The sequence below is a fragment of the Limanda limanda genome, chromosome 8, assembly GCF_963576545.1.
Source record: "Limanda limanda chromosome 8, fLimLim1.1, whole genome shotgun sequence".
Classification (NCBI taxonomy): domain Eukaryota; kingdom Metazoa; phylum Chordata; class Actinopteri; order Pleuronectiformes; family Pleuronectidae; genus Limanda; species Limanda limanda.
This window is the reverse complement of record NC_083643.1, coordinates 19808239-19880067: the sequence shown is the minus strand read 5'-3', so window position 1 is coordinate 19880067 and position 71829 is coordinate 19808239. Positions and strand designations below refer to the sequence as shown.

Below are 71829 nucleotides of genomic sequence, written 5' to 3'. Positions count from 1 at the left end.
GGTTACACATTTAGTCGGTGTATTTGGCACATTTATGTTTCATGTTTCTCCTGTCTGAGTGTTTCCCTTTTAGAGAGATGGCAGAATTTCAAAGATGTAATAAGATCCTGATTTCAAAAGCTTCAAAATATCTTGATTTGGTTCAGTTGTTCAGGGGCACGCTGTCACTTTGGATGTCACGGAGAGACCTTATCTGGGTCGCGGCAGGTCAGGGAGCTCTTTAAAGGTCCACCAGTCAAAAATCTTATCTCAACCTTATTTAGTTTATCAGCGCATGGGTTCATGTGAAACCACAACAGGGTTTAGCTCCTCGGGCTGTGGTAGAATTATGTCATAAAATCAACAAAAACATTTGGCTGGATCTAGTGTGATCTGAAAATCGACAGAAAGCAACCTTTTTTATGACGGCTTTGAATACAGAACACACCTCAGTCCTTATTGTATCGTGTTCATGCACTGATTTGTAGGTGGTGGCCGCTGTCTTCAAATCTTTGATGATCCCAGAACAGTTTGTCTCAATAGACAGTGAAGTAAAAGCCTCTTTTCAGTGTATGCATATAGGCTTACCTGTCATGACCTGCTATAGGGGTAGGGTTACACATGCAGTGTGTGGGAGGACATAAAGTAGGCCTTGTGAATCCTACACAATGGTTGAAAGAGGGCGACAACAAAAAAAATAAAATAATAGTTTGGACTTGGTGTAAAAAATGATGAGAGGATGGAGATGCAAATATTTAAATTAAGAAACATGGGATTTTAAAATGCATTTTTTTTTTCATTTCAAACAGCATAAAAGCTAAATTCTACATGGAGGGTAAAGATAGCCAATAAGTGAAGGCATCAAAAGAAGATTAACTCACTTAGTAGTTTCCAAGCGCTTAAATTACGCAAACACTTCTCCTTTAACTCCCCACTGCAGCAGCAGCAGGAGATCAAACTCACAGGAGTATCTTTCCGCTCTCTGCTCCGCGATGGTCCTCTCTCCACGATTGGTGGGGGCCGCTGGTTTCAGCCAATGGGCAGGGCGCACCGCTAATGTCATTTCACCGTGACCGCCGAGCGGAGCAGCACCACAGCTCACCGTGCGCCACTGGGATCACCGGGATGTGGTGACATATGAAGTCAGACTCTCTCTCTCTCGCTCTCTCTGCAAGTGCTCCTCTTCTATTCACAACAGTATCTGGGCTTCAAAGCTTATCGCTTTGCACAGCTCTGGGTTCAGCTTCGCGGCACAGTGGTGCACCCTCCTCCTCCCGGGACTTTTTCATCCGATGCCAATGAGACGCAGCGTGAATCGCCCTTCTCACTTCAGGAATATCGGTTCTGGATACTGGTTTCACTGAAACGCTTAGGAGGGTGAGTGGATCAAGTCAGTGCACGTTTTCTGTCTTTGGACATTATTTTTTAACAGTGTTCATTATCAATGGATTTGTTTGGCAAACTTTATTTTCAGGTTTTACGCGTTGGAATTGCTCTAATTGGTACAGTATGACCCACATTGGGTGCGTTAATAAGAAAGAAAACCATGTGTAAAGTGAGAAAGCAGCTCATATAACATCCTCACTAATAACCTACATGAGGGAGTTCATAAACTATCATGTCAGCTCAAGAAGTCAACAAACTGGATCTAATGACTTCATCCTCCAACGCCGCTTTGCGCTTTTACGCAGCAGAGGCACGTTTCCCTCTCCAGTACGCTTGGAGCCACAGTGACTGCATTTCTCTGCTGATGAAAAAAACTTGGTGGGGCTGGTGGGAGAGTGTGGAGTCCCCGGGGCCTCCAGATGTATGGACTCAGCTGTCGCCTGTCACTTTGGTGACAACTGGTCTGCGCTCCGTGACCGTTGCCTGTCCGCCACTGCAGGGCTGTATAGCTGTCAGGAGAGCTGTTGAGTGGTCACACACCCCGGCCAAATATACAGTAAGAGGAGTCACTAGCACTTTCCTCATTTCTAACCTTGATGGATTAATGTTAAACCCACTTGGGGAATAACAACGTAGGCATTTAATCTCAAATGTAGTCTGGGAAAGTTTTATTGAAGCAAGGGAATCCATCTGTCAACATGCCTTTCACAACATTGTTCAGTCCGTGCTGACTCTCTTTATAGTTCGATGTACAGAATCTCCAAGGCTGCTTTTAAAAATGAGCCAACGTGGCTTAATATGATGCACAGATATGGTATAAAAGCTCCTGCAAGTTGCTCAAATAAACTCCTCACTCATTATCTCACAGTGAAACATGCCATGAAGGGTTTTCTTATTAGGAAAACAAAGACGCACCCTCAACATCTCCAGACTCATCTGTGATCAAAAGTGTTATAGAAGAGCAGACACTGTTATATTTAACCAAGAATGTCTAAAATGATATTTTGCTTTCAGTAAATATCACCATGAGCCATTGAGTCCTGTGCGTGTCCTGTGAGGAGGGGGGGTGGCTGACAGGATGACAGACTGACAGACCTACTCGGTTCAGACTGCATGAGTGAGACTGGCCTGAGATCTGTCACTATGGCCACAGCTGACACAAACACATTGCTGGTGTCAGCTATAGGTGCAGAGCAGGCCCAGGACATGTCTTCACCCGTACACGTAAAATAATATCTAGATGTTGGAAGTGATTTGTGGACAATTCAAGAAGTGGATGGGACTTTTTGGAATTGGATCACTTTAACAGTAAAGAGGGAGATAAGCTGCACGTTCTGCACTATTTCCAAAATGCCACTTCAAAGTGAAGCTCACTGGGTCAAATATAAGTGGGATTTTTCCAGTAGCTTTTTTTTGGTCCCTTAGATTCATGATTATATCACTTTCAACATTCACTCCAGACACTGTCCAGTGCAGAGAGAGAGAGAGAGAGAGAGAGAGAGAGAGAGAGAGAGAGAGAGAGAGAGAGAGAGAGAGAGAGAGAGAGAGAGAGAGAGAGAGAGAGAGAGAGAGCACAGAACCAAGGTGGTGGTGTCACCTAGTGGCTGGAATAGAGGTAGACGGCCTCACTGCCCAGAAACTGGACAGTAGCGTTGAGTTTATGACCTGGACAACTTTATATTTTCAATCCAGAGTAACTGTGAGGTTTTAAAGAAGCGTTTCAGGTTTCCTGTTGTGAGATTCAGCTGAGCATGAAGGCTGATTTCAACAATTACTCCAGGCCCATGGTCAAATGAGAGCATGTAGGTATTAATCTGACATCCAGCACGTTCTGAAAAAGTTATGTTTCCACAGGATTTCTAATGAACGATGCACGTATATTCACCCTAAATGTTGTTTCAAGAATCGTATATACACAAATCTGGCTCTCATAATTCGCAGCTGCACTTATTTAATATTTAGATGATCTTGCAGGCGAGACATGTGGGGGAGATTTGAGCGGAGCTGGTATGTTCAGTGATCCGCTGCAGGTGAGAATTCTCTGTGGTGATTTAAGTTATTTATAGATGTAATGATTTAAGATTTTTTGGAGCAGCCTCTCGTGTCAAACGGCGATGGTTCACATCTCATTTCCAGAGCCTCTGAGGGAATCGTGCGTATTAATAGAATCAAACGACTTTGAAAAAAGAAAACATTTTGTTCTAGATTGTGTGTGAAAGTGAAAAGGAAATAAAAACTACTGGTCTTATCGTCATTTTTCTTGGACGCAGCAACGGAAAAAGTCCAGATTCTCCTCGGCTGAGTGTGTTTGATTGCTCACTTAGTAAATTTGGATCATGTTAATGGTTTATTTTAGCACCAAAGTGCCTTGTGATAAAACTGGAGGATTTAGGATCGGGCAGCAGATATAAAGATAGGTCTGTGTTTTTGTTTGATTTCCTCCATGATGCAGCTTTCAACTGGAGAAACAAGCTACAACATTTGCTCACTTATTGCCTGGCAAGACGGGCGGAGGTGGAGACAAATCGCAGACGTGAAGCCGGCCTCAGACATAAACAGTGTGGCATGCTGTGGTGTGTGTGTGTGTGTGTGTGTGTGTGTGTGTGTGGTGTGTGTGTGTGTGTGTGTGTTTTGTCTACTTTGTGGGACACATTTCAGATTAAAAAACAGTAATTGAGGACAGGTGGTCCCATTGGGGTGGTTAAGGTTAAGGATCAGTGGTAAAGGTTAAGGCTAGGGTAAGTCTCTGGGAAATGAAGGCCAGTCCCTTAAAGGTGACGCATGATAACGTGTGTGAGTTTGTGTGAGATGGACAGAGACAAAGTGTCCACCTCTGTGTGTGTATGGCCTCTCTGTACGTGTCGGGAGAGTGCGTGCACTTGTGGCAGACACCCAGCTGAGTGCGAATGAGCAGAATCTAAGTCCCAGTGCCCGTCTGTATACGTTTTCCACTGTTGATTTAAAAGCCCGGTACCAGTGAAATGTACACAGAGGCCTGTTTGTGCGAAGCTAGAATGAATCACCTTCGCGTCCGTGTAAATCGCCTGCAAGCCAAACACTCTGGCAGCCTTTTATCCCCCAGACGTGGTGCAGCTCACCGCAGCGGCCGGGGCTAAAAGCAGAGCGGGACAGGGCCGTGTGTTGTGAGGAGCTGTCAGAGGAGGCCAGTCTTTCATGGCTCTGGACAGGGAGATGTGGCACGGAGTTGGGCCGCCATAGATAAGCTCCAGAGAGCAGAGCCCCGTCGACTGTAAACTGTTTGTGGTAGGTTGGCAGGAGGCTGGATGAAATATGGCTTGTTTGAACGCCCGGTGGTCCCAGAAATCTGCGGGCACTGGGCCTGGGCTGAAGGGACGGTGGCCTGGACGGTCAAACTCAGGGCACTGTTACACTGCGGTCTGTGGATGTTGCTGTCTGTGGGAGAGATTCTTACCTTTGTGCTCGCCGTGTGGTTAAAGTCCCTCGCCAGTGACTTTCAACGTGTATGTGAGAGTCAGTGGGAGGGACCTCAAGCGGTGGCACACATTGGATCCACATGCTCGGCATTATTCTAAAGTGATTACAGGTCGTTAGTGATTTTGCGCCTGCAGGCACAACTCGGTTTATTAGGGAGCTGCAGGATGATGTTAGAGGAAAAACGTTTTTTGGCTCCCACACTGGATTTTAGTGCCCCGGCAGATCTCTCGTAACCACACGGCATAATTGCGGGACCGACCACGAGACCACCGCGATGATGAAAGCCGTACTCAACACACATGTTTCATTATCACCACCGTGTATAGACACGATGCTCAGCTCTTGAGTGAATACTGGATAATAACCACGGCGCAGAGCTGCAGAGGTGCTTATTACAAACATGCCTGTCTTTGATAAAGGGGAATAACACATGTTAGGACGGCAAATGTCAGCAGCTTTCGCGCCGGAGCTGCTGGAGAGTTGTTCTGACCCTACCTGACACAAACATGGCTGTCTGCAGGAGGGCGTGTTTGTCTCTCCGTCCCTCCACATCTACAGGGATCCATCCAAACAATCACAGCATCACAGCATCACAGGGCTGGAAGCGAAAGAAAACACATTACTCTGAGATAGTCATTAAAAAGCCCAGCTCGTTTCCCCGGCACACAACAGGGGATTCAGTTAAAGCTTTCCGGACTCTTGGCTGGAAAAATGTAAAATACCACCCCCCCACTCCTCTCTCTCTCTCGCTTTCTCCCCTTCCTGTGGCTCTTGTTCCTCCTGCCCTGTTGGCATTGTCACAGGGGTGGAGTCAGTGAGCGTGGATGATATGGAAAAGGTCAATGGGGTTTAAAAATGGGCTCTGCAGGGCAAAGGGATTTTTGGAGGCTGAAAACAAAGGTATTTCCTGGGATTTTTTTCAGAGAGGTTACAGATGGTGGGGTCAGTCGCTGGATATCAGCCAGAATATTCCTCTCAGAACATTTACTCATTAAAAATTTGAGCCTGTCTTTTTTTTACTACCTCCATTAGTCAGGCTTGGAAACACATTTATGCAAAACAACAGTTTAGGCCAATTCCAAAATTGCTAAATACACAATTTAAGTCTTATAACTCACAAGTTAAATGCATTATATGAAGAAACACAAACACAAAGCAATGTTTCAATACATATCCACATATTTAAAGATCATTCATCCATCAAAAGTAGTGAGTGCACTGTAAAACATTAAATTTTTATTCAGTGGATTTTTTAGTTCATAATGAAACTCTAGACTTCCTCCCATTTCAGTTAGACTCTGGTTTTGCTGCAGAGTTTTTGCATATTGACATCATTATAATGTATTTGCAGCAGTTACAGTTATTATATTCTGAGCCAGTGCTTATCAGCAAACAGTTGAGTTGGTTTCAAATCTATGACAACTGAAGTTCTGACAAGGGACATGTTTTTGTTATTCTTATCATTTGCTCAAATCCAAGTCTGGATCCAATGGGAATCCAAATACATTCCCGGTGTTCAGCAGGATTTGATTTCCTTGTATGCAAAACAGAAACTGAAAACAGTGAAAGTTCCTCCATGCAAAATACAAACTGTCCATCTAAGATTGCATGACTCAAATGGAAATAAGTGCAGAGCAGTGAGCACTCAAGTTGTAAAAGGCAAGAAAAATAAATGTATGTGATACTTTTTCTTACAAAACACTGTTTACGTCTCATGACCGTTTACAACCACACTTTCTCAGCTCAAAATACAAAATTTGGGCTTTAATTTTGTTTTTAATTGTTGTACACCAGGATACAACAGGAACTAGAATCATGATGGAACTAGAATGAATACAATCGAAACAACATTGACCCCAAACCAAGTTGACTGTTGGTGCCAAAGTTTATATTAAGCGTAGTGTTAGTAATTATTTATTTAAGCTGCAGGCATTCGTTTTGTTACTATAACTTCCAGGTAATGGGGGCAAGGGCGTGGTCTCTGAAATTTTCTGTTGACGACAGGTCTTTGTTAAAAGTTTGTATTCAAATAAATGTAACAAAACGTGTTCAAACTCAGTTAAGAACCTATTTAGCTTCTTTAGTGACTTTTCTTTTTCAATTACATCACTACCGTGGTAACCTTGTATCATGTTATCTTTGTTGGTCTCTCTTTTGATAACATTGTATTCAAATGCTATTTTACGATACATTTGACTTTTAAATTGGCTTATTGCATGTGAAATGTACAGTGAGATTTACATTATTAAGCTACGTTTAGGATTTGGGAAACTGTAATCTCTTTTACACAGTGGAAATCTATTGTGATTATTATCATCCGAGAATAGTAAGCACAGTAAAGATAGATGTCGAAGCACAATACAAAGATGGGTCAATATTGACAAAGGCCAGCTGAGGACATGTCTTGCAGAGCAGCAGCCTGAGGCCAACAATGGTCCCACTGAGCCGGCACAGACACAGTTCATTTGGCCACAACAACCTGACGGCAGCTCCTAGTGAGAGGCCAGTTGAAAGAGCTGGGCTTTTGTTTGCTATGCTCGCACTGTCTTCCTGTTAGGGGCTGGGCTCCCAAAGAAAACAAGAGCAGTGGCTCACCAGATGTGCACATCTGTGCATACGTCCCGGCCGCAGGCAAACACACACATACTTGACCATTACAAGGGAGAACGTTTTATGATACCGGGAAGGCATAAAAAAAGCAGCTCCGATTTTATGGGCCGGATTATTATTTTTGAAAACACAAACATTGTGTGCCCCCACTCACATGCTGTGTTATGCTGGCTGGAAGTGGTTGGGTGTCATTAGTGACCTCAGTACTAGCAGCTCCAAAAATAACACGCTGGTGGAGACCCAAACAGACGCATTACATGTGATGCTTCTAAGAATAAGTGTTGCCCTCGAGGACTGGTCTCCTTAATGTAGGAGGGTGATAAGCAGCCAGTTGTGTCCTTTTTTCCACTCTACATATACATTTTGCCAATACACACACACACACACACACACCACACACACACACACACACACACACACACACACACACACAAACACACACACACACACACACACACGCACACACACACACACGCGCACACACACACACACACACACATCACACACACACACACACACAGATCACAGACACTGACGGCCCTTCAGGCCTGTATATCTGTGAAACTGACCAAGGCCTCCTGAGGGCTCCAGATTGTAACTCCTTAGACACAATACAGACAAACAAATGTACACAGTTAGATAAAGAGAACCAGTTAATCTTCATGTTGAATTAATGATTCCTTTCCTTTACTATTGACGGTTTAGAGTAAGGATGCATCGATCTGATCCAAAGATTTTCCACGATCAGCAGTCAACTCTAGTTTTAAGAGTCACAGCAGCCTATGGTCTGACACAAAAATAAAAGAGGTGAGGGAAAGAATTTCACACAGTGTGTTTTACACATTTCAATTTTTGGAAAATACGCTAGACAAAGCAGAGGTTAATGCACATTGACTTGTTAATTATTAGTTTTTATGATAAGTAGTTTCTATCATAATATAAACCAACAAAGTTGTGGAAATGTTGAAAAATCCAAATTATAAAGTTCTAAATTCCACATGTTGCCTATAACATGCTGCCATTCTAGTATCCCATCCAATTTACAACTGCAATAAAAGAATGTCATAGCGATTCATCTATAGACACCACGTCCAAAGTATTAAACTTTACGTTGAAGCCAAAGAGGACATGGAGAGAAACTTAGGGTTGCAAACAGACTCATAGATAATTATATGTAACCTCGCCTCCCAAGATGTATGACCTTTATACATGCATACCATCTATATCCTTTTCAGAAATGTGAACACGAGACAAACATCTAACATCCAGACACGTCTCCTCAGCTAGGACTAGACGTCCAGTGGTCCGTCTCATAATGAAAGTCAGTCTAGGACTTTTTTTTTTCCTTCTGTACATTTGAATGTGAGTCACATGAGGAGGTTAAAGGGTCAACAACATCAGAGCAACAGGGAGCCTAACAGGGCCGATGATTGGGCCTCTCCTCTGGTCTTTCTGATGTTTTTACTACCACCTTAATGACTTATATTGTGTCCAATTAAGCAGATCTGGAAAGAAGCATCCCTGCTCTGAGTTCCCTCTATGCTGTGGCATTGGAGCATGTGTTTAATTAGAACCCTCTAAAAAGACTGTAACAGAGTGTTTCTCCTGGAATGTTAATCATTAGTGGGATCCTGACTGAGCAGCTCTTAACTGTTTTAGAGTATTGTTGGATTCCATGGTTTGCCTTTTGAAGCCGTGCGGCTCGGGAAAACGCTTCCACGTGTGGGAATTACCAACTTTTTCTTCTTTCTTTTTTTAAAGACTGCATCCTGTCCTACGATGAATTGCTCGTAGCACTCTGGGCCCCGAGTATATTGGCTGTTTTGTTACGGTAGGCTCATTCGTGTGTCCGTTTGAGCCCGAGGCTGGAAACACAGGAAATACTTTTCTTGCCATATGAGGGATATACTGTTTAACTTTGGGGGAGAAAAGCCCAGATGTGTGTGAAGTGTGAGGTTTTAAATGCTTGTGCGGGTTAGACTCTCTGAAAGTGTGAGGTCATAAGCTTAAAATTCAGTCTGAAAGGTCACAAGTGTTGAACCTGGACGTTGATGGGGTGCTGTTCCAACCGGAATGATCAAACCATGGATGCGCGGAAAACTTGACAGCGTCCTCATGGGGGAAATATAAAAGTCTTATTGAAGAAATTAATAAGAATGATGGTGAAAACAGGGTCATGTGGTGTGAATTCATTGGCTTAAGGTGTTAGTGGTGCTGTTTTGTAATTTTACGTCTATATTCATCCGAGTTTGCCCATGGAGACCACACATGACAGGCTGTGGCCTTTGCCGATCCAGTGCTTTTGTCAGCACAAGTGTGTAGTGTAAGAGCAGCCCATTCATCCTTGGCCCGCTCTGTGCGTAGACAGCCACAGGCTTTTGTTGAGTTATAGTGTCCTCAAATAAAAGGGGCTTCCTCCCTTTAACAGCCCCGGGAGCTCTGTCTCTCCACTTCCCATTGTTCCCAATGAGGTCCGGCTTTTACAACTAGGTGAGGGGATGTCAAATTGAGGGTGAAGTATGACCTGTCCCGATCGTACATCTCTGCGATGTTTAGAAAAGTGGTTAGCGAGCAGTGTACTTATGATCAAGTGAAGAAACCAGCAGTGTGCTGACACCGGGCTTTGTTTGGCAGAGACATGTCGTGTCATACAGGTTGCTTTATGGGAACCGGACATTCGTGTTGTGTAACATTATGTGCAACACACCAGGGCTACAGTAAATTACCTGAAGCAGTAATAAATAGGTAGATAAGTAAGATGTTGGCTGATTGTTTCCATGTAACCATTATAACTGACATCATCGACTTAATAATTATTGTGCTGGTTTTATATGATACCATTACAAACTGTAATCTAATAATTAAACACAGACAACTTGTTTATAGACCTAGGATTCAAGCTTTGTGACCTTTTTTCTTTGGTAAGTTGGAAAATTAGATTTTCGGGCAGAGTTGAAAAGTACAAATGTACCCATATCTCATTACCAATTGAGGCCAATAAACCGCAATATCTTTTTGTTTTTCATTTTGATTTCCCCTATTCGGCGCTCTTGAGAGCCACATGATCTTAAGAAAGGTCAAGTGTCAACTGAGTAGATATTTCGCTTTAATTTTTTACAAATGTCTCTTGTCAGAAACAAAGCTCAGATCTAAGCTCTAGCCTGGGCTGCCTCCCATGTGTCAGAGTGAAACAGTAAAGAGGGGTTATGTGAGGGTTATAGGGCTAACAAGCCCACAGTCTGACCTGAGTTTGTCAGCGCCAATCTAGCTAAGTCAATATCAATGCGCTGACTGCTCCACCAGTTGACCTTTTCCTCCCTCTTTCAAGGCGTAAAAAGGATTGTTGTTACAGTAGAGTGATAGGCTTTTATTGGCCTTTATAACTGAGGCTTTTGTTGGGCCTGTGTTCTGCTAATACCCGTTGAGAAAGTCATTTAAACCCTGAGAATGCCTACTTTTTATAAGCAAGCTCACACACCAGTGAGAGCTATTGTCAACAATGGTCATCAATGAAGGTAAGTTGGAGACTGACCCTCCCTTTGCCCCCTTGGTACCCCAATTTATGATGTCGTAGGACCAAACTTTGACTAATTTAAACGTGAGACTTTATTTTAAGATAGAGTCCCTCTCTGCACAATCGTTCACATCAGGTTCACGTCTTTACCGTGAGATATCGTTGGGTTCAGCTTTGACTAGATGCCTCATTTTATGGGTCCTCTTCTTCAAGGACATGTTTAGACCAGAGAAGAATGCGGCTTTATTGTTTAGTGGGTGTTGGTACTGACGACGACCATCCCTGTCCTGTTATTGTCAGGGCATGCTGGTCCTGGACTACCTTACTGCTTGCACAGAGTGGTGTTTTTACTTCTTTTACAGCAGTGAGAAGGTGTAGACCAGGTGTGAGGTGCTGTTCAGGTCATTGTGGCTATGACAGGGGAATGGGCCGTAAAGCCCCGGGGCCATAGATTTATGGGTCATCTGGTGCTCTCTAAGGTCAAGGGTCAGGGATGCATGACTTGTCCATCTTTATATTATTCAACTATCTATGGCGAACCTTGAACTGTGCCGCCTGTTGCTTCTAACTATGGAGTCGTGCCAACTCATACCGATTTTCAGAATGCTGTTATTCTTTACAACTAGAGAGACTAAAGTTAATCCACAGATGTCTTTAAATAGTTGTCCACACCTCATCGACAGAGTCCATTGTTTTGCTATTTTAGTGTAAGAAGTCCTCACATTTGAACTTCAAATGAGTTTAAAATGAAATGTTGCTTAACTCTTTTAGGAAGGGCTTTGTCAAAATAGAATGATGATTCTGATCATCTATACATTTTCCAACTATTCAAACAGTTCTGTTCCGTCATTGGCCAACTACAGTCTGCAACCTTTGTCCAGGTTAGTTTACCATCTAAGCTTTGCATTTCATTAATGCCTCCCCCTTCCAGGGCAGGATGCTGTGTTTCCCTCCCCTCTAAGACTTGCTAATGGGGCGGGGTGCTGAGTCTTTTGGATCAGAACAAAGGCCTGAAGTTTGCTGTGAAAGGGTTCCTCTCCTCCTGGCCTTGGCTGCTACAATGGCATTGTCCGCACAACCACCCACACGTATACAGTACATGCGCCCTGCAGAATAAAAGCACATTAGCTCCCATTATCTTCATTTATATGTTTCCATTTTGGACACAACTTTAAGCTGCATGTAATTTTAAATGTAAATGACAGTGAGATGACAGTCACCATACATCGCCCACAATGTGATATTTTAGCACATAAGGGTGTGAATGTGAAGTGGGTGAACATGCAGAGGATGGAGGAAAGTGACAATCAGACGCTGTCAGTCATGCAGAGTGTGTTAACGTAGGTAAGAGTGGTCGTGGTTTGCTCTTCTTCTCTGACTGACATTTTGATTACAAAACATGTGCTTACTAGAATGTCTAATGACCAGTTAGTGCAGCAGAACATCATTGTCTACATGCAAAGTTCCACATATCAGCTAATCAGCTATCTGATCGAGGGAGACAGCGGAATTTGCACCAGTGAATATGGTGTGGAAGTTGACAGTGCTTGTTCCCCGTTCAATGCTATTCGAAGATACATTTGTCAAACTATTAACTTAAATCCACTACACAACTGTGGTAATCTTCATGTAGCCCGTTATATCGGCCCCCATGGTGTAAATGCTTCTTGCATGTGTTTAAGTTCACGGAATCCCACCCTGACGTCATCGCCACAAATTTAAACAGCTGCTAAAATGTTTTTCAAAAGAGCAATTTTAGCTGTTTTATAGATTCCTTGCTTCCTAGTAAAATGTTCCACGGCTTTGTTTTACAGTCTAACAAGTATGTTAAACCTCCTCAACAAAACCTCACAGTGAAAAGGATAAAGCTGCATTTATCCAAGAAGAGTCGTGTTCGCTGTAAAGCACGTCCTTATGGGAGAAAGTAACACTTTGACATTGCAACCAAACAACCACAAAAGGATGCAAAAGGTGCAACTGTTCAGGATTCAACTTAAACTGCTCACTTTTGTTGAGAGGAAGAGATCACGCTCTGACATTCCTGGAGAGGTGAAGGAGAGGTAGAGGTCAACTGTGTCCTTCGAAGGGAGTTTCAAAGGATGAGTCATTACGTGCATTTGGGTTTCAAAGAACACGTCTGTAATTTAAGCTCCTGTGTTTTTAGTACATGATAAAGGCAAAGAGAAAGCCTGGATATAAGCTACTATTAGGTTGATTTTATAGCTTGCTTCAAAAAAGTTTGAAGATTCTTGTTATTTAGGTTTGTGAAGTAAAATACAATTGAGTTGAAGTCGGGCTATAACTTAAAATTCCTAGTATAAGTATCCAGCAACTTGTTGAGATAATCATATTCTGAGTTGAAAACATAGAGATATTCACTTTACTATGATAAAAAACAAAGAAAATCAGCAGATCATCAGCTCTAAGAGGGAACTAGTGAGTTAATGCTTTAAAAATGACTAACATTATCAAAAGAGTTGCTGATGCTTAGTTGTGACCTGAGTATCATGTGTTTTTTTATTGTGTTTCTATTAAGCTATTTTCTTGAACCTTACATTTACAATTTTAATTTACATATGCCTATAATAAAGTTACAAGTTCATATTTTGCACAATGTAACAATGTTGAGATTTACAATGTTAAACCCTCACTCAGATCATGTTGGGCTGATAAAAACAGATTTGTGGTGGCATAAGATTTCGGTGATTTATATGTTAATGGCCTGACAGCTTGTGTCGTTAAGACTTGCTGACATCATATTCAGTAAGAGCCGAGGGTTATGTGAGGCCGAGCCAGAATGTTGTAGACGTGCGAAGGGATAAATAAAGCATCTTTTGTTCATTCAAGCCAGCAGCCACTATGTAATCATAAAGCCATAGTTTGCAAACAGCTCTCTGTAACTTGGGGACATTTTGGGGTGCAAAAAAAAAAGAGGGACAACCACCAGATAAACCAAATCCTGAGTTTAACAGCCACCACCTTCCCCACATCTCTGAGCTGTCGATGGGGAAGGAGAAAGAAGAATGTCATGGGAAAGCTGTTGTGGATACGAGGCGGTCGGTGTGGTAAAACGAGCTCTGCCATCACTGATGTGCTACTTAAAAGTGCAGTTCTTGTGAGCTGGGGCTCTACCGGTGGTTCTCATTTAGGAGCATATGTTCAAAGTATGAGGGGAGGGTCAGCGGAGGAGAGACGCCTCACTCCTCCATACCCTGTGGTGACTGGCTGCTCGGAGGTTAAGGGGGCGGGCTGAGGTTAAGAGGGCTGGGTTGGGGGAAGCAGGAGGAGGAATGGTTGGTGAGAGAGGCAAGGGAGGGATGACCATCTGGTTGAGCTCCTCCATGTACACGCACGCACACACCCCTCTTAACACTGTCTACCACGCACTCAGACAGACATCTCCCTGACTTTTTACAGCCTCAGCTTTGATATGGGCTGTTACTGTGCTGACAGCTCGGGTAGAGGAGGCTGACGGCTTCTGTCCTGGAATCAGAGCTCTGAGGATCTTGCACAGACATGGAGCCCGGAGGCTGGTGAGGAATCTAGGACTGGATATAGTGGTGATCAGATCCTTTTTTCTGCCCACCTCAGGAGACTTGGCCTAAACTGAGGTAAGACCTGCAGGGAAATGACTGAGGAAGACATAATTAGGTTTCTCAAAGGAAAAGGCTTTGGTTGTAGAGAAGCGGGAAAACAATGTGTTGCTTAAAGAAGTCGGGATGTAAAACTTTTTGATGTGATGCAGATATACATGTACATGGAATCATTTGGATTGCTTAGTTTAATTGGTGGATGATTTAATTATTAATTACAGTATTGCATGATTTACAAGAAATACAGAAAGTTAAAGTTAGAGATGAAACTGTGCAACTTCTCATTTATAATTCAAGGTCTTTTCTTTAGAGGTAGTTTTCTTCCAATTAAGGTGAAAAGGTAGTCTCCTTCCCTGCAAAGTGAATCCACAGGGATTAAGATGTGTTCTATGTCTTCTACGTGACAGTAGAACGTGTATGTAGAGCCATAGTTCAGTCTGGCCGGTGCACGCAGGTGGTCTCCCTGGTGCAGATCCCTGTGGGGATGTCACTCCCATCCATTTGGGCTTGAAAAAACACTCTCCAAGCCGCGAAGGAGGCCTCTGGAAGTTGACCTCTGGAAGTTGACCAAACTCATGTAGCACCTGAACACTGTCTAAACCGAGCAATACTCTGTGGTCTGACTTTCAAACAGATTGGACTCAAACATTCTCCTCCCTCAGTGTAGATTTTTTTAGTTTCTGGTTTAACGATGCTCAGTCGGTTTATATGATCTTTCATCACAGGTTTAACCCCAAACTAGTTTAGGTGTGCATGTGAGGCTGTTGGCTTACGGAACGATCTAATTGTTTAAAAAATCTCAGGTTTTGTTTCATACAGTTACAACTTTAAGTGCCAACAGTTGACAGGGAGCTGTTGACACTTGTCACATGAAGATATTTATAGGTGAAGGGAGGGAAATAATATGATGTATTTTCTCTGCAGTTAAGACATATCATGTCTGACACAAAAAGTGTCTGTAACTCTTTTGAGTACAAGCTGAAGTAGGCAGGGAAAATCTTGTTTTTCTCTTTAACTCGAGCCGATCCTGCATTGCTGAGCTCGCAGGAGCCAAGTTAAACATGTTGGGCCGGTCCAAACTGACAGAGAGCACTGTGTTGGGTTGTGTGCATGTCCATCATCCACTTCCTAGAGGAATATAGACAGTAATTCAGGCCAGAGGCTGCTTATTTTTCTTGTGCACTCTCTCAGGGGTTGTTAAGTCGTGGCTCCACTGTGGATTTTTAGGGACTTGGGACTTGAGTGGAAGTGTTGTTGAATACACATTGAAATATCACTGGTGGCTGTATTTTCTTTTTATCCGTCGCAGTATGAGGTCCTCTGAGAGGTTTATATTCCGAAAATTGATAAACAAGATTGTCCTATAGTTCACACAGGATCCTGTATGAACAGGGTGTTCCTTAATGAATCAAGTTTTCACCCACTCATTCTGAGTCTGTTACAAGGAGACTGATGCAATAGAAGCTTTCAGGGTAACAAAACTAAGTCATTGTGCACTTTTTTCCCGACGACACAGATCTCTTCATTCATTCTACATACTAGTGGGAGGCTTTCAAATCTTCATACACTGAAAACCTTTCAAGGCGAGGATGTGTTTGAGCTTCCCTCTTTCACCTGCCTTGACTTACATTTCCCTTTTGTCGAACAAGACAAATTAACATTTTCATACATGTCACTCACCCCATTTCAGCCTCAACCTGATAACACCCCCACTACACTCTGGCCCTCTGTGGGCAGATCAGTCAGATATGCAGGCCTAGAGCTCCCAGATCCATGTTAACAAGCACCTTTACAAAAGAGTGAGAGGCTGTTAAACATTCAGGACTGCAGGGGTCTGGCTAGTGGGAGGAGGGCAGGGCAGGGGGAGTGGAACAGTGAGAGGGGAGAGTTTAAAGAACAAATCTCACAAACCATAAGTCCCTTGTTGGAAGAAAACCTTTAAAAACCAACACAAGTGATGAGTCATGGAGTTGGCAAGTCAGTGTAAGCATGGTTATGTTATTTGGCTCAGTGTTTCTGCCATTCAAAAAGTTAAGGGAGCGTTCTGGGCAAAGTCAGAGGAAATGAGCTGCATGACATCCAAAAGGAAAAATTAGCATGCGAGCAGATGTGGTTGTATGAGAAGGGTCTTTGCTTAACACCAAGCTGTGTACATCCTGTATTCCTCTTCGCGAGCTTGGCTGAAGTTCAAGCCCAACATTCCTATGAGTCAGGTTTGGCTGTGTGAGACATCCTCACAGAGACTTGGCCAGCACGTGAAAGCAAACATCTTTTTTAAAAATGTAGCGCGTGAGTGAGTCTATGCCTGATAAAACGTGAGGCTGGGACATTGGTGTCTGTTGGCTCCTGACCGAACCTGCCTATAGTTAGCCATCTCCCACGTGAAACCCTAGCTTCTCTCAAACAAGGCCACATTTTTGCAGGTTATTTTGGTCTCATTTGCAAGTCAATGTAGAACAAGAGAGTGTCTTATTTGTCTCCCGGCTCTCTCATCTGAAGAAAAAAAAAGGTTATCTGGGTATGAGGGCTTTAACTGTCATGGAAATGGAGATAACACACCACATCTTCGGGAAAGAAAAAGCGAGATGAACAGGATCTTGATGGAACAAGTATTCAGCAGATTCCTCCACAATGGCACCATTGTTCAGGACAGCAGAGGCGTTTTAATGGGACTTGTCATAAGCCAATCCACCTGACTTGACACTTTGTGATACAATGGAGAAACAAAAAGACCAAGAATCCATCAAATAGCCACCACTGATTGTCTCTGAAGGGTCAGACTAGATGGGGGTATGCCAGTAGTTGGCAGTGATGAGGCCATAGGTGGATGACTTGAAGAAGATGAGTTGAAATGAATAGCCAGTAGATGCCTGGCGTGAAGGGGTAGGGAGGAGAGTCTGGTTTTCTGCTATCTCAGAGGGTCGTCACTAAATAATCTGACAAGGTGTTTATGATAATATGAGTGTGTACAGGCATAGCCTATGGTGGCTTCTCTGCACACCTGTGTCCATGCTGTTCTCAGCTAAATGTGTGTGTTCACTCTTCATGTATGAATAGGAGCTGCACATGCGCAAGGGCAACCAGGCCTATATATCACTCCAGGGGAGAGCGCAGATTTCCAAGCCCCTTTACTGTTACCCTTGTGTTCAAAGGCTGCATTCGAGTGTGTCTAGTTTTCTCAGCTGTCTCTCAGCGGCCCTTGTTGCCCTTGCCAGCCATAGGGGGTAGAGGCTTTGGGGGAGGTGGTGTAAGGGCCAGGCTGCTGGACACTGGCTGGGCTCCCATTTGATCTCAGTTAGAGCCCCTGGCCTGTGAGGTATGACCACAACTGGACACACATTCATCATCTCCATGTCTGATTGGTACTACTGCAGCGGGAAGGGAAGTTATATGGTTTAAAGAGTGATCTGCTCAATGGCAAATGCTTTTTCATAACTAGAAGGTTTTGGTTCCCAAACTAAGGGAACACAATTCCTTTTGTTACACTGAAAAATAAGTTTCCAGATTGGCTGCTGCTCAGCAGAATGTACATACAGCAAGTTACACTTGACATTTAAGATTTTATAATCATTACTTTCTATTTTACCCAGCTATACACTGCTTTATTTTAATTGTATCTGTATTGCTACTCGAGTACCATCACGTCTGCAAATGTGTGGATAAGTAGAAATGTATTTGTGACAATTGCCACCACACACGTAGTGTCCCAGTCTTTGATCTCATTGATCTATTTTTTTCCTTCCGTTACATTGTTAGTGTCCAGCCGAGTATCAGTCAAACCCATCCCTCCCTAACCAAGTACTTCACCTGTCTGGCATTGCTCTGTCCATCTTAGAGATGAAAGGATGATCAGACACTCAATGTGGCAGGTTGGTCAACAAACAGTCCAGAGAAAAAGGGGAGATGAAGGGAGAGACCAAGCTTGAGGACATTCTCCATATGTTAGTCCTGTCTAAGGCCAGGCTTGTGTTTATACAGACCTACGGCTCAACTGATCAAACCAGCATCGGTTCCCATGTGGTCGACCCTCTCAAAGTATGACGCAGCCCCTCAGCAGGCTAAAAGGATGACAAGGTGAAAGAACAAGTCTCTAGTGTTGTTCTTACTTTTGTGTTGGTGGCAAACTAAATTACAGTGTTAGAAAGGAACAAGTCTGTTCAACATTCCTCAGCCATACATATAAGAAACTCTGAATTCACTGTGTGTATTTATGAATAGCTAACTGCTCGTTACTGTCACTATAATGAGATCGGACGTCACCTCGTGAAGCTTTGGGAATTTCCTAATGGCCTCTATATATCCAAAAGTCACATGAGGAGGGCACATGTTTAACTTCCACCACAATAGCAGTGAAAGGGTATAGTTATTTTTACGAGTGTCTTTATGAAGTAAACACATCACTAGAAGTGACCTGAGAAAAACTTACTCATGTACCGTAATGGCCTTTGGAAGGGGGTTGTGGGCCTCATGAAAGGGACAGTGATGGAGTGATTCAGCTGGTGGTTAACATGCAGTGGAATGACACTGACATAAGAGAAGCGGATTAGATGGAGTGGGGATAGCATTATGTGGGCACTGGCTGATGTAATGGCTGATTAACCAAAATGTCATTTTCTTGTCACTCAAATCCTCCCTCCGCTTATTGTCCTCACTCCAATTATATTTTCCTTTGTTTCCCTCATCCTTACATTTTTTTTTTACTTTGTCTGTCTAGTAAAAAGAGAGCCTGATGAGCCTGGCGAGTGCAGCACTGTCGGCGTCCGGCTTCCCGGGTGGGGCACGCCAGCGGGACCTGATGATGGAGCAGAAGGTCAGCAAGCTGACCTCTGGCTTCCAACGCAGCTCCACCTCCGATGATGACTCAGGCTGTGCGCTGGAGGAGTACGCCTGGGTACCACCTGGACTTAGGCCCGAACAGGTGAGCAAAACATAGCTTACATTCTATTATTTTTGTTATTGTCAATGGAATTCATAAAGGTCTTATGAGTTGAGTTTAAACAAGCATCAATGTAGTTATGGCGCTCTAGTTATACAAAGAAGACTTGAAGCACAATATTGTTCATTTTAGCTGTTGTATCTATTTCATTGGTTCCTAAATCATTAATTCCCCTAATCAAGAAAATGAATCCAGGTGTATCCTCTGGACAGAGAATAAAAACAGCTCTGACCTGATTCTAACTCCCTTCTAGCCCTTTTGCCTGGCCCAGATAAATGCTGTTCAGTTCATAACTGAGTCACATACCAACTTAAGTCTCTGGATAATTTAACCTATGGGACAGACTTTTTTATGAAACATATTTCATAAAACTTCTGCTTGGTCCCTTTGTTTGACGCAGACTTGACAGGCTTTACCAGGCAGTCACTTAAGGGCAGGATGTGTGTACTTTTACTTACAAACTGCGGCATGGCAAGTCTGCTTGTGATTATCAAGTTCTCTGTTAGGAGGAGGACTTGGTGGGTTGAGCTCAGTGCTTATGGCGGGATCAGGAATCAAGGGGCAGTCTTTTAACAAGCCTTCCTCTCCACAAACACAGGCAGGACTGTTAGTTGTGTCCGCAGGGCAGCCAGTGTGATGTGGCACTTTCCCAATCCCTCCTCACTCCTCATTTCTCTCTTGCCACGATTCTCTCCATCCACCTTCCCTCGTTAAACAACATGTATGGAAGCAATGTGGGGGTGGAGGGCAAGAAGAGATGGGTTCGCAGCAGCAGAAAACTTTAAAGCCCAAACACCCGAGGCCTTTTGTTTGGAAAATGCATGGGTCAACTGTAATGCCTTTACTGCAGCTATTGCCATGAATAGGTCAAGTATTATTGGTCATCATTACAGTGGAGAAACACATAGGGCCTGGGTGATAGTTGACGGTTCCTCAGCCCCTAAGGAGCTGGATGAGGGCTAATAGCAGCATGAAAATGTGCATAATTTACGGTGGGGGGCAAACGTTGGGTTGATTGTCAGGGTAAATTGCTGTTAACCCCCCCTAGACGGCCAAAGCTGCAGGAAGCCCCACTAACAAACAAGACAAGCACATCCCACCTCTTTATCTGGCTGGCTGTAATAGCCCCTCCCTCATAAAGTTTAGTTTCCAGTGGCTAGCCCCAAGGGTCAAAGTGCCACAACAACAGGCTGCTTTGTCCTGTCCTGAGACGAGCATATGACTGGAAAAATACAGCCTTAAAACCAATTTGACCTGTTGACCTGTTTGGACTTGTTTTAGTACAGAATTAAAAGATTTCTTCAGTGCCGTAATCAAAGACTACAACTGCTTTATGTTGTCTTTTAGAAAGAAAGCTGATGGGGTTTAGGGAAATTTCCAGCAAACATTTTCATTCCACAAATAAGTCGTCCAGACATCTAATACAGAGCTGTCCCAGAATGTGTCTCTTCACAAATTAATGTGCTGGTTCTTTGGTATCTTAAAAAACATTGTGTCCTCAGAGATATGGGCTGTTCTATGGGCTGTTCTATCCAAGACATTATAATATATTGTTTTGGATTCACTAGATGAAAGTTTGGGTTATAAATTGTACAACATAAATTTTAAAAAGCGCAATATATTCAGATTGATGACTCCACATTCTTAACAATATATGATTTGGAATGAGGTTCAGTTTGGATGTGTGAGGAATCATTGAACCATCCAGCTTAAATAAAATTTAGTTTTTTTGCTTATGACTTTTGCCCTTCTCTCACTATGTTTCACTACCAAGGTCTGGATGCTTTTACTTGGTGTCATATGGTGTGTTTGAGTGCTTAATAACCTTACTTCATCCTACCTTCTTCAGGTCCAGTTATATTTCTCCTGTCTGCCTGAGGATAAGATCCCCTACGTCAACAGTCCAGGAGAGAAGTTCAGAATCAAGCAGCTCCTCTATCAACTGCCACCACACGATAATGAGGTGAGAATATTTTGAGTGCATGGTTGTCAATGCAATGCGGTATCAGAGTTTTACTCTTATTTCTGTCAAGCTGTCAGAGAGATCCACGCTAGCTGGATCTGTTGCTGCCTGCTCAACCCACAGCATTAAAAAAAACTTCAAGATTTCCATGCCATCCCACTAATGTGAGCCCTTGGCATTCTTGTTGACATCACATTGGGGGATTTTTGTTCCACAATCGTGTAGACATGTAGTGTGGGCACAATGTGACTTTTGACTTGATGATTTTATGATGTTTGCTGGGAGCCCCCACCAGTGGGATTCCTGTCATAGCAGTGGTTTTTATGAGGACTGCTCAGCAGGCAACAGGGATGCTGGTTGAAAGAGGTTTTATGTGATGCCACCACCACAGTGGCACCACAGTTCAACTTGGCTGTCTTTCCTCCTTTGTTGCCCGTCCTCTTGGCTTCATTCTAAACACAGGCCTTGTTTGTGTAAACGTCTGCTTTCCCTCTTGTTAAGGCTTTGGAAACATCAAAAAAGGCCTGTTGTAAAAATGAGATTCTCAATCATGGACTGTGGGTGGAGATATGTTGGGGGGTGTAGAAAGGGCAAGCTGGGGTCAAGAGTTGGCTTTGTTCAGCATGCTATGGTATGCAGTCTGCCCACTTATACTTACCAATCACCTTTATTAGAGGCCAACAGTTTGATCTTCCAAGGGGCATAATTTGAAAAGGCCACTAAAACTATTCATATCCCACCAAGCAAGTTGTTTTTTCAGTACAAGTCTCTGAAAGGAAGGAATCACCTTTATTCTTGATGACCAATTGTTACACTGGCCGTCTTTTTAACAATAACTTATCACCTTCATTTTCAGGTGCGTTACTGCCATTCCCTCAGCGAGGAGGAGAAGAAGGAGCTACATATGTTCAGTGTCCAGAGGAAAAGGGAAGCTCTGGGGAGGGGTACATTAAAGCTGCTGCCCCGGAATCTTCTGAACACCATTTGTGAGCATGTAAGTCCCTTTTTCAGTGTATTATTTACAACTGTAAATATATATATGAAACAATGCCAGTGGTATGATGTTGGACTGAAGAAAAGGACCAATGAGATATTCTTTCGCAAAAATCCAGAGCCATTCTCCAACTCTTTATTGAAGATTTGCTGCCTGTTCTCTGGGCATCTTCTCCATGGGTATTGAACTAATCTTTATCCAGTTTTAACTAAAACCCAGAGGGAAAGATGACATAAAGATCTGTGTCAGCCACGCTATTTAAGAGATCCCTGAACACAAGCTGGATTTGTATCCCTGCGGAGTAAGAAGTATCCTCTACTGTGCAGCCGAGCGTGGCTCAGTAAAATGTTTCATTCAGAATTTACAATATTCATTGAGCAGCCTAAGGATGCCCATAAACCGTGTCAAAACATAGTCCCACTGATATAGATTTTTACAACACACTAATAGTTTCTTACTCAGCTTATTGGAATTTTTTCTTTATGTGATACACTGATAAGGAGGATAGATCAGTGGGAATAAATATTGGCCACTCAAGGACTAAAGATAGGACCACGCACATGCAGCAACACATACCCCTCATCAACCATAAAAATGAACCTGGAAGCCATTTGAACTGTTTTCTGTAGATTTTGTGCAAATTCAGAGTAATTTCAAAATGTTATAATCAATCATGTCATCATGTCTGGATTTTACAGTGTGGTGAAAACATCAATGGTGGAGAAATGGCAGTGGTCGCCTCGAGGGCGGGGCCTGGGCTGTGCTGGCACCCTGCATGCTTTGCCTGCTCCACATGTAGAGAGCTGTTGGTGGATTTGATCTACTTCTACCATGATGGAAACATCCACTGTGGAAGGCACCATGCTGAGCTCCTAAAACCACGCTGCACAGCCTGCGACGAGGTAAAGCCACAAGACTGATATACTATGTAAAAAAACAAGAAAAGTTGGGGAAAAACTTCCAGTCTGAAGTTTATGGTTTTTCACAGTTCCTTCGGGATAGCACTTACATTTATTTTATTTCCCCACTGACTTGAATACATTCCACAAAAATGTACCGTGTCAATCAATGACAACCAGAAAGGCAAAAGATGGCAGTTCTGTCTCTAACAGTGAACATTTTTGTCAACAGATTATTTTTGCTGATGAGTGCACTGAGGCAGAGGGGCGCCACTGGCACATGAAGCACTTCGCCTGTTTTGAATGCGAGACGATTCTGGGGGGCCAGCGCTACATCATGAAGGATGGAAGACCGTACTGCTGTGGCTGCTTTGAGTCTCTCTATGCAGAGTACTGTGAGGCTTGTGGAGAGCACATTGGTAAGACAGTTCTTTCTTATTCTTGTGTCAAAGTAATACACCTGTCATGATAGCCTAGCGTTTAGATTTGTTTTGCTAACCATCTCAACATTTCCCCATTTTCAGGCGTGGATCATGCCCAAATGACCTATGATGGCCTTCACTGGCATGCCACTGAGAGCTGCTTTAGCTGTGCCCACTGTAAGAGCTCTCTCCTGGGCTGCCCCTTTCTGCCACACCAGGGTCATATTTACTGCTCCAAGACCTGCAGTCTAGGGGAAGATGTACATGCCTCTGACTCCTCCGACTCCGCCTTCCAGTCAGCACGCTCACGTGAATCCAGACGAAGTGTGCGCATGGGCAAAAGCAGTCGCTCAGCTGATCAATGCAGACAGTCACTCCTCTTCTCACCTTCTGCCAACTATAAGTTCCCTGGCTTCAGTGGAAATGCTGATGACACCCTGACCAACAAGCTGGCCCACATGAACTTATCTGATGACCATTTTTGGAGAGGACGTGGTGAGGAGACTGAGGCCCCTGAGAACCAAGAGGAGGAGTGGGCTGAGCATGAAGACTACATGACTCAGCTGCTATTAAAGTTTGGAGAGCACGGGGTCTTTCAGCAAGCCAATGATTCCAGACCGACAGATTTCTGGATGGCTGAAAAGGATGCAAAGGCGAAGCAGGAATCGTCTACAGCTGGTGGCGGCAGTGGAGGAGGAAGGGGCAGTCTGGCCAGTAAGAAGTACCAGGCTGACATGTACTGGGCCCAGTCTCAGGATGGGCTAGGGGACTCAGCCTATGGTAGTCACCCGGGCCCGGCAAGCAGTCGAAAAATCCAGGAGTTGGAGCTGGATCAGGGAGCTGGAGGAGGCTTCCAGGGAGAGGAGTCAAGATGGTACAATGACTCCTTAGAGTGTATCACAGATGAGTTCAAGAAAATAGATCACAGTGTCAGAGACTCCATGGACTCACTGGCTCTCTCAAATATAACAGGTGAGTAGACATGACATGATCATGTACTAGAAATTAATATTTTACCTGTTAGCAATGATTGGTTGTTGAAACAGATTCCTGAGTACATGAGCAAACATTTAATATATTTTTTCTCTCCTCTCCAGGGGCCTCAGTAGATGGCGATAGTAGAGATAGACCTTTGGTATATTCCTTGCAAGGTTTCCAAGGACTGGAAACAGAAGACTGTGACAAAACCAGTAATATGGGCACCCTCAACTCTTCTATGTTACACAGAAGTGCAAATTCCCTGAAGAGCCTTGTATTTGAGCATGAGGAGGTGGAGGAAATTGTTCCAAAGGAGGAGGTGGCTGCTCGGCCAGTGGACAGTCCCAAGCCTCATGTCCCTGCAATCAGAAGGAGTCGTTCCCAGTCTAGGCCTCAACAGGTCAAATTCTCTGATGATGTGGTTGACAATGGTCATTATTGTGATCTCCCAGTGCGTCAACCCCCCATGAGTGAGCGGACTCGACGGAGAGTGTACCACTTCGAGGAACAGGGCCAGGGACTTCAATCTGGTCGACACCATCACCACCACAGGAGACGCCACAGTCGCAAGTCGCGCTCTGACAATGCTCTTAACCTTCTGCCCAAGGAGAGGGCCAAGACGAGCTACAAAGTGGAACACAGAGGGAACGCCCTTGGCCCAAAGGGTCACCAAGCCATCCATGGCCGACCAAGTCCTTCTGCTTTGTCAGACTGTGGGCAACAAGGCCCAGCCATGGGGAGGTTCTTGGGGCTGTATGGAGATGATGATGACTGGTGCTCCACATGCTCATCTTCTTCCTCTGATTCTGAGGAGGAGGGCTTTTTCCTGGGTCAACCCATTCCTCAGCCTAGGCCCCATAGACACTACTACACTGAGGACTTGCCCAGCCCTGTGGTAGGCATATCTACCTCTCCTTATGGCCAATGGACTAAGTCCAAAAAGAAAAAAGGACACAAGGGGAAAAACTGTATACTTTCATAGGCTTTCACTCACTTATCCTCAGCTTTGGATAATGCTCTACCATACACCGGTCACTGCTTGCTAATAAATGCTTCTGAGTCAATTTACCAAGGTGTTTGTGTAAGACACCATCCCTCATACCAATTTTTTCATAGGTCTTCGCTTCTGTAGCATTACAACCTGCAAGTTAGAAAGCATTTGAGAGTAATGTATATTTATAAAGCACCATCTGACCTGTAACAGTGCAGATATGAATGTATATATTGTAGAATAAAAAACCCAGAAATGGCTATTTTTTATACCCTTACGTTAATGGCATGCTCTGTACCAAAATGCCATCATGTCTGGATTTTACAGTGTGGTGAAAACATCAATGGTGGTAATAAATGCTTCTGAGTCAAATAAATGCTTCTGAGTCAATTTACCAAGGTGTTTGTGTAAGACACCAGCCCTCATACCAATTTTTTCATAGGTCTTCGCTTCTGTAGCATTACAACCTGCAAGTTAGAAAGCATTTGAGAGTAATGTATATTTATAAAGCACCATCTGACCTGTAACAGTGCAGATATGAATGTATATATTGTAGAATAAAAAACCCAGAAATGGCTATTTTTTATACCCTTACGTTAATGGCATGCTCTGTACCAAAATGCCTTAAACATTTAATTATTGGTAAATGGTACAGAGACCTTTTCCATGAGGGTATCAGAAATGTAATGATGAATTGACTCTGACCCAAGCTCTTCAAATGTGTTTTCTTTCAGGCTTGTGCACCGCGAACATATTAAAAGAAACACTGAGTGTATTAAAAGGCCTGGCTGAGTGGTGTATTTATGGTTCACTATATCAGGGCAAAGCATTGTAATCTGTATAAATGTACAAACTGGAATATAAGGCTAAGATAGATGATAATTGTAATAAAAATATCTATATATCTTGGTTGGTGTTGTTTTGTTCATGTGCAAAAGTATTTGATCGACATAAGAAGCAAGGCGTTTAATCAATGAATTCAAGATGGTAACATTTATTTACAAAAAATTCTTAAAAAGGCAGAAGTTACATAGATAAATACATGATCTACAAATAATTCTTGATCTTTTCTATACAGAATAGTGCTGCACTGCAAAACACCCTATAGATTTGGACCCTTCAATACTGGTTGGAGAATACACATGTGTAAATAAAGCCAGACTAAAATCGTCAGTAGGATTCAACAAATAGATCAAGACTCATGCTGGTTGTATGATCAGTTCAAATGTGATGTGAAATAAAGTGAATGTAATAATATTGGATGGATTTTTCCACATCATTGACCTAAGTAAAAGACAGCTGAAATTGTCTCTTGTGCATCTCTCTGCACAAGGCTCCTCGCATTAAAACTTTCCTCATAATACTTTAAGGTTTTTCACTGTAAAAGCATATCCATTTTAGGAATTATTTAATCTGATTTGAAGACTTAAATCTTTATGTTACAGTTAGTAGAAAATTGCCACAGTTTACTCTGTGCCTTGAATATAATAACAATGAATCATGAATTAATACTAATAACTAAACTGTTGCTATTACTTGATTAAAAACAAGATTGAAATGAAATATTAAAGATATGTATTTTTATAAATTCTTATTGGGACATTTTTCTGATCATTTAAGAAATACGATTTTTAAGACTCCTCTACTACATTATGTTGCTCCTGTGTCTTGTGACCTGTGGTTTTTGCTGAGGTGTCTGGTTGATCTAATACCTCGTCCAGCTTTTTCACAAAGTGCCTGAGGGCATCTAGGCAGCGCTGCTTCATCTCCAACAGGTTCTTATCCAGAGGAGCCTGCAGCAGATTATCCAAACTGGGCTCCTTCGCCACCAACATCTTCACCACTGTGCGAAATGTCTCACAGTCCTGCCTGTAATGCTGCACATACAAAAATGACATTAGGAATCTTATTAATATGTACTCATAATGACAATAACAATTTGGTAAAAACATTAAGAAAATTACAGTATACGTTTGTCTGTCCTCAAGGCACTCTGAATATTAAGAGGTCATCCTGACGATAAATATTTAATTTAATCATTTTGTTCTGATTGTAATAAAAAACACAAGTTTTCAATATGAGTGATGCAGATTGAGAACACTGCTAAATCCAAGATATCAGGATGTTACACATTTCCACATATGGGGCGCACCCACAAGAATGCACACACAAAAAAAAACAATTCATCATTGTGTGATTGTCATTTAAAAGTCTAATTTAATGCATAAAACATGTGCAATGTGTGTATAAAGTGAAACCCATGCTTTCATAAATTTGTGATATTATTTAAAAGGCCCATTGATCAAAAAATAGTAATGGACCCCACAAACAAGTGAGCCGCTCCACCTGTCAGCTCTTTGAATTCTACAGGTCAACTCTCGTCAGAACCATCTTCTGGTAAATTGGTATATTCTTTGAAACAGGTGTGTGAATGTGTGCAAGCTAGCCCATTCAAGTGCATGTCCGCCCATAACAAAGGGAACATGAGGTGTCAGAGTATGTAAGTGGCGCTGTAGCATTCTTTCACACCCCATTGTAACAATCTCTCACATCCCTCTCAGATTTTACTGCCGACACAAAACGGCTGTAAAGTTCTTTATTAGAGTCCCAGGTGCAAGCTCACAACATCTTTATCACCTGGGGAGAAAAGGCTAAATGTGGGGCCCTGCGCTGAAGCTGCAGAGAGATTTAGGACAAGGTTAGCTTGTCAAGAAGCAGTCTGGTACACCAGGGTCTTCCATTGCTGAGTTAATGCAGCCCAGACCACCTCTTCCCTCAAATTAGAGTCACTGGGGAAGACAGAATGTGTTTCTGTGGCTTAAAACAACCACTCTGCTGTCCAATACCAGAAATCAAATCCAACAAGTTCTTAATATTAGATAATGTATACAAAAAACAGCAATGAAGGATATATTTATCTCCACAAACATGGTCATTATCTTCTGTTTAATATCTTTTTTGGATCAACTGTAGGAAATCACTTAATCTGATGGAAAACTTTGTGTCACTTTTACTCAAGTGTCAGGACACATGACCTACTTCTTCAAAGTGGGGACTTAAACAAGCTTCATGTTCCTGAGACATACTGAATATCTGTGTCACGTTCATCTGCATAGACATTTTAGGAATGTGAGCAGTGCAAGTTTTTGTCGTAGAACAAAAAATTGTTGACAGTATCTCATCCGACATTTTCTCTCTGTAAAACACAATAAATCCTTGGTTTGGGTCATTTTGACAGGGAAAATGCTGCCTGTCAACCTCAATCAGTGTCCCGTGTTGAGCAGAATGTGAGGTTAACCGGTTAAATGGGTATATTCCAGGGTTCTGTCAGTTATGGGGAAATTTTGAACCACAAGTGCTGTTTCCTTGCCTAGATACACATTACATAACGTGTGTCGAGGCTAACTCATGTTCATGTATCCAGGAAGTTGAGCAGTGAATTGTAAATTAATTCAATCACACTCGCATTACTTAACTGTACTTGATGACAGTTTCTGGAGATTTTGGGGCAAAGGGAGTGTCTGCAATAAGCTCACACACCTACTGGGTAGAACTGTCCTTACTGAGTGAGAAAAGAATTGGCATTAATTATTTTTGGTATCAAGAATTGGTAACAATTCCTTTCCATGTGAAAGGTGAGAGGGAGCTCAGCAGGGTGGGGTTTTGAATATACGGTTGTTTGAAAAAGGTCAAAGAAACAAAAATACCATGAACTTCAGTTTTGAACAATGAAACAATTCACCACAGAGAACCGCTCACTAGGTTTCTAAGGGAAACAACAGAGGCATGCTTTAAAAACTAGAAGATGAAAGAGGCTGCTGAGCGTACCTGTTGGGGAGAAAAATCCTGCGTGCACAATTTGTTGCAGGTCTCTGACTGGGTTAAACTAGGCTAAGTAAGGTAACGTGAAATTATAAAAATTACAAACAAAATCTGATGGGAGAAAATTAAAGGTCCCTTTTTTATGCTGTACCTGATAATTATATGATGTTAAAAGAATACAATGCCTCCAGCTTCGACATGACTCCAGTTTTTCTTAATAGCTTTATCGTCTCTCACCTCTCTCCCAATGATAGTTCCCCTACTCAACTAGCTACAGCATGTTCAGAAAGTAGATTCTCACTTATCTATTCATTCCTGTAACCCTAACCCACATTGTACATCAAAGTACATATATTCAGGAAATTGTTGGCTCAGCGTAACGGGAAAATGTAGGGTAGAGTAACTATTGATTATGAATACTTAAGCAATAGTGTTATTATCCCAATTCGATTACACACACACACACACACACACACACACACACACACACACACACACACACACACACACACACACACACACACACACACACACACACACACACACACACACACACACACACACACACACACACACACACACACACACACACACACACACACACACACACACGGGAAGGCAGGTCAAGTGAATTTAGACAGAAATATCCCAGACTGTGGGAGATATTTGGTCCGTGGCTGATGCTTTAATGTCTGCAGATCATGTCAAGCGAATTTGTGGCCCAACATAATGACAGGCCTCACCACTGACCGCAAGGAAGTGAGAGACTCACAACACGTGTGGCCGGCTAAGCTCAGGGTCAACTTCATTCAACAAAAACAAGTTTTGGTTCTCCTTCAGCATACAGTATCAGCTGTCCCATCTTAGGCTTTCCTCCACCTTTTCTATAACACGCAACCATAAGTTGAAGTTGATTTTTACACTCTCAAGCGCAGAGTACTTTCCTTAACATTTTCACTCAGCGACCGTTATTCGGGAGGGGAACACGAATTTGTTCCAGGTTTGAAGACGTGAGAGGAAACGAGGAATAATTAGACACAAACATGTGGTGAATGTCCCACAAACCAGCACTTCTCTAATCACTTAGGGTTGATTGTGTTTGCCATCTTTCAAAACAGAATCTACCTAGGCTTTCCCGTGCTAAAGCCTTTGTTGACAGTGATTACATTTTCACTACATTACGTCGCATATACACAGTTTTACGCACGCCAAAGCTTGAAAAGAGGACAAGGAAAGGGAAAGAGGCCTCGTATGGAACTAGAATGTCACTCAATAGAGGGCATAACTCCACCGAGGCCCAACAGTCCTCTAATGAAACCACATTTAAATTCACTAGATTGCTAAATTTTCATTAGATCCTTTACACACTCATAAATACCAGTTCCCTAAACATGCCAGATTTTTTTTTTACATCAAGATCCATGAATCATTGTCAAGGAAATCAATGTTGGATTTGTACCAAAATTGTATGGGTTCTTCCCTGACCCATACTGCATCATTCCACTATGTTTTGAGGTAATCTGTCTTGTGGATTCTCCCTAATTCTGCTGACAAAAAGACAGAAAAACAAACAAGTGAAGACAAAAACATGCTCCCATGTTACTTGAACAAACAGCAAGGGTTCTGCTGACCGGAGTGTGCTCTTTGCGCCGTGAGAAAAGGTTGCAGGGAGGTTTGTGCCTTCGCTCCCTGGAGTGGGAGCCATGAGCTGATCTTTCAGACTGATACTGGGGGCCACACAGGAGGGGCTGTAGGCCCTAGAGAACCTGCAACACTCGGGGCCTTAAGGAGAAGGCTTGAAAAAGTGGGCCTCGGCCCAAATCGGATGTTTGCGGAGGTCCACATTGTGACCACACTGACAGGAGTGTGTGTGTGTGTGTGTGTGTGTGTGTGTGTGTGTGTGTGTGTGTGTGTGTGTGTGTGTGTGTGTGTGTGTGTGTGTGTGGGGGGGGGGGGGGGGGGGGGGAGTTCAGGGTTTGAGTGAGATTATACATAAGGCACTCACATAGACATTTAGTGAGGCTCTGTTCAAGTGAGCGTTGATGCAGGCAGGGGTGCTGCATAATAGGGGAAGTGGGGTAATGACTTGAGGGCTGGTACACATTAGGGGATATTAAAAGAGCCATTTTAATCACTCAAGCTGCAAACCGGACCTCTCGGTGGAGGGGCCAACAGTTGAAATGGATATGTTTCATTTGCACTGATTGAGATGATGATCGGACTTCTCTGAAAATCACTCCCAGGCACTTCTGAACAGATCTTTTTCTGGATTCCTGTTGTTGGAGCTGCTGTTTTACATGCTGCGATTTGTTCTGCGGTCACTCCAAAGAGTGATGCATTACTCCACACTTCCCAACATGCTAGTCATCATGTCAGAAATGAAATGATTTCATATTGTGAAACATGTTATGACAAGCAGAGTCATAACTTAAGCAGGGATGTTTTCCGTGTCAATTAATTTGTCTGAGGTTTCTGATTTCCTTTAATGCTCTGAAACACAAATAAAAAGTATGCAAGTTTAAGTGGTGGGAAAAATCAAGAGGAACCAGCCTCTGCTAAATGCATACTGTATACACAGTGTTAAGTACTGGCTGAAAATAAAATAAGGAAAGGACAAAAGAATTTAAAAGCATGTGGTCGTTGAGGTTTTAGCTTTAGCCTCTGTCCATTTATTGTGTTTTTCAGAATTAGGCAAAAATAACTGAATAGTTTTCCATGGAAGGACCCATTAAATGTTAGTGTGGATTTGTACGAAGGAAAATATATACAAGATTTTTTCATCACTTTCTTCAACATTGCGAGACATTTTCATTGATTTCCCTAGGACTAATTAATGGGTCACTTTCTCCGAGTGTGTGAAACGTGCAGATTGTTGGGCCTTGGTGGAGGTATGTGCTCAATCAGTTTTGTGGATGCAACACACAAGCTGCTGTTAAATGAATCAGTTCCTTCAAGCAAGTTTAGGAAGATATGAGGTCCTGCTCCGCCCACTACCTGAACTGCTGTGTGTGTTGAACTGAGCCTGGGACAGATGTCGCAGTAAAGTCACTGTGGAGGTTTGAGCCGCTCACCACGTCTTTCGAAGCAGTTGCAAATGGCTGGGTAGGCATGTGTCTGCTTAAGCCAGGAGACGCACCACACAGTGGGTGGGCCGCCTGCATCCTGCAGGGCAATTCCTGCCCGGCTTTAACGGGAACAGATAAGTGGTACTGTAGTGGAGAGCGATGAAGGGGAGGGAAAGAAGTGCAACTCCAAATAGCAGGCCGCAACAGACGTCAAAACCTGATGTGCTAAGGGGCTGTTCTGCTGAATCATCCTTCTTCTCTGCACCGACAAATGTTTCTTCAATCAAAGAAAAGAGAGCACATTTCTCCAGTATTAGCATCGCTACACTGGCTTCCTGTTAAATCTAGAATAGAATTTAAAATTCTCCTCCTCACCTTCAAGGCCCTTAATGATATGGCACCTCTTTACCTTAAAGAGATGTTAGTTCCATATCAACCTACTAGAGCACTCCGATCCCAGAACTCAGGTTTACTTGTTGTCCCTAAAGTCTCTAAAAGTAGAGTAGGAGCCAGAGCTTTTAGTCATCAAGCCCCACTGCTGTGGAATAATCTCTCACTTTCAGTTAGGGAGGCAGACACGCTCTGTTCGTTTAAAAGTAGACTCAAAACCTTCCTTTTTTATAAAGCTTATAGTTAGAGCTAATTTGTGCGATGTTCCAAATTTGATTAAATGGCAAAAACCCCTGATGATGCTAAGACGCACAGGGAATTTATGACACAAGACACACGGAGCTTCTCTTTCCTGCTTCTCCTTCCTTTTCTCCATATTTATCACATCAAGATAATTCTTATCTGATCAGTACATGTTACTAACTTGACCCCTTTTCCCGGAGTTTCTGTGCCTTAGCGCCCGCGGATGCAGGGCCACAGCTGTGGCCGCACCATGGATTATGATTGTGGATCGCGTGTCGGAGGTCACAATGGTGGATCCAGTTCGGTGGATTCTGTATCGTGCCAGCTGATCGTCGTTGTAATGGAGGATCCTTTGTCGCGTTGGCATCGGATGATGAGGGACCACGACCGAGGCGGCAGCTGATAATGGATTCTAACTGGCGGCGGTGGACAATGACTGTGGATTATAGTGGATCCCATCCTGATGCTGGATCGTGGTCTTGCTGGCTGCTGGCCAGAGACTGTGATTGCAGCGGGACTGCCTGACACATAGTATTGAAAAATGTTTAGCCTAATGGATGCTGCTAAAAATCCTGATGATGTTTTCTTACACCTGACATCTATTGCACTTCTGTCCGTCCTGGGAGAGGGATCCCTCACATGTGGCTCTCTCTGAGGTTTCTACATATTTTTACCTGTGAAAAGGGTTTTTAGTAGTTTTTCCTTACTCTTGTTGAGGGTTAAGGACAGAGGATGTCACACAATGTTAAAGCCCCATGAGACGAATTGTTATTTGTGAATGTGGGCTATACAAATAAAACTTGATTGATTGATTGATAAATACCCCAAGCCACACTATAGAGCTAATATAAAAGGTTTGTGTGAATCCCTGAGCCACCAAATCATTAGAGTGAAAAACACATGTGGCGAGGGCAACCACACAATACGGTGAACCCAAGAAGAACCTCAGTCCTCTGGGGCTACAATGTCTCACTTGCAGTACAAACTTTTTCTATATATATTTAACAATATCCAAGTGTTTCAGCTTTGTTAGAGCACTAATCTCTCAACTACGACCCAGTGGCACCCTGCCTGACCTGTGCCCATGTCCTGTGTGATTCCTTCGACTCAGAACAGTCACAGCCGTCAGGTGTGATGTAAGAGAGGCAATAAAAGGGTCAACTAAAAGTTAGAAGGAAAAGACTAAACACAAAATAAATGTCAAATAAAAAAAAATACCGATGAGGGGAGACAAGTCTACAGGTTTCCCTTGCTGTTTCAGGATTATTATTTTTTTATATCCTAAAACAAGACAGAATTAATCAGATTGTACTTCATTATGAGGACAAATGTATGTAAATCTTGGTCATTGAAACAAGAAAACAATCTCAATTCCGTGGCAGATTTTTCCACTTGTTTTAAGAAAATTATATTTTAAAGCTCAGTAATACCCTGTTCAAATTAAGCGACTTACAGTATATTAGAGACCCAGTGATAGTGGAGCATGGTTCAACTTTGACGAAAAAAGGAGGCAAGATAAATGGTGGTCTACGCAAAAAAGAGTTAAGAGGATTCACAGACGTTAGGTGGTTTAATGGACAAAACCCTGCTACCTTCTCAATTTCCAGAGCCTTCTCCTTAATGGCTTTCAACCGGTCAGTCTTCACGTCGTCCTCTGGTGTCGGCTTTGGCTCCATGCTGGCAGCAGGCACATCCTGCGTCTCCACTACAGATGCAGTTTTTTCCTGGTGGGCCAAAGGTTAAGGGTTAGAACCAAGGTCACCAGGTTTAGAAACTGGTTCTGATTTCAAAGTGTTTCAAATAGAGACAAGTCTACTCTCTTACGGGTGTTGAGGTCTTGTTTTGGTACATGTCTCCTTACGCATGCCACATGTCAACAGTAAACAGACGTGACCAAATACAGTACAACTCTCTGGATAAAATAATGACCCAGTATGGTAGCTGCTACTGTATATTATTACGTCCACCGGTTTGTTGGGTTTTCAAGTATACACAAAAACTTGCTGGATTGATGGGACATGGGCCGGGATTAGAACCCAATAAATTTGGGGCAGACCCAGAAAAAAAAGGCAGATCCACAAATTTCTTATCACAACATAAAAGTTTTTTTTTTCACTGATTTCCCAGGGAATAATTAATCAAATCTGATCAAACAAATCTAGCATATTTAGATGACTGATATCTACATCCGTTTTCCGACAAGGCCTGAGTCTGTAGAATTGGATACAGAGATTACCCGAAGTTTGCTATTCACTTATGAACATCGCAGCAAGAGGTTCTATGCACAACAGCAACAAATCATCTGCAATATTCAAGTCGAGAGGTGGAGCAGCCGGAACGAATAAGGTAGAGGCAGGAAGTGAACTATTAACTCTGCTAAACAGATCACGGTATTTTTTTGACAACAGCTCATATCGCCACAAACTCTCTTGACTTTTTTGTGTGTGTCTGACAGGAGATATGTGCTCCACTCAGTGCCCTTCAAGTTATATTTGTATTTTACTCATGCAATGCGTTTCTTCTGAGAGCATATTGTTTTACCTTAGAAAATCCTGAGCTGTGAGGAGACCCCTCCACAGGGCTGCTGGGAGTGCTGGTCACCAGCACATTGGATTTATCTACAGAGAGAATAAAGACAAATGGAAATGGAAAGAACAGTGAGCCAACTTGCAGATAATCAGTCACAGATAAATAACGGAAAATACAAAGTTCTCACAAAGAGGAGACAACTATAAATAGAGGGCGACCTGTAGAATCCATGAGGGTAACCAAGGCATTCTTTTATTTAATTTTGCTTTGTACGAAAAAACCCTGGGGGGAGCATCCCGGTGGGTTGGTGGTCTGGGACCGACTGCACTGTGCTGTCTAATAAACGGTAAAAGAGCCATAACATATAATAAGAATTTCAAAAATACAGCAGGGAACAATTACTTTCAACTGCGAGACATTAGATAATCAGTCCTTATTGTGAACAATTGTGACGCCAAGGCATTATCCTGCAGCTGAAAAGAGTAAATCATTATTTTGTTTATCACTCCCTTGTTAGAGCCTCCCACACAACAGTGGTCGAGGAGTTCGACTGTGCCGAAATTGAAATATTGTCCCTTTTGCTGGCTCCACTGTGTCTAGAACAAAACAAATATATTAAAGTTAGTTGTTTAAGGAATCTCCCATAGTTATTAGAGTGAGCCTAGGTAACACACCCTAATTTCAGTCCCTCAGTTGGACTACACACATAAACAATAGAGGTAAAGGCTGAGGCATTCAAACAAACTATTTATATATTATATAACAATAGTCATCCCGGACAAAGATTTTAGTCATTGCACAGAGCTTCCTTGTGCACAGCATAAACCTGGTATACCTACCCCATCACTAAAATCCCTACTTAGCTCTGCTGCCCTAATTAATATCCCAGATGGAGGTGGAAGAGGGAGGTACGACTGTTTTCTCACAGTTTTATTGCATCTTCAAAGGGTGCTGCCACCATGTTGCTAACACATTAATATGTTTATGCATCTTTCAAATCAAAAAACTGGAGAAATTACTATCCTCACTTCTCTCCCTCAGACTAATAACAGGCCTTGTGTCAGAACAATTTGACAGGAGCTCTGTAAAAAGTAAATTTCATTAGCTCCACATTGTTAATTAATTTTAAGCTGTGAAGCCTGTTAAAGTCATAAACGAAAACACGTCAAATGACAGAGCCACAGTGATTCTGAAGACATTGTTAAACCAGAGCATGAATTGGTTTCTCACTAAAGAAAGAGGTCAGAATCTGAATCCAAAGCCAAACTACCCCAATAAACCCAGGGTATCCTTTTCCCAGCCTCTAAAATGGGTGGTGTTGGTGTAATTAACATCGTAACGTGTTTCAGCATTCCCTGACCCCTCACACTACACCTCCAAAAACAGATGCTACACCTGGAATGGCTTAATTCTTTTACACATGATAATTATACACGTTTCTGTAAAATGGGGAAAGGGTCTCTTTTGTTGTCATTACTAAACAGCTGCAAGGACACACATTGCATTAGATAAAAGGTAAATTCACAGCTCTACTGGCTACAAGCCATCGAATTGTCTCCTTCAGGGTTTTACTTGCCGTGACCAATCTCAAAATGGTCAAAAAACCCACAAACACCCACTTACATCTGGCTTTTGTCTGTAATGGATACAATTGGCTTTCACTCCCAGGTCACATGACGCTGCTAATGTTCAAACAAAACAATTTGCATAGTTGCTATTTGCAACTATCCTGCATGAGGAAAAACGGCGGGCTGAGTCAGTAGCTTCCTTTACATCAATGCTTAAAACATACTTGTCTTGTACGCCAATCCCTGATTTTTCTATTATTGTAATAATGATCTTGTTATTCTTCTATGACTGTTTTTATTTATTTTAATGAACTTTTACTTTGCGTGAAGCACTTTTTAACTTTATTTTGAGAATTGCTATATAAATAAAGACATCATTATCATTATAAAAAATAAGTATCATAAGGGGCTAATAAAATATTCCCATAATTCTTCTTGCTCACCGCCAGCTATTAGGACTTTATTTGAGGACATTCAGCTGAACACAACACAGGGTTGTAACTCATCACTTACGTTTCTGTTCGGCCTGCTGATGTGCCTTTGAGCCTTTGACCTTGTCAGGGGAGAAACTCCTGCTTCTGCTGTTTGACCCAGCGCATCCAGGGATCTGGGCTTCCCTCCTCACAGGGGAGCGGTGCTGCGGAACGGGCGCAGAGCTCAGGCAGTCATCAGGGTCTCCTCTACAGAAATGAGAAATAATCAAGAAGTTCAAGTGTCTAATAAATCCTGCAAAAGGTTGAAGTTTAAAATAGGTTCTGTGCGGCAGACGAAATTAAATGAATTGTGTTCAAAAATGCTTTTGATCAGTAATATTTATTAAGGGTATTTATTCAACCTCAGGCAGAATCATCTTTAAAACAGTGAGCTGCATTTAACACAGGATCAAATTCTTCTGAGGAAGCTTCTGCTAGACAACAAACTCAGATTTTGTCCAATTTAACCTTTTTAAAGTTTCCTTATGATTGAGATTTCAATACACGACCTTTGCTGATAAACTTAGTGCTTCATGTTATGAAACCCTTCCACACTGGACACAAATTTGTATCTAAACAATATAATTTTAGTTTTTGAATATATAAGTTAATGCAATAGCCTCTAGTAAGTGTTCTATATGTAGACAGGAATTGTCACGTTTAAATGTAAGCTTAAGACTTAAATCAAAAACTAGACATCTGATTTCAATCTCTCCCTGCTTACACAGTTGGCAGTTTATTTACTGGTTTTACTAGTAAAAAACTAAAACACATGGACATGAGGGGACTGACTTGGGTTTTTTGTCCAACGCTTGTCTCCGAACCGGGCGAGCCCTACGGCCTCTGCTGCGGGGATAGGGAGCAGGGCGGCCATTGTTCCTGAAAAACATGGGGGAGAAAATTCTGATTCGGATAAATCAATGGCTACCAAGGCTGCTCTGCACCCTGGAGACAACTGCTTGTTAAACAACGGTCCACGGAAGATACGATAAACAAATCAAGAGTTTGTTGACTGCACATTCAAAAAGCATCATTTTCATCATTACTGGTTTTAAAAAGCAACAGTGTTGGGTATTCGTTAGTGTGTGCTTACTAATGTGTAATGGAAAAAGCATAAAAAGGAGGCAGAACCACAAAGACTTAAATTCCGGCTGTGGCACACTGATCAATTTGTGGAGTGGAGGCAATCACCACTTTGGCATAAGCAACATTTGGCCGACAGTTGCACGAATTTTGGTCGTCTTTCACCATCTCTCCTTAACAGTAGGCATAGGCACGATTACAGTAAGAACGATCCTGAAGTCACAATGCAAAGTAACCATGTGATGTAATGACCACATCTGATGTTAAATGTAAAACCATTAAGTTGTGAAATGTCACCGTTCACTGAACCTTGTTTTTAATGATTTTCCAGACTCAAAGAAAAGCTTGTGTGTGAACGAAAACCTGTCGGTCCAGAAGTATAAATGACCCACAGGCACCTGGTTGGCTCGACCTCTGCCTGAACTCGAGCCACATCTCAAATAAAAAGCAGGTCTAACAAGGCCTCAAACTTTAACGACTCATGCTGTGTTTGAAGTAGCCAAGAATCAGCCTGACATTTGCCAAACGCCTTGACCGCCATCCATACAGTACAAAGCCCACATCAGAAGGCAATGATAGAAAAATTTATGAACTTAATTTAAGGGGGGAAAATAACTCATTAAAAGGTAAACCAATCTTTTAACAGACATGTTAAGGGTTATGCCTTATTACAGAGGGAGAGATTTTCCATATGAGCAATTTTTTTGATACCGACAGTCATCATAGCAAGAGATGTGAAGTTTATTGAATTAAAAAGTTGTGACAAATCCTAAAAATAACCTGCAGGATTAAACAAACAAATCAAGATAGGGAGTGTTTGCATCTTTATTTCTTTGATATCGACGCTAATCACAAAATTAACCTGGCTTCAGGTAACTGGGTGGATTTACAAAGGTCGTGCAAAAATGATAATTTGGAATTCAGTCAATTTCATGATCTGTCGGCAAGACCTCCATAAGGATGCTAGAAGAGTGACTCAGGTGTGTGTTACTATGACTCCATGTTGACTCCACTTCTCGTATGTCTCCCTATTTAAAGCTGTACAATAAGGGGGCATTATTCCACATTAGCTCCCCTTTGTTTTACAGAGTCTGGAATGCCAGAACTTTCTGTCTTGTGCTGGGGTTGAAAGACTAATTTTCTTCAAGGCCACTGAACCACCTTGTGCAAAAATGTATCATACACATAGGCTTCTTGCTTTGTTGTCTGGGGAACAGGAGGGGGGAGGCAATCAATTTAATATTGGTATAATAAACGGTCAAACTTGGTGAAACGTCAGCCTGAATTCAAAGTGACTTCAATGTACACAGCCAACACCCAAAGCATCCAAAAATTGAAGCAGTAACATAATGGCTATGATCTTTCAAAAAAAAGGATTACAGAGTCTGACTTTTAATTAAATCGGTGAAGTGTGATCACAAACTCTTTCAGTTCGTCAATGCATAATGTTTCAACAAGAATCACTATGGCATATTCAATTATCCTAAATTTGCAGTGTAGGTTGGTGAGATGCATTTGAATAGTGAGCACGTCTTCCCCCTTTGAATAATTTGACCAATTTGCAGCAGATTGATTTTGAAATAATCTGGACACTATAGATCTATGCTGCTCAGAATATCTGCGAAGTGTACGGGTGTTAGACTGAAGAGGGAGTGGTCCAGCTGTTTTTGCTCACAAGGTGGGGGTGGGGTTGTTTGGCGGAGCGAGTAGACACTAGTGCCCTTTGTCCCTCTCTCTAGCCTGGTATGACTCCTGGAAAAAAATGGGGCCTGTGCCTATAAACTGCTGGTATGCTGAAGTGGCTGGAGCGGGGCGCGCATGTGTTGATATAAGAGTTATAACCACTGGACTCAGCTGCCCTGTGTTGGGTTAAGCTCTTAAACTTAACTTAACTTAAGAGTTGTGTGGTCGCAGCTAATTGAGACACGATTCCTAAATCTATTTATCAAAGCAGCACTTTCCTGCCAAAGGAACAATTTGTACCTATGGATGTTTTATTCTTATATTGTCTTGGGTGGAATGTAAGTGATAAGAATTTCAAATATATTGTAAAACAGATAGCTTTATATGTTTTAGAAATAGGATTTCTAAGAATTATTTCTCATTAATAGCTGGGTAAAACCAATCAAGCTTAAAATGTTCACTTTTCCAAACAAGATACTTTGCCTCCACCTACAGGTCAGTTTGATGCAGTACACAGAGAATTCAGTGAAGCAACTGATGATCTCACACAACTCCGGTGTGACTAACAAAAAGTGGTCAATTAACAAAATAAGAACACTTGAAATAGAAGGTGTGAGATAAATTACCTTGAGTCCAACTGATACCTCAAGTCGTCTCTTGGATAACCCTGCTGGGAGTACTGTTCCTCCTGAAAACAAAATCACATATATAACAACTTTAATTGGGAAACACTGGTCCATTGGTAAATAAAAACAGGCTTATAACCACCTAAACCAGTGCAACAACAATGGACTGTGCTGTTAACTGTTTGTCATGTATAGGTTAGTCACACACACTGAGATTTTTCCGATTTGATCAGCTAAAAATGATTAGTGTAATCATCGTTTGAACCGGCCCTGATCTGGCTATAGTGGTATGATTCTTTTTCAGACCAATAAAATAACTGACTGTGATTTGCAAACTATGTATAACAAGCTTTTCTTACATTTCGCGGGGGTGAGGTTTTTCTGTTAAAGTTGTCATAGCTGGAGTGGTCGTCATAGTAATGAAAATCTTCGGGTTGGTAATTGCAGTCATCGTGATACTCTCGTGCATCCTGGTGATTACGGGCCCCCCCGTACCACTGGTCTTCACGAAAGTCTCGGTCAGACTCCAAACTCGGTCGAGGCACAACGCTCCGCTTTTCAACAACATTGACGACTCGACGATAGCTCACCTGACAGGACACAAAAATATAGGTTTTAATCTATCAAATGAAAAAAGCCCATTGAATGTCAATAGGATTTAACATGATAAAAAGCCCCAAAGGGCCAGTGCATAGCTGGTGTGTGCTGTTTTGAAGAACCTTTATCAAGTAATCAACCAAATTGTAAGAAAAACTTAAATAACCTTATGGAAACATCATAATTACCACCATTTTCAAAAGCAGTATTGTAATGTGTAAAATACTTTTATGTAAGACAGAGGCAGTCAATAGCTGCCCACACTGAGTCCAACTTTTTACATCTGATGATTTACCTGCTAAACAGAAGTGTATTTGATTGAAACAAGTTACTTTTTAAAGGCCAGGTTGTTGTGTACCCATGGAAATTAAAACAAGTTATCTAATTATTATAGTTTCAGGAACAATGACCCATCAAATGTTGGTCCTTTGGCAAAACTTGGTGGGGGTAAAACGATCATAGTAATGCAAAAGAGGTGCAGGATATCACGAGTTTAGCATCTAACATAATAATTCTGGTAAATAGCAAGAAAAAGAGGAACAGTTCTATGTAAATGAGAAACTAGCGGTGTGTGAAAGGAATCAGCGACAGGCTGTGGAGCAGAGCTAGAAGCGGTTAAACAAGGTGTGTTTACTGTAAAGACCAGTTTATTACCTTGTTTTGTAGCTTACAATGACTTAAAGTTACATGTAATCATTTCAGAAACGCATATATTTTAATAAGGATGCAATACTGATAACTTTAGTAACATGCTGAATTCCCTTTGCATGACAAAAATCTGTGTTTTTTTTGCTCTGGTTTGCTTATCACCCGCTCCGTGTGCTTCAGTCAAAGATGGAATGAGTAATGTTGACATCTCTTCCTTAATTTGTGGTGACATGATTACTTTTCTTTACGGTAACCTAGTTAAAGGGGGTGGCTCATCTTACCCATTGGCTCGACTTAACCCATTCTGCCACTATAAATATCTCAGGATGACACAAAGATGTCAAGAGAGCCTTTGGTGATAAAAGCCGTACGCTGGTGTTGATGTGCTGTAAACAAAAATACTAGACCTCCACTGGAATGTATGTCTGAAAAAAGCTTGATATATTTTGGGTCAACTGAATTGAACTGAGCTGAATAGAAGTGGATACAATGTCAATATTCATCTTGAGAGCGACTTTCCAAAGAAGGAAAAGCTTATGAATACTAAAAACTGCTATTAATGCCTACCACTACTCATAAAACAACAACTTCAGGAACAATAACAGAGTGAGGATCTGTTAAGCTTACTTAACTGCGGGGCCTTTGTCCAACTAACAGACTTTGGCCTTGCAAAACAACACTTACCTCTCTTGAGAACATTTCTTCATATGGTTCTCTAGTTGGTGGTCGATCATGTCGATATGCCACTGCAAAAAACACAATTTATTTTTTAATATTTTAAATGAATGGTGGTAGAATACAACAAAATTGAATAGATATGGAGAGTCAATAATGCCAGGTATTTCTCCAACCAAAACTGGGATGCATAAATTAAATTTTGTCATCTCTGGTGAGCAGTGTAGAAGAATTTCAACTCCCTCCCTTTAGCCAAACCAAAAAATTATTGAGCAGGCAATGTGTCCGCCTGGGAAGGATAGTGTCAGACCTTCACTCCAACCAGAAGAATTCTGACAAGCTGGAGATATAAAGGCCCCATATTTTACACCTTTAATTTGAGGTATTGGTCCCCCTAAGATGATATACCAATGGTTTAAAGTCGAACAAACTGCTGCAATGTGTATTTCCATGTCCTCTCTCCTGCCTCTTGAGCTCCTCCTCTGATTGACTGACTGCACTTTGAGTGAAACGCGACCATGCCTATCACCGGTGATAGTCACGCTATGTTTGGATACAGCTATAGAAGAGCAGCCCCATATTTACAGTCGGTTACAACAGGATTTTCCTGAACATTAACTTACACCGTCCTCATGTTTGTTCAGGTTTTAGCAGGATAAGTTCATATAGATTTGCAATGAGCAAGCAAAATGTAACTAGGTGGAATGAAGTGATGCAGCCAAAACACTTTCAGAGGTCAAGGGATGGGCTCCAAAAGTAGTTTATAAGGAATCATACCAGGTTAGATTTTATATGTAAAGTCTAATATTCGATTGATATTAAAATGGTCGGTAATCGTTTTGACATTGACAATGATTAGCATTGCACTCTTATATAATGGTTTCCTTCCTGTTTTAATAAAATATTAAACACATTATCTTTGTGTTGGGACTATGGTCAACAAAACATTTGATGGTTTCATTCTGACATAAAAATAAGCAACAACAATAACTTGTTTATCAAGACGACAATAACCTGCAGAAAAATGTATACTGAAAATAATCAGGTCCTAAAAGTTGCAGTTGTAGAAATCAGAATCCTTTTTATTGTCAATTATATTTGCATATATTGGAAATTGCCATGGTGTGGTTGGTGCACTTAACATAAAACAAAACAACAATATATACAGTAAGACAATATATACAGTAAGATAGAAATATGCAGAATGCCAGTGTTCTAACTTACTGTTGAATGAACCGTGTTAGTCCCGTGTGTGCGATCCGGATGTCAGAGGAGAGAAGAATGAACCCTGAAGAAGGAAAGTGAAAACAGACTGAGCATGAACTGATTTACCGCACCCCAGATCTGTCACATACACAGAAAGACATTTGTAAACACAAACTCTGACCTCGGTCCAGCAGAATTTCCAAACCATCTCCCCCAGTAACGTCAGGACACTTACACACAGCACTGCTACTCTACTCAACTCCTTCCCCTGGAAACCACCAAGCTAAGCATCCAGGAGAACGGGACCAGAACACGCGGGACAACAACAGCACTTCCGCTGCTCGGATGTTATTCTGCGGCAGCACTGTTGTTAGCGAACCTGGCTAGTTAGCATCGTTAGCACCAGTCCAAAGAAGCTCACTCACCAGATGACGACGTGAACGCTGCAGGCCACACAGTGCGTCTTACATGTTTACATCTGATCAGCCTCTGCACATGAAGTCAAGTTCCATCTGCAGAGTGTCCTCTTCCTGTTCGCGTGCAAAGGAACCCACACAACCACTGTTACGGCTTCTTCGTTTTCTCTAAACTGGCAGAGGACACGCAGCGATGGCGCTTGGCTGCCGCCCCCTAGGTGTGGAGGCCTACTGCAACTACTTCTTCTTTTAAACGCAACCTCTTCGCCTGCTTCCTCCCCAGATGTTTCCTGCCTTAATCTCTTCCACCACACTCCACAATGCCTTTAAACACACTACTTTTAGTGCTGTTTCTGTAATCCCCTCTATTATGTCCTTCCTTGGTATATACTTCCTGCAATTAACTAGTACACAGTGTTGGGGAGTAACGGAATACATGTAACGGCGTTACGTATTTAGAATACAAATTATGAGTAACTGTATTCCGTTACAGTTACAAATTAAATAGATGGTATTCAGAATACAGTTACATTGTTGAAATCAGTGGATTACATGACGGTACTTCTCTGTTTCACGAGTTTAATCACTGTCTCGTAAATCCACCGGAGGCAAAGCCCCCAGGAAGCAGCTGGAGACCAGGGCTGCCGTAAGAGCGCCCGGACCCCGGCGGCGTGAAGAAGCCTCACCGCGACCGGCTCGGGACCGTTACAGGCCCGGGACCGTGGCTCTGAGAGAGTTCCGTCGCTACCAGAAATCTACGGAGCTGCTGATCCGCAAGCTGCCCTTCCAGCACCTGGTGAGAGAAGACCGACCTGCGCTTCCAGAGCTCCGCTGTCATGGCTCTGCAGGAGGCCAGCGAGGCACGCCGGGTTCACACCGGACGCTGAAGCGCCGCTAAAATAATATCACCCGTTGACCCAGAAGTATAAAAGCATATAGTCACTTGTTGCTCCAACATTAACTGCAACAGCGTCCCAATTTAATGTCATCCATCTTCAAGAACTTCTCCGCTGTTTGCTCCGTTCAATGTCGGGTGTCGAGGGTAAATTACGTGTTCTCCGCCCCCCCCCCTCTCTTTTTATCTTTATGACTGCTTGTGTGTCTGTATGGAGGGGGGCATTTAATAATGTGATCGGTCAAATTGGTAAATTTAAAACTCCAGGACAACAGAAGGGGAATACAAACTATGGGTTGCATGCTTTATCATTTATATCATATAAAATATGTCATCAATATCGTTTAAAATCATTTTTCAGTGTGTTTCCTGGAGCGATACGCTCGGGTCAAGCGCAAAAAATAGACCCGACGCCGAAACGATCGCTGCAAGGCGCGAGGCAGCCTTGGCGCAGGGGGGGTTCAGCCTCCGGTGGGACCGGCACAGAGGTGGGAGTGGATGGGAGCCGGACATCCAGCGGGCCCGCAGCATCGGTGGAGAGAGAGTTTAAACTGCTGCTGCTCCCCTGACTAACAACGCCGCAATCATACACTTAAAAAATGCAATACAAACCGGAAGTATTCCAAGTATTCAGAATACGTTACTCAGATTAGTTAATGTAATGGAATACGTTACAGATTACATTTTTGTGCATGTATTCTGTATTCTGTAACGGAATACGTTTTGAAAGTATCCTTCCCAACACTGCTAGTACATGAACTACGGTTACTGGTATCTGACAGTGTTCGCAAAGGCCTGTTGAATGTTTCCCTATGATAGTGAATGTCCTGCTCAGGTGTCTGTGCCCTATTCTAAGTCGATTCATTACCACCTCCTCTCTTCTATTTCCTCCTCTCTTTCTTTCACCTTTGTCTCCTCTCTTATCTCCTGATCGCAGTGTTGCTGCCACTCTTTATTGATTTCCTTCCATGCACTGCCCTTTCCCTCTGATTTTGAAAGTTTCATTCTACTATAACTACTTCTTCTTATGTAATAATAATAATAATGATACAAATAATAAATGCTATTTCACTATAATTGATTTATTATTATTTTTATTAGTTATTTTAATCATTTTTACATTTACTATGTTTCTTAATGCCTCCCTCCCTTTGAATTATATTCATTACACCTTCGTGTTATGACATTACAACCATGTCTTCCTTCATACAAACCAGTGGTGTGGAGGAATTCCATTAGTTATTTTAACTGAGTATGATTGAGAGGTTAAAGGCAGTCTTCCCCAGTTCTGATCTCTTCCCGTATAGAATAAATTGCACACTGCCGATGGGCATGTTTTATGGTCTCATTCTGACCACCATGACGCGGCCCATCAGCCCAATTCTATGCCCACAGTGGCTTAATCTCAGTCCCAATAATTGAACTTGGTCTACTCTTCTTTCCCTCTGGAAATCCTATATTAAACCAAAGGCATAGTAGAGTAACTGTAGCATTAAAGATCTGCTCTCATGGTTTATGACATATTTGTGAGTTTCTAGTTTCGATTACAGAACACATCTCCAGTGAACCATATGAAGGCAATATAGCATTATTTTCCTTGAGGGTTGTTTTTTATCCATGTTGACTGATGCCTCATTCTTCAGCCCTATAGCCTATGTGCTGGCACCAGTCTGTGGCTGGCACCCACATAGATCCCACGCTGCATCCAGTTTTATGTATTCTGTACACTGACATCAATATCTCCATCACCACATCTGGCCTGGCCTGAGACGTTCCATGATTTATTGCCTCTAATGCAGCAAGATAATTAATACAAATTACCCTTGACTTTGGCGTAGATTCTTCAAACCACCGAAGGGTTCATAGGATTGCCAGTTTCTCTGCAGTGAATTTTGAAGTTTGATCAGAAAACCTTCACACTTATCGTATTTAAGAAATATGCCACAAATGCTACCTTGCCAGTGGTTTCATTTCCAGAACCATCATGTAAATTTCACTGAATGCTTACACTGGATCTAACACAGTCTTTCCACTGATCAAGCTTAGAATATGAATATCTCAATCAACTTGCAGCTAAATATGTGCAATAGCAATTTGAATGGATGGATTTACAAACATTATTTATGTAACTGTTTCCTTATTAAAGACAGTCTACATGGAAACTTGACATTACTCATACAGAACAGTGAACAATGTTTTTAAACTTTTTTACAGCTTAATTTACAAATGTTGATATAAACAAACATTGCAGATATGGAAAAGCGGGGTCTCCATATATTCTTTAAATTCACATAACGATCCTTTGATATTGGGGGTATTGATTGACCTGCTGAATTTATGGATGGTAAAATTCACCATAAATGGAAAGTAATGAAGTACAAATACTTTGCTACAGAATTTTGGTGAATTTTACAGGTATCTGTATTTTAGTTGAGTATTTATATTTCTGACAGCTTTTACTTTCATTCACTCGTTGCAACACAAATATCTGGTCTACTCCTCAAATTTTCAAAACAGGTGCGTAACTTTGGGTTTTAATGCATTTGAAGGGAATTATCAGTTTTGTTTTATTTTGTATGATCAAGAGCCACGTTCCCAACATCAAGGGAGAATGAAACTTAAATGGAAAATTACACAGAAAAGACTAATCCTTGAGTATCTGCAAGTTAAAATCACACACAACAGACATAACACGGCGTAAAAGATGTATCAAGATGAAACAGACATGAGAGCACATATGTCCATGACAAGAAGCAACAAAATGGAAGAATTGGTCAATATCAATGATATTATTGATTAATTGTTGATTGTTAAAAAAGAGCAACACATTTTCCATCCCTAGCCTTGTTTAAATTAAGAATACTTCATTCAATACATTGCACACATTTCCTCCTGGACAGTTTTTTCATGGTCACAAATGTACTCTTGCTTTGACTTGAAGAGTGGTTTAAGGTTGATCGTCTTCGTCTCATTTTTCTTTGCAACAGATACAGCAGGTAGGGAACCTTTGAGGACATTTCAGAACCTGTACTTTTATATTTTACTTGAGTAAAGAGGTTGAATCATCACTTATACGTTGTTTTTAACACATGTACCAGTACTTTGAGTCAAGACTGTGTGGACTTTTACCAACTCTGAAATATACCATAGCAAATCCTTATAGGTTTAGTTCACTGTTGTTACTGATCTTGTCTTGCGAGAGTCCCAGTCTAATTTGAATGTTTAAAAACTTGGATGAAACCACAGGACACGTTGTATGAATATTGTTTTTTTTACGTTGGAAGAAGTGGTCCCCATTTACTTCAATTGTACTAGATTTGGCTGCAACACTGTTTACCCCCTGAAACTCCAGAAGTGTTTTGTGGACTCAAACACTTAACCCACCTCTCCATCGGCATGGTGGTGAGTAGATCAGTGCATTATTATTTTTGGGTGAACTATCCCTTTAAGTTAGATCGTCTTCCTCTCAGTTTGCTTTGCACAGACACAGCAGGTACATCACTTTTGAGTACATTTCAGAGCCTGTACTTCTATACTTGAGTAAAGAGGTGAGAATCAGTACTTATACTTTCACTCGAGTTTTTTCTAACACAAGTAGCTGTCCCTCTACTTTGAGTAAACACTGTGTGTACCTGTAGGCCTACTATGAGTCAAGACTGTGTGGACTTCTACCAACTCTGAAATATACCATAGCAAATCCTTATAGGTTTAGTTCACTGTTGTTACTGATCTTGTCTTGGGAGAGTCCCAGTCGTATTTGAATGTTTAAAAACTTGGATGAAACCACAGAACACGTAGTATGAATATTGTTTTTTTTTTTACGTTGGAAGAAGTGGTCCCCATTTACTTCAATTGTACTGGATTTGGCTGCAACAATGTTTACCCCCTGAAACTCCAAAAGTGTTTTGTGGACTGAAACACTTCACCCACCTCTCCATCGGCATAGTGGTGAGTAGATCAGTGCATTATTATTTTTGGGTGAACTATCCCTTTAAGTTAGATCGTCTTCCTCTCAGTTTGCTTTGCACAGACACAGCAGGTACATCACTTTTGAGTACATTTCAGAGCCTGTACTTCTATACTTGAGTAAAGAGGTGAGAATCAGTACTTATACTTTCACTCGAGTTTTTTCTAACACAAGTAGCTGTCCCTCTACTTTGAGTAAACACTGTGTGTACCTGTAGGCCTACTATGAGTCAACACTGTGTGGACTTCTACCAACTCTGAAATATACCATAGCAAATCCTTATAGGTTTAGTTCACTGTTGTTACTGATCTTGTCTTGCGAGAGTCCCAGTCGTATTTGAATGTTTAAAAACTTGGATGAAACCACAGAACACGTAGTATGAATATTGTTTTTTTTTTTACGTTGGAAGAAGTGGTCCCCATTTACTTCAATTGTACTGGATTTGGCTGCAACAATGTTTACCCCCTGAAACTCCAAAAGTGTTTTGTGGACTGAAACACTTCACCCACCTCTCCATCGGCATAGTGGTGAGTAGATCAGTGAATTATTATTTTTGGGTGAACTATCCCTTTAAGTTAGATCGTCTTCCTCTGTTTGCTTTGCACAGACACAGCAGGTACAGAACTTTTTGAGTACATTTCAGAGCCTGTACTTCTATACTTGAGTAAAGAGATGGGAATCAGTACTTATACTTTCACTCGAGTTGTTTCTAACACAAGTAGCTGTGTCCCTCTGCTTTGAGTAAACACTGTGTGTACTTACACCACCTCCGATCTGTACCACAACTGGAGGAGTGGACCCTCCATCTCCATCAGTCTGGTGTCACTTCTCCCACTGCCCCTGTGTTGTGATCACGTGAGCGCGGATTGGCCGAGGCCCCGTCACGTGCTCCTCCTCCGAGTTCCCCCCCCACAGCTGAGCCGCAGCAGCAGCAGCTCAATGCGTCTGTTCGCCTGTGTCCTCGCAGCGTTTCCACTCGGAACTGTCTCAACTTCCACAACATGGGCGACAAGAAGAGTCCCACCAGGTACAGCTGCCTCTCTAGCCGCCTGACGAGCACTCCAACCGGGCCGCCGGAGCCCGCACGGCTCGGTCCCCGGATGGAGGTGTCGTAGTGAAAAGTCTTCATGGCGGCCGGTGTTAATACGAGGAGACTCTGCCTGTCTAACCCGAGAGCAGCGTCTCCTCCCTCTCTGGGACTTCCTGTTGTGTCGCTTCTGGGTTCCGTGTGTGTTGGACAAGCTTTGCTGCGTGTGGTAAATTGTGTGTTTGTGTTGTGCTCTGTGTGTGCAGGCCGAAGCGGCAGTCCAAGCCCCCCGCAGACGATGCGCACTGGGACTGCAGCGTGTGCACGTTCAGGAACAGCGCCGAGGCGTTCAAGTGCACGATGTGTGACGTCAGGAAGGGCACGTCAACACGGTGAGAGACGTCATGTTTTCCAACTTAAAGGTTCAGTGGGATTCCGGTGGAAGGGTCATCTAATAATCCAAGTTAGGTCGTCACTAGTGTGCTTCATCTGAATTGTACAAATTGTAGTTGTTTTTAAAAACTACAATGGGCCCTTCATATTTAAATACTATATATGTACAGCAGGAGCAGGTCCTCTCTAAGGAGACCAGCATGTTTTTTTCAGTAGTAAACTGAACAAACTAAACACTTTTTTATTTTTTATGACGACTGAAGGTTCCCACAGTTTCTGCTCTGTGTTTGGAAGGGGAGGGTGAGGGGTATTCAGCTGCAACGTGCAAATTCACCACTAGATGTCAGTCAATTCTACACACTGAACCTTTAAAACTGCAGCCACTAAGTCCTTCATTATAGCGAGGTTAACTAAAACTACTAAAGTAAAAGTTGCAGGAATGTGAAATACTCCCAGTCCTGTAATAAATCTTGTGATAATGTTCACTGATTGATGAAACTGTTTCAAAGCGTTTTAAATCCTCGGCAGGGCCGTGCAAAACATCATTGGGGCCAGGTGCCTAAGTGAAAAGGAAGGGCACTATTTTCAAATATATTTACAATACACTGACATACAGAAGTTTGAGCTCGGCGATACGGAAAGAAATGTTATCAAATATTGTTTTTCACATCAGTTGATGTTGATATTAAATCAATTCATAATTTCTTTTATTTTTGCTTCAGATGGTGAAATAGATTAGTGATATTACCTGTCGTTCTGGGAACATGCTATCGACACAATTTACAGTGCACGCTACTCTGCTTCTTATCAGACTTTAAATAGACAAAATATCTCCACACTACCGAATTCCTCTGACTCTTTTATCCTCGTCCCTAGAGCCTTGGGCTGTGTGGTTTGGGGTGTCTTCTTCTCTAATGCTGTCCCTCTTGTCTTCTGTCGTAATTTTATCTTTTATCCCGCTCCCAGTCTGACGTAGTGTTGTGCACGGCTGCAGAAGCCCAAACATTAGCACGTGTGCTGCTGATGGCTGCTACTCCTATACTCTGTGCTGTGTGCGTCAATCTAACCTGACGTGGGTGTAACTCTATTTCAGACACATGATTGGTTGGGTGCGGCGCTTTTCTCACTATCATTGGCTGTTCGTGTTGTCTGTCAAAACATGGATGGAATGAGTTCTATAGACTATGTCTTATACTTCTGTTGAGGAAAAGTTATATTGTTTTATCACCCAGCCCTAACAGTTGTGCACCTTTTTAAATACACCTTTATATAATCACGTATGCATGTACACACATGAATATGTCTAATACTCATTTTAAGACTATTTTAATTTTATTAATTCACATCGAGAAGATGGTCTTGCATTCACTTTTTCTACATTTATATATAGTGTGTATATATAGTATTGCATGTACCATGCACATGCAAGGTATGCATTGCCCCTGTGATACAGTGACCAACAATGTTAAGACATTTCAAACGTGTTACCTAGTTGACAGCAAAGAGAACAGGTCAGGGAAATGTAGCCCTAATGTTCCTCTGCAGGGTGTTAGCTCAAATGCTGAAGGACCTAGTCACACATATGCAAATATATTTTAGAAAAGGAACACTTATTTAGTTTAGCTTTTTGTGCAGCTTAAGGTTACTGTGCAGCTGTCGGCCCTGCTTGCCACAGCTGCAGGCCACTTAAACAGTTTCAGAAAGAAAGCTGCAAACCACATTACCACAGACCAAGTTAACAGAACATTCCAAACAGGCAGGTTTAGAACAGGTACTGCACGAGTTGAACTTTAAAACAATAACTCTTTTTCTCTTGTCTCTTTCAGAAAACCACGGCCGGTTTCTCAGCTGGTTACACAGCAAGCAAATCAACAGTTTGCACCACCCACACTGCCAAAAAAGGACAAGAAAGAGAAATCAGAGAAAGACAAGAGCGATAAAGAACCAACACTGAAAAAGAAAAGCAATAAAAAGATCAGGTAATTAATCCACGTGTGAAAAGAAAATAGTAGAATATCTCAATATTCTGTTTTCTGTGAAATATAACTAAAATATTTAATATCCTCTGATCAGTTTTCATGTTTTGTGAATTTTTCTCCTCACCAGGCCAAGGTTAAAAAACATAGACAGGAGCAGCGCCCAGCATTTAGAGGTCACAGTTGGAGATCTGACTGTAATAATCACAGACTTTAAGGAGAAAGCCAAACCCACACCCACTTCTACAAATGCTGCCTCCGCAGACCAACACAGTCAAAGTGGCTCAAGCTCTGATAACACTGAACAAGGTGTCTCCAGATGCTCCTCACCCCGGGGAGAAGGCTCGTTGGTCAACGGAGAGACTCACTAACCCTTCACACTCCCAGTCAGCACAAGTGATTCTTCTGCACTCTCAACAGCCTCAACCAGAGATTAAACTTCATGCACATTTTTTTTTAGAATACTTAAAAAGCCAGTACGATAGCATTTACTTCCATCTGAGGTTGTATTTTTCACTGCCTTCCCATATGGATTCAGGATATCAGAACTGTAACAGAAAAGCTGATGATGATGAACAGATTTGGGGATGGAGTTTGGATGTGGATGAAGTAATGGATGTTGGTGGAGCTGTAGCACATGATGTGGTCTGGGGACTTTCCCTCTCCCACCTCAGAGTTATGTTAGCATCACACTCGGGCCTCATTCAGACTTGGTTATATCTTCTGTTACAGGTGATCTGATCACAACTGGACAGCTCAATGTTCAGTTTTGAATGCGGTTAGACCACATTCCTTTAGCAGTGTGAACGTAAATGTCTCCTGAGCCATGTTGACGGACCACCTACTCAGTTTGCGTCCTCTGACCCGCTACAGCTTCACAATGAATTGAAAGAATTTTTGCACTTTTCAAGCTGTTTATAGACACAATCTCCTCAAAATGTCCCGGAAATTGGGTTCAGAAAATTACCGGGGTTTTCCTTTTGCATGTGAAGAATGCAGCAGGAGATAATCTGGGTCAAATGCGTTCACAACAACATGGACATTTCGGGAACATACAGGTAGGGGTGGCACCTTGGAAGAGCCTGCAGTAGTGGGGCTTGACATATATTCTGCTGCAAAAAGCTCAGTGATCTTGTTTATAGCACAACCAAGCCAGCGTTGGCCTTTACAACCAAAAGCTCTCAAATCTCATTGCTTGTCCAAGTTGACATCTTTGTTAGCGTCTTCTTATTCTCATCTTTTTCATCCTCAGGTTTTTGTATTCTTCCAGTTTTGTTCTGTTGCGTGTTAGAAACGTCTTCGACATGCCCAAATGCTCGCTGTGAACTTTCCCCTGCTGTATCCTCACATGAGCTCACTCTGATATTCTACTGGGGGGCTGGCAGGAAAAGTTCCAGAAAATGTCTAGAGCAACTTACTTAGACATTTATGTTCTCACAGCCCCTCTGGAAGATTTCAGGAAAAGACACATCTGTTTAGTCAGAGTGGTCGGAAACAACATGATTTGGTCTTTAGAAATAGAAATTACATGTTTGTATTTGCATATAGAGCAGGGAGGTGAAATCTGGTATGAAAGTTGTCTCTGGAGACACATGAAGATGCATTCTATAGTCAGGTATGAACTGACGTCCTCAGAGCCGTCCACTTGTGATCAGATCTCTGAGACGCAGGTTAAATCCCAATCTGAACAGGGCCTTGGTTTGTCGTTGCTGATGAGAATAAGTGATGCATTGTGAAAGAAAATGTGAAGAAGTCCTCGGAGAATTGTAGTTTATCCTTGAATTTTGTTATTAATTGCACTTAATGGCATCCTGTGTTCATGATAACACGTCTTAGCATTATTTCCACTTTGCCATTAACAGTAATTCATAACACTGTTTGTTACTAGCCTTATCCAGCTCTCATTTTATGACATGGATGCAATAATTGTTTCACTGTCCAACATTTGAGTAAAGATATTGAACTGTTGTTCTAAGTATGCTTCTCTTTCACTTTGTAGAGTTGAGCATGATGTAATCCATAGAATGATTTATATTGTACAATACTGTTGAATAAAATAAGCTGTAGATACTTGGATATGTTTTTTATTTGAAATGTTTCAATACAAACAGGAACAGTTTGTAAAAAGCTCCCATAGTATGGCTTGTATGTTGAATTTGTTAACATGACTGATAAATTCTATAAAATCAAGGCAGGAAACGTAACAGACTTGTTCTTTAAGTTGCTACGTTAGTTCAGAGCCGTCAAATAAGTGAAGATGCTTCATTGGACTGTGTGTTTTATTATTACATGTCACTATTGTCCTTATACTTTGAGAATTGGCATTGAATATAATATCATTCTCTCTCACAAAGACACATAGACTCTTTCTCTCACACACACATACACTCTATGTCTCTCACATCAGTCTCACACAGACACTGTCGCGAGTTGTGTCGCTTTCAGGGATCTAACAAGACGGGCTGCCCTCAGAGGTGAGACTTTCCCGCTGGGCGCCGGCACGTTCATTAATCTGCCGCTGTAGCACTTACTGACTTCTTGGACTATGTCAGCGGGTCCGTAGCCCTCGAGGAGGAGAGGAGAGAAGATTGATAAGAGCTATCAGATAGAACCCTGTTGGTTCAGTTCAGCAGACTGCCCTCGACTTTCAAACGAATCACACAACCACAGGGTTTCAAGCTGGCCCTGGCAATGTTGTAGCCTTAAGCAAGATTTCAGATTTGGCGCTTAATACCACTGGTGTCTAAACTTAAGGATGGAAACCCTCAATTCCAGGATTTTAAAACAAACACATGATTATGCACTCTAATATTATGTATACAAAAATAATACATAAATGAAAACACACTTACAGTCCTAATCCTAAATGGATACTTGTTATTTATACTAAGACGTAGTAAAGTGTTTTACGTCGTCATCGGGAATAAAGAGTGAATCAAACAAACAGTTAGTCTGTCTTTAATAACGAAGCTCCGGACACAATCAAACTGAGAGCAAGGCTGTCTGCTTGAGAGTGCAATGAGTCTCTCAGGAACTGGCAGTTATGAAGCCCCCCCAAGTTCCGCAAAACACTCAGAGCGACTTTACACAAAAACATGAACAGCACACGTGGACAGGCAGATCATCTGATCACAGCATTAATAACATCATAGAGAAAGTTAAGATACAGCATTTGAAACAGGAACTTTGACTAGACAGTGTCTAGACACAATCTCCAACAATAGATTTTTAGAGAAAGTTTCGGAAACACACACACATTTAATGACTCATATGAACCCGGGTCACTTGATGCAGATGAAAACAGAAGAATTTATGATCAGATACATTTGAACCTGTGTTGTGTTTACAGGCACTACAGGAAAAGTATAATTTTCAACTACAGAAGTTAAAAGGAAAAAATAATATAAGGAAGCTCAATATAAGAAGTTGATTGCAAATGAATGCATTTCATCCTTCTTTGGTCAGACAATTACTTGTCGGTGATGCCTTGGACATCTTCATCCTTTAGTTTTTGTTTCTGGTCTTTTTAGCTTTGTTTTTTATTCATATCAACCAAGCTAAAATGACAAAGCAAATGAAATAGTTGCATATAATCCTATTCTTCCAACAACACAAACACTCTATGTGTCTCACAGACACACATGCAGACACCCATGCAGAGACACACACACAGACTCCCACACTGACTATCTCTCTCTCTCACTGTCTTTCTCTAACACAGACACACACTTACACACATACACTATCGCTCTCTATGTCTCTCTCACTCAAAAAAACACACACACACTATTGCTCACACACACTATCGCTCTCTCTCTTTAACACACACTCACCACTCACACACACACACTTACACTATATCTCTCTGTTTCTCTCTCTTTCACACACACACACACACACACACACACACACTTTATCTGTGTATCTCTCTCTCACACACACACACACACACACACACACACACACACACACCCACACAAACACACACACACACACACACACACAGACACAGACACACACACACACACGCACACACACACACACACACACACACACACACACACACACACACACACACACTGTAATGACAGATGGTTGATCAGACCGGATCTAACCAAACACACGTGTGAGTGAAGTGGGCGGGGCTGAAAGTGTAAACACCAACTGTGCTCTTCGGCTTAGCTCCTGACTTCAGAGGATCCACGGTGGGAGTTCGTTCATCGGATGGTGGCGAAGATCAACAAAAATGATTCTTTAGCGTTTAAAATCTGTAACGCAAGATGCGATGCTACCTTCACGCATTTCTCCTGTGCGTGGTCCTCACCCTGTGCTCACTGCTCTACGTGTTGAGTAAACTAGCCTCCACCTTGGAGGACAGGGAGGAGTGGAGGGGCGTCAGAGAGCTGGGGATACCGGGGAGGAGGAGTCATGACACCGGGCACCTTCTCAGGAAAGGACCGGGGCTGGCAGGCCTCCGGGACCGCGGCGAAGACGGGCTTGACAGGTAGCTTAGCTTAGCTTAGCTTAGCTTAGCTTAGCTGGCTGTGTCACTTCTATTCATTTCACAACAGACAGTAGCACTAGTTAGCTCTGGCTGCTAAGTTAAGGTATCTCTCAGATGAATAATGTAGGTAAAGCTAACATTCGCTACGGCTAAGGTTCACTTGTGTTACTACTAAGTTATAAAACTAGCTTGTGTTAGCTAACGCGTGGATAGTATTAAACAAGGCATGGGCCATTTTTACATAAAATGAATGTGTAATGTGCTGTGTTCCCCCCTGTCTGTCTGTAACTGTATGTGTTCAGAATGATCTCTTATTAGCTAGCTCCTCCTAGCTAACGTTAGCTGGATACCCGATTAACCATTAACACTGAAGCTAACACACTTCTCATTTGCTTTTGGTTGGATTTAAAGCACAACCGTCTGTCTAACAACTAACTCTGTAGTGGGCAGTTCAGGAGACATCTAATCCGGACACATCTGGTTCTGTTGTTCCAAACTTAATGTGAATTTGAGGATCGCGAAGCTCACGTTTTCATTCTGACAGGTGTAAATCACTGTCAGTTTCTTACTGGAGTCCATATTGGAGACTGCCTGCTGATGTTTGTGGAGTGAGCTGCTTTTTGGACTCTACTTTTAGGTATGACTGATTTTGTGCATCTCTATAAACAGACCTGATTTATGATCCTCAGATTTCAATGTGCAACTTTCACCTACTTCCACGTTCCACAGTTCAAAATAAAGGATGGACCTGTTGCTGATTTCCCAGTGTACCTTGTGCTTGAAGATATGGAACTCATAGTCACCAGCAGTTGCCAGAAATCACACATGCCGACAACTCAGTCAATGTGTTCATATAAACCTGACTCTGTAAAGTCATCTCATGATCATGAGGAGTGAAAGATGACAAAAGAAAAGTGATGATCTGAGAGACAATACTTTGCATTACATCATAACCTTTAACTCTGTTATTTTTGTCAGAATGCCTCTCTTACATACTCCACAATACATTTATATTTATATTGATATATACAAAAGTAATGCATAAAATATTAATGATACATATTAGGCCCGGGATGCCGGGCCTAATATGTATCATAAATATCCTCACCTCAACTATGAAACTAGAACTTTCCATGGCTAATAGCGATCAAACTGTAGACTTGTCAAATTGTACATCCTGTTTTTATAAAACTTTTTATACAGCTCCCTATTTTGACATTTATGCTGTTGCACAAATATACCACAGCAAATTAATTTCATGTGTAGGCTTGCTTGGCAATAAAACCGTATTCAAATTCGTATTCAATGGGGTCTGTCAATAAGTAATTGACAGATTACAGTAATACAGTCATGGGTGCAGCATTGGCTACAGCTTTTCAATGTTACAAATTCTCAGTGTTATCTCACGGTTACAAAGAGTATGATAACACAGCTTTTATTGAATCTGTCTTGCTACCATTTGGTCTGTCACACTATGACATTAATAAAGAGTTATGGTGGGAAATTATTTTCACAATATGTGACAGGCTACATTTATGATTTCCAAAGTTGAAAGTGGTACTTCACAGGGAACACTTGAAAGCATCACAAAGCACGAGTAATAATCCTTTTCTACATCTCTTCATTAAATCTAATGGCAGTTCCAACCCTACAGGGCCGAGTGTCAGTCAGCTGAGTCTCATTCCTTTGTTCACTCCTGATCATGTCACTGAATCCAATCTGTTTTATGTTTAAAATCTTTTTTTCTGGGTCAATTATTGAATAATCAAATTTCGTCTCTGCTCGTAGAGGGAGGTCAGGTGCTGCAGTCAAAGAATCTATCGATGACAGGAGTCACCTGGCTGTGGTGGCCTGTGGCCCCAGGCTGGAGGAGACTCTCACCATGCTGAAGTCTGCTGTTCTCTTCAGCAAAAAGCCTCTGCACTTTTACATCTTTGCTGAGGATAATCTACATGTTAGCTTCAAAAGTGCTGTAAGTGTCCTTCCCATTGTTCTCTTCAACATCATTAGAACTTTCATGCAGTTTGTTCCAATTTTCTTGAGTTTCTAAGCCATGGTTCAATTCTGACAAAAACTATCAAAATAAATTCTGTGATCTTTGTGTTTATCTTCTCTTAAAGTTGGACTCCTGGCCCAGAGCCGTTCAGACCAAGTTTAAGTTCACCATCTATCCCATCACTTTTCCCGAGGAGAATGCAAAGGAGTGGAAGAAGCTCTTCAAACCTTGTGCTTCTCAGAGACTCTTCCTGCCAGTTAGTCTGGAGACATCTTCTTCATATACTGTATGCTTTTTAATGGTTATAAAAGGGCAACACATTATAAGAATATCTCTGTTTTATTTCCAGCTGATCCTGAAGGAGGTGGATTCTTTGCTGTATGTGGACACAGATATCATTTTCCTGCGCCCCGTCGAGGACATGTGGGCTTTGCTGTCTCAGTTCAGTTCAAGCCAACTAGCAGCCATGGCTCCAGAGCACGAGGAGCCACGTATCGGCTGGTACAACCGATTCGCCCGTCACCCTTATTATGGCAAGACAGGCATCAACTCAGGTGTCATGCTCATGAACATGACTCGCCTCAGGGAGAACTTTTTTAAGGTAACTTTTTGGTTGATTTTTTATTATGTGTAACTATCTAGCAGTGTGCAGTATTCAAACCTCTCAGTTTAATATACTAGTGCATCATTACATCATTGAATCAACACCATTAAATACAACATATGGATGAGACTACACTTTTGAAGGCACAGATTAAACAGGTAGTTTTCCATTGATTACCTAGACTGGGCCGGCTTGCCATATTAACATTTCAAAGGAATGTTTCATAGAAAAGTTTGGCTCAAAGTTGATAAGAATATTAGTACTATTTAATGCGTATTGTGTCAATGTGTCAGTTACCAGTAATAACTTAATATTTGTTGTAAACAATATTCCATCTGTGGAGGATATAGTGTTGTATTTTCCAATTCTGTTAAAAATCTACATTCTCTTAATTGGGAGGTATTTCGAGATATGTGAAAGGAGATCTTGGGAAACAAAAGGGTCTCGGGAGTAGCTGCACCACCGACATTGACCAGTTGATGTCACTCTTGTTATTTCTTTTTATTAAGCCTCACACTAAGCAGACTTGTTTGACAGAAAGAAACAGTGTGTTTGAGTTGAGATGAAGTGTCAACAAAGGGAATCATTTAATGAAATTGCAGGTTTATGTTTTCCTGATGCAATATAATATGAATGCTGTCTGAATGCTATATCTTATTTTTCTAGAATGACATGACCACAGTTTCACTGCGGTGGGAGGAAATTCTGATGCCTCTTCTCCAGAAGTATAAACTCAATATCACGTGGGGGGACCAGGACCTACTAAATATAATATTCCATCATAACCCAGGTACACATTAATATCTTCAATATGTCTTCACTAAAGGACATTTTGGTTGTTCTTTTGGACATTTCCTATTGAATAAACAAATATTTGATTTACTGGTATCTTTTGAATACATCTAGTTATTTATAATAATCAGCCCAACCCTGCCTCTTGCTGCATTACAGAGAGCCTGTATGTGTTTCCCTGCCAGTGGAACTACCGTCCAGACCACTGTATCTATGGCAGCAACTGTCAACAGGCTGAACAAGAAGGTGTCTTCATTCTCCATGGTAACAGGGGAGTGTACCATGATGACAAGCAGCCAGCGTTTCGAGCCGTCTACGAAGCCATCCAAAAGGTAAGGAGAGCTTCAGCTAGTCACAGGTCTGTGGTTTCTTTGAGCCATCCCAGTGGAATAAAAAGAAAATGTGTATTTCCTGAAGGGCTCTTGTTTCGTAGCAATCACCAAGTCTTGCTGAAGGTTTTAAAAAGAATTGAGCATATTTATTCTGTCACAGAAAAATGTGTTGATGGTCCTTCAGACAAATACAATAGAACATGTTCAGGAATGTAGTATTCGAAAGGCCTTGTTTATTCTGGTGACATTTTTTTATAGAATGTCTCTGGTGCCTCTGTTTATTTAACAGTTGTGGAAGCAGACCGGTGTATTTGGAGAAACATTTGCTAGTCATTATGTTATCAATAGGCTCTCCAGGCCATTGCCTTTCTCTTATGGATGTTCCCATCCACCCGTGCTTAATCAATAGTCTGTTAAACATTTCCGTCATTCTGTCTCAGCTCTCCCAAAGCAGGCAAATCAGCCCTACCTGGTTTCGACCAGTGGAGGGTTTGCTTGAGATGTTTTCAGCTGTAGCGGGAAGATTCACTGAGTCTGTTGCACATTTGACACGTCCGTTTAATTCAAGGTGTTAGTTCTGATGTTTCTTTGGGGACATGACTTATTATCGTTGTGTCAAACTGGTCCAGGAGATCTGGATTGTTTTAGATCAGTTTTATTAGGTTTCACACAAAACTTCCCGATGGATTGGTGGAAGGACATGGTATGATTCAGGGAAAAAAACATTTTGGATTTTGGAGCAGATCCAGGATTTTTTCCACTTTAACATTTGGAACTGTGTGAGGGTGTTTAAAAAATAGTTTTTTTCTCTATTTCTCAGAAAAAAGTGTTTGCAGATGGTGCAGATTCCAAGAACAATTAGTATCAAGTTACTTTAAATGTGAACAAGTCAACGTTCATGACAAAAAATCTTATTAAGAACTGAATTTTTAGGCTCATTCTGTTCATGTTTATTATCACATATTGCTTTTTTTATTATGACAAAGTTAAAATCAAGGGAAACATAATTGTTCACGGTGGACTGAGATTATTTTATGTTTTTGTTATTGTTTTCAAATCCCATTGCAACACCAAAATCCACACTGCATTTGTCCATTACTTTCCCCAAAACGCATAGCTCGTCACGTTTGCTTTTCTTTTAAAGACTGAATTATTTCTTGGTTGTGTTTTGAAGCCTTTTTACAAAATCTTAACATTTTCAGAATGCTGGCAGAATAGCTGGCTAAAGAGAAGGATCAGTCAGACTTGCTTTAAATGTTTTTCACTTTTTTATTGCATCACCAGTGACCGTCATCACTGAGCAGGAAAGTATCTCTCTCTCTCCCTCTGTGCACCTTCGATCTGCTCTTGTTGATTTCAGCACTCTGGTCAACATGCAGGCAGGGAAGCAAGGGAAGCTTCATTAGCTGGTCTCCATCCATTACCGCCACAAGGCCCAGCCTGGCCACTATCAGTGCGGGCAATGTTCTCAGCCATTAAGTAAACGAGCAGGCTTCATTACGGGGCACTCTGCCCCCCCACGTCTCCATCAGTCTCTCCGACAGCACAGACACACACACTGCATCCGAGACAGCACATACCATATTTCACTTGATTTTCAGAGGTTGAGGAATGCTTCGGTTTGCCATTTGTTATAGTGAAACGTGACCTGTATTAAGTAGATAGATGTAAGATATGGAGCTTTGTAGTTTATCTTAGTACACCAGAGCCTGGTGTAGCTGAAGAGTGCTTCATCCTTTTGTAGTTATAAGCCACATTTTGTTGGTGCCTTTATCAACTCTTCCTGTTGGTCCAGCTCCTTCGGCCCCCCACCCACATTGTTCCCACTCAGCCCTTTGAGGAGAGCATCCAAATGCCTGGAGCAGGCAATTCTGAGGGAAACTCATTTCCATCCCACCAAGAGCTCCTTAGTCAGTCTGGCTCCCATGGTGGGCTCGCCCAGCTAGCCGAGGAGCTTGCAATAAAGGGCACTACCATTACCCAGCCAAGCCCACAGAAGAGTAGTAAAATTTTTAGTGCTGATGCTAGTTTGAGACATGATGGCTGTGTGGACAACGTAGCAGCAGCATCCACATAAAAAATCGATAGGAGGCTGTTAATGGTGTTTTATTGCCGACTGCACTATATGAATGATAATAAAGAAAGTGTGCTTTGAGTAACCTGATGCCTGGTGAAATTACAGGCAAATCAGTGCTGTGAAATAGTGATTTCCTTCACATTTACTAGAGCTTTAAAACAATGGTTTACCTCGTTTGAAAACAATAAATAAAATGCCTGCATCTTGATTTACATTATGCATGTAACAGAAGTGTTGTTATCAACTGGCAGAAGAGCTTTACTCTGTGACACAAGAGCATTGAATAATGAAGCGTATCTGTAAGGCTGCAGCTGAAGCTCTCCCCACTGCTGTAACACCTCACTGAGCCCTTTGTTGTTTAGTTGGGATAAAGTATTTATCATCCAAGCCAAATGTGAATCAAATGCCGAACGTTTATTACTTAATCTGATTTGAATGCAGTTCTTATTTTCTCTTAATGACTTTCACAGGTATTAACTTAGATGCTTTTGTTTAAAGGAGACATACAGATATTCAGGTTCATAATGTTAACGTGGGATGTTGCTTAGAATTTCGATTACTGCATCCCGATACTGAGGAAGTATCAGATTAATTACTTACGAGGTGCTTGTTGTACAACACTGTAATACTAAAGGACCTTCTGAGAACATATTTGTGAAATCTGAAATTGAATACTTGCTTGTGTTCCCTTACATCACAGTACCCGTTTGGCAAGAACATGGAGGCGTTCCTGCTTCAGCCTCTAGAAGCGTCGCTGCAGACCACCACACACACCTACTGTGGAAGAGCCAGCCACCTTTTTACCAAGAGGCTAAAAGAGAGCATCATCAACAGGACGTCGCACAAAGACGACAATCCTGCCCGCTCTTAAATACCACTCCATGATTAATGTCTGTCTGGGTGAAGATTCTTGGATTGAAGACACTCCTGTGGAGTCGATGGGCTGGACGAGAAAGAGACTCAGGTCAAAACGGAATAATCATCTGTTTACGAACTACATATCAAGATTGTTTAAATGGGGAACATTTGTCTGTCCAACAGGTTTATTTTTTATTGGAGTGAAAAACTAACGATGGTACCTATCTGTCCAATGAACACAACAAATGCTCCATGGTGGAAAATGTACTGATTCCACTTTGCCTTTCAGAGATTTTTGACATAATATCTGAAGATAAAGACATGTATTTTCAGACAATCAGGTTAATAATAATAATAATATTTTATATATAATATTATTGTTGTGTTTAGAGAAAGATCCTGCCATCACATTGTAAAAAGTCTCCAAGGTCTTTGTGAAAAAACGACACTCCGCAGGGTACTAAAATACGATTTTTTTATTCAGAGTATTTTATTAGAGTTGTTTTAATATAATTTTTCATACAGGCTTTGTATTGGTCTTTTTGACTATGCAATTTCACTGAAAAGTGTTGTTATTATGTTTAGGTACTTGTTAGCTACACAAGAATGATTGTCATTCTTTATTGAACATGAAAGTATTCATCAATCGTACTTCCAACATGTAGAGTAGAATCTAATCAGTATTTGTTGTTTAACATGTGACAGGAAGCACTTTTGATGTTTCACGTAAGACTAACCTTTCATGTACTCTGGTATGGGAGTTTTTTATAAGCATTGCTTGCTATAGTAGGATTTACTCTGATCCGACACAACATTAAAATCAGTTACTTGTTTAATGCTGTGTCTGATCAGGAAAAAGGATCTCCAACCGCTTCTCTTTGTGAAATCAGAAATGTATCCTTGTTAACCATATATGTCAGAAAATCAGTATCACAGTGTTTTTACATGAACGTCTCTCATCTCTTTTCTTGTAAAACAGTATCGAATGTCATCAAGACTCATCCTACACTTGGTTCCTCCAATCAAATGTGTAGATTCTGTTTGAACCTGAACATTTCATAAACCTTACAAAGATCACAACAGTGTCACAGAGAGCCGTTAGTTTCTAATCAAGCCATCAAGACTGGAAAATTTGCACTATTGATTAAAGATTGTAACAATGTAATCAGATATAAGAAAGCAAAAGCTTTGGTTTCAATGTTTGACAGAAAATAAAATGTATAAACATTCAAACGTGTGGGAAATAGATATTTAATAAATTTTTGTACACTTTGAGATGATTAAACCGTTTTATTGTTACCCATGATACTGTTTGTAATGGCTGTTAATCATGTGTGCTGGGAAATGAGGATGAATTGGAAAAAACGCCCCACATCTCTCTGTGATGTGGCTTGCTGCTTTAAAAGTAGATACATATATTTTTAGCTGTACAAATCTACTTTATATTAAGAGAAACTCTTTTAAAGTATTGATGAAAAATAAATGCAATAGCCCTGCAGGCTACTTGTTGCCCACTCACTCCACACACAGTCTGAGCATGAGCCACGTCCGAGATGCAGCAGCAAGCTGAAAATAAGAAATCAATCTGTGAGTATGAGGACTTTAGAAAGTGTTAGATGTCCAAAAAAGGAGCTGATGTGTCTGGGTCAGTCGCCTCTGGCTCTTCATTTCACAGGCAGATTGATGGACGTGCCTGGAATCCGCAGTAGGTCTGCATGATGAATTTAAAATGGTCTGAGGAGCCTTAGATGTATCGCCCTTTTTTCTTGCCAAGGAAAAGGGGAAGTGAGCAGCGAAACATTTTCAGTGTTTAAGAAATCTAAAGCTCAATTTCATGATGTGGAACCTCTCAAAGCAGACTTTCTCCAAAAGATATTTGTCTAAATAACATTAGACGGTTAATGGTTGTATTGCACTGTAAGAATAGTAGAATAGGATTTTGTTTATTCTGGTTTTGGTCAAATGGTCGATCATTTCAAGCCTCAGGATATTCTCCTCCTCCAAGGTTGGGTGACCTGCTGTAGTTTATAAGGATGCTTTATGAATTGGCTCTGGTCCAAGATAGAAGTTTGTCTTTTACTACTTTGTCTATTACTACTCCCACTTACAGAAGCATCTTTAAAGGTTAGGCAAGTGCATTTCTTGATTTGCTGTGTGAATACAAAACAAATCGAATGCAAAAAAGAAAAAAAGGTCAATTTTTTTCTCCTGTGATTTACAGTGAAAGGCTCACAGATATTATTGAACACCTTTAATTGCCGTCCTCTGTAAGATGGATGTTTACAGCTGCAATATGTAAAGCATATTCAGTTTTTAGGGCGAAAGGCTTATGGCGTTACTGCCTGGTTTTACTCCCCCTGAGTATGATGGTAATTGAGCTCTCATTCTCTTTCGGTCTAACAGGAACTGCCAATGGATTATTCATGTTATTGCTTGCACCACTTGGCATCAGTGATGTTCGATAGCGATTTAAAGCCCAGGCATAAACAGTTCAGAGGCAAATGGCCCTACACAGAGTAAAAAGGGTCACAACGTAAGGGCTATGCATTATTAGGCAGTGCAAAGTCATCAATGTCCTCTTGACTTGAGGAAAGTAAACAACAGCTAATGTGCAAAGGACATTTAGAGTGTCAAGATGGCATCATGCGGTTAATTACATCTGGTACCAGGTGTAAGAATAATATGTACTCACTTCACTGATATAGTCACATATTCCCACTCATAACCTGGATGAAAGCAGAGAGAGAATATGTGAGCAGACCATGCACAGTTTTTTAGTGCAAGTTGATTATAAAGCAAAATGTTACTTTACATTGTTTTTAACTATGTATGTGATTTGTAACACTGTGAAATACACAGAGAGCGATATGTGACCTTATATTGTGTATTGTACCTCATCATTGAAGTATTTAGTATTTAAGTATAATATTTTGCGTAAAACAAAACTTTAAGGGCCCCTTAAAACTTTTGGGGGTCCCAAATAAACTTATATAATTAAATACATTATTTTCAGATTAGTCTGCTTTTCATAGGTAAACTGAAATGACAGATGAGTATAAGACTTATACAACTTACCTGAATCTGCAATAACCAGCCATCAGCATTCAGAAAAGCATCAAAACAAAAAAAGTTCAAGCTAAATTGTTGGAATAGAGTTATTCAAGAGAACACGTGAATGTATAATAATATAGAAAATGAAAATAGAAAATCAAATGAAACTACAAGAGGTATAAAGATATGTATCGCATTTGTAATAACACCTTTAACAAAAGATGGAAATATTATTTGTAGAGAAATGTAACTGAGTAAAGTAATAACCAACAGAAATAATACATAACCAACAGAAACTGAGCAAAATAAACATTTATTTGAAATTCACTGGTCACTTGATGGATGTAAATCCTGTGTTCATCTGCTGTTAGCTCGGTTCCTGCATCCACCAACTCAGGTCAATGCAGGACGTTCAGGACGTTCACTGTGGCGTTTCTCCGACAGTAGGTCTATCAGAGTCAACAACATCGACTTTTGTAAGTAGACTCCAGAAACATGACATGCATCTTTAACTAATGGAGCTCAGTAGAGTGCATACCTCCACTACGGCTCAACAGCCCCCTTAAATTTAATCATGCCGCACCAAATTGATCACACTCATAGAAATCACTCCATTAAGTTTGCCTGCTTTTGTTCATTAACATTTATGCATTATTCCCGGAGAGATCTGCAAAAATGTAAAAAATAAACACAATCTTAAAGGAAGATTCTCAAAATTCACTGATCGGTCTCCTGTTCCGGATCCATGCCAAAATGCAATCGATTTTTTTTGGCCCATCATTCCTTCCACCTAATTTCAAGAAAATCTATTGAGTAGTTTTTGCGTAATCCTGGTAAAAGACAGATAAAAGGCAATAAAAATACAATGTACTTGGTGGAGATAACCAATGAAGGTAAAAAATGGGGCAACCCCCTCCCTCAGAGATTATGGACTCATGGAGGAGTTAAACCAGCAGGAGGATGCGGCTTCTCAGAACCTGCTGGAGGTGGTTGTTTTGATGGGAGACTGGGTGGTTGTTTGACAGCAGGTTTGAAAGACAGAATATCAATAGAGCAGTTATGGTGTGTCCACTGTTTATTTGAAGTATATCATCCAAGCACTGACGGGCTCACAGTCGGGCAGACAGAAACAACATCGGTCAACATGACAACATTGAAAAGCAAATGCAGTGGTGAAGGTGAGAGTGAGAAGAATTTCAAAACATGAGAGAAAGATCTTTCATTCAACTTTGGCCAGAAGCCTCAGAAGCTGTAGAGGCCATGTATCCAAAACAATGAGCTAAAACAGGCTCAAAAGAACAGTATGGAGGAGTGGAGCTGCCTGATGATTGTGTGTTTTCAGCACACAAGCAAGAACCTTCACATTATAGAGTCCTTTAATTCATTATCCATGACAAAGATATATATTAATGTAGTTCAAAGCAGGCTTTACGAAAGGCTCCACACACATACAGTACAGTTTGATAAGTTCTGAGACCTGACAGGGAAACAATTAAGATAAAGCCAAAGGATGACTGAGGCTTTTATCGAGAAGACGTATTACTCAGTATGTTACATGACATCAGAAGCCTTACTCATCAAGGGCACTTCTAAGAACGGCCGGTCTTCACTTCAATCTGCTAATTTCGCAGGACAGCACTTCTCAGTGAGGCTGAGACTCCGGTTAGTTAAGACGTGAACCTGACAGCGAGCCATGTATCGTGTCAGTTTGATGAACCGAACGAAGTGACAAACCAGAGCGAGGATGAGAGGAAGGTAAGAGGTTTATCAAAACGGAATGGACCAGGTAGGAAAATCCATTTTCCCTCCTTGTGCATCCATCTCTGTGCTCCCCATCCCTGCTAGCGAAGGTTATCATTAACCAGGGAACATTTTGATCAATAATACATTTGCTCGCACTGCTGAGACAGGTATAATCGGGCTGATATGTCAAGATTTAAAACAATTAAGGTAATTTACGTTCAACATTAGCTATGCATGGATCCGTCAGTATCAAGCTGGGAAGTGAATTTGCCACTGTAAGCAAGATGGAAAATATGCATATGCAAATATAATGAAATAGCTAGTTCCAAGCCTGTAGTCAGACATGGATATCATCTTGTCAAGTGGTGGCGTTCAATTTAACCAATTTATGAGATGGTAGCTGAAAATGGTCTGGATGCTGACTAAGCTTTCTTCTTAATCTAGCACAGGGTCTCATCTCAGTACAGTTATTAATGGACTCAAGTGGAAATTAAGATTCTTCGTAATTTCCTAAATGTAAAAAGATTACGAGCCTACATCCAAGCTAGTTCTCAAGCTGTACATAACAATAACAACGCTAACACGCCGATGTTTTACAATTACATTCTATATAAGTACAGATCTTGGTTTAGCAGGTAAGCATGCTAATACTGGCTAATTAGCATTCAACACACAAAGTACAGCAGAAGATTTGTATTTGGTCATAAACCAAAGTGTTGGACAAATTAAAATTTAGTCCAATGACGACACCACATGAAATGTCAGGGATTCACTAAATCAGCACCATTCGTTCCGAGTGGGACATAAATGTCTTCAACCAAATTTCATGGTAATCAATCCAACAGTTGCTCACCTCACAACCATGAATGTCAACTTGCGGTGGCACAACATTAACTGTTAGGATTCTGTGTTTAGGGCTGTTGCACACGAGGATTTTCAGCTCTTGACCGATGTGGGAGACCACAGACAAAGTGACAGATTAATCGATTTTTAATCTTACAATCTTCAGCCCACAAAGTGGACGATGTGACCAGAACGTCAAACCGCACACTTGCCGAAGGCGTATACAGCCTAAGCTGGAGCTGAGCAGTAAATGTATTGTTGTTTTAAGTTACAGCCGTAAAAGTACGCAACATCTGGTTGGTGATGCTTCCCGGTCATCTAGTCTCTCTCGCACTCTCTCTCCGTGTCTGTCGGAGCTGATTATCGTATCGAGATCAGGGAGTCTCCGACTTTATCGGTAGCATCCAGATTATTTTGCAAACCCCCCACACTTTTGGCACCGACTGACCACAAGTCCCTCGATTGTCGGAAGGGGAAAATTAGGTCTAAAATCTGCCTGATTATCCTTTTTTGTGCAGCAAGCTTTACAGGACCCAAAAGAGAAGACTTCCCACAAAACAAGTGGTGCAGATACTTGATTTGCTTGCAGACTGCGACATCTAATATTAGCATGTAGTCAATTCTGCTACTTTATCCACACTAACTCTTTTGAATAAAGCCCTTTTTTTATTTTTTAGGTAGTCTTCACGTTTGAATGGAGAAAATGTATTAACTGGTTAATTTTGTTGGCTTTGTTGCCACAGTAATATCAATATGGTATTACTACCTGCATCACCAACTTCAGGCCCACTGGTTTGAATGCACCAAGTGATCTTACTCATCATCCAAACCTTATATTGTCAGAGGTCAAGACTGCAAGCAGTTCTCGGGGCCTGGGCAACGTAGTTTCTGGAGAGACCATGACTTCCTTGTCTTTTTTCTTTTTATTTTGTTTAATTGTTTAACTGTCTCAACTTCCTGCAATTGGTCCAAAAGTCAAAACCGTCCAAAAAAAAGTGTTCTCAAACTGCAAACAAACCGAATCTTGGTTGATACTCTTTTGGTTTGACTAAACTTTGGTCTGTTGGTCCAGACCTGTCATTTTAGTTTGGACTAAACTGAACAAACAACAAGTTTGGTGTGAGAGCTTCCAGAAGCTCCAACACAGACAGAAAAACAGGTAAAACCTAAGCAACACAAAATAATAATTACACCAAGTGTGAGGTAACACCAGGGAGCAGGGAAAGGAACAAAACAGATGAACTGACAAAGAAGACCGGGGAGCACGGAGACTAAATACACAAGGGAAGCAGGCATAATTGGACACAACGGGAGCCGTCAATCACTGAGGCGGGAAACCAAAAACCGACAGGAAATTAAACAACCAAAGACAAACAAGATCAGTCATTTTAAAGAAAAACAACTAGCAAAATAAAAGTCATATCAGAGAGCCTTAAAAATCCCAAATGTCTTTCCAAAGTCCTTAACAGGGCAAATCTTAAGAAAACCAGTAATTGTAATGTGTTATCTGGGTTACATTATTGCCAGCCATACAAGAGGCTAGTTGAGGTATTTCATTTTGGATCAAAGAAGTGAACTGTCACACTGACACACCAACATTGCCATTCCAAGAGCAACGCATCCAGCGAGATAAAAAGGTTATTCGTGAATCAGCTTTTCTAAATGTCCTGTTAAAATTCTTTTCTAGCAATTTCATAAAATGGGTTCCTCCAGGAAACGGAAGAGGATCTACATTAAGGAAACATCCTTATTCAGTTAAACTGTGTGTGGATCAATATTTCAACAAATAATCCATACCCTAGCTACCTGAGGTCGCTGGCTCCTCTCTCACCACTCAGAAGCCATAAACCACAGCTCAAAGAGCTTCCATATTGACCCCAAGGACTCTTGCTTACATTGTCATCACATACAAGATAGCGAGGCATGTTTTATAGATGCATAACATTCAAACACAAACATAAGGATGTTATTACTCAGTCTCTCTCCATATTGGCTGTTTATGGCCCGCTTGAAACAAATGTCATCG

General features: G+C 41.5%; 4 protein-coding genes across 6 annotated transcripts; 3 read left to right on the top strand and 1 right to left on the bottom strand.

Annotated features, from left to right (window-relative positions):
• The first annotated feature begins 19267 nt into the window (after positions 1 to 19267).
• On the top strand, positions 19268 to 25712 carry prickle1a (prickle homolog 1a). Its single transcript, XM_061076928.1, has 7 exons — positions 19268 to 19456; positions 21324 to 21437; positions 22294 to 22431; positions 23130 to 23333; positions 23563 to 23749; positions 23855 to 24724; positions 24850 to 25712. Exons 1-7 carry the CDS (start codon positions 19268 to 19270, stop codon positions 25710 to 25712), a joined length of 2565 nt encoding a protein of 854 aa, XP_060932911.1.
• Positions 25713 to 26686: 974 nt separating this feature from the next.
• LOC133009213 (periphilin-1) lies at positions 26687 to 50630 on the bottom strand. Of its 2 annotated transcripts, none has more exons than XM_061076644.1 (10): positions 50370 to 50630; positions 44348 to 44411; positions 43133 to 43194; positions 41563 to 41793; positions 41204 to 41265; positions 38604 to 38690; positions 37852 to 38018; positions 35783 to 35859; positions 34834 to 34965; positions 26687 to 27598 (listed from the first exon to the last, which is right to left on the bottom strand). In XM_061076644.1, coding segments are annotated over exons 2-10 (1065 nt in total). In that variant the 5' UTR covers positions 44349 to 44411; positions 50370 to 50630; the 3' UTR covers positions 26687 to 27352. The 2 variants fall into 2 exon arrangements, with proteins under 2 accessions (XP_060932627.1, XP_060932626.1); XM_061076643.1 differs by lacking the exon at positions 50370 to 50630 and adding an exon at positions 44755 to 44895.
• On the top strand, positions 50519 to 55077 carry LOC133009214 (YY1-associated factor 2-like). The gene is made up of 4 exons (XM_061076645.1): positions 50519 to 50634; positions 50901 to 51026; positions 52854 to 53006; positions 53134 to 55077. Exons 1-4 carry the CDS (start codon positions 50609 to 50611, stop codon positions 53372 to 53374), a joined length of 546 nt encoding a protein of 181 aa, XP_060932628.1. The 5' UTR covers positions 50519 to 50608; the 3' UTR covers positions 53375 to 55077.
• Positions 55078 to 57162: 2085 nt separating this feature from the next.
• On the top strand, positions 57163 to 65399 carry LOC133009420 (glucoside xylosyltransferase 1-like). 2 transcript variants are annotated; one of them, XM_061076922.1, is made up of 8 exons: positions 57163 to 57507; positions 58052 to 58144; positions 59296 to 59479; positions 59628 to 59759; positions 59853 to 60104; positions 60774 to 60897; positions 61059 to 61231; positions 64009 to 65399. In XM_061076922.1, the coding sequence occupies exons 1-8, from the start codon at positions 57284 to 57286 to the stop codon at positions 64177 to 64179; spliced, it is 1353 nt and encodes a 450-aa protein (XP_060932905.1). In that variant the 5' UTR covers positions 57163 to 57283; the 3' UTR covers positions 64180 to 65399. The 2 variants fall into 2 exon arrangements, with proteins under 2 accessions (XP_060932905.1, XP_060932906.1); XM_061076923.1 differs by lacking the exon at positions 58052 to 58144.
• Positions 65400 to 71829: the final 6430 nt, after the last annotated feature.

Excerpts from the sequence above, each read along its gene's own strand:
- LOC133009213 (XM_061076644.1), bottom strand. Across the intron at positions 41,266-41,562 it reads AAACCTCACCCCCGCGAAAT|GAGGAACAGTACTCCCAGCA; the intron begins GTAAGAAAAGCT and ends TTTTGTTTTCAG. Across the intron at positions 38,019-38,603 it reads GCGTTGGACAAAAAACCCAA|AGGAGACCCTGATGACTGCC; the intron begins GTCAGTCCCCTC and ends TCATTTCTGTAG.
- prickle1a (XM_061076928.1), top strand. The coding sequence starts at position 19,268 with ATGAGCCTGGCGAGTGCAGCACTGTCGGCGTCCGGCTTCCCGGGTGGG. Across the intron at positions 19,457-21,323 it reads CTGGACTTAGGCCCGAACAG|GTCCAGTTATATTTCTCCTG; the intron begins GTGAGCAAAACA and ends TACCTTCTTCAG. Across the intron at positions 22,432-23,129 it reads TGAACACCATTTGTGAGCAT|TGTGGTGAAAACATCAATGG; the intron begins GTAAGTCCCTTT and ends TGGATTTTACAG.
- LOC133009420 (XM_061076922.1), top strand. The coding sequence starts at position 57,284 with ATGCGATGCTACCTTCACGCATTTCTCCTGTGCGTGGTCCTCACCCTG. Across the intron at positions 59,480-59,627 it reads ATGTTAGCTTCAAAAGTGCT|TTGGACTCCTGGCCCAGAGC; the intron begins GTAAGTGTCCTT and ends CTTCTCTTAAAG. Across the intron at positions 59,760-59,852 it reads CTCAGAGACTCTTCCTGCCA|CTGATCCTGAAGGAGGTGGA; the intron begins GTTAGTCTGGAG and ends TTTTATTTCCAG.
- LOC133009214 (XM_061076645.1), top strand. The coding sequence starts at position 50,609 with ATGGGCGACAAGAAGAGTCCCACCAG. Across the intron at positions 50,635-50,900 it reads GACAAGAAGAGTCCCACCAG|GCCGAAGCGGCAGTCCAAGC; the intron begins GTACAGCTGCCT and ends CTGTGTGTGCAG. Across the intron at positions 53,007-53,133 it reads AAAAGCAATAAAAAGATCAG|GCCAAGGTTAAAAAACATAG; the intron begins GTAATTAATCCA and ends TCTCCTCACCAG.